Genomic DNA, 72,089 nt, shown 5'->3' on the forward strand with positions numbered 1-72,089 from the left:
TTAGATTCTACAATGATATACTACTGTTGCATAACTGATTACGGTAGCATTACTTATTCATATTGAATTGATTCATGTATGATTTACTTACCAATGTTATACAAGTGATTGTAATTATTGATTCTCCATATATGAAGTTACCAATATGTGATGATATGAATTGATGCAGTGTATGCTTAAGATGGTTTGGAAAGGAGAGGTGTCTGACACTCGCCTGGACTACTACGGGAATATTATGGGATGTTTCCGGAGATGCCCTCGGACACCTTCCCAAACTGTTGGATGACAATCTAGGATTGCAGTAGTGTTGGCTAGGATGTCTGTATGTCGGACCCTAACGGAGGGGTATGAGACCGAACGACCCGTGGAGCAATGGGGATTCATGGGCGCTCAAGACCGGAACCAACCCGTGAGAGGCCGGAATCACATTGTGGGGGCCATATTGGTAGGGTTGCATATGGTTAGACTTGGGCCACGGGCGCAAGACCGGTAACCAACCCGTGAGAGGACGGAGAGCTTCCCGTACCAATGTGGATGATCAATAGGGTTGATGAGTCCGTAGTCGGGGACATGAGGACTCAGTGTGAAGGATACCGGAAAGGATCGCGGGGACGAGGAATGGACGATCCGGATCGACTTGATGTAACTAAGTAGAAGACTTGCATTTGGCTAGGTACCCCGACATGCGCCGACTATACCAAATGGTTGTGAGAGAGTGTGTTGACCAACCCCCGCCAAGGTTTGTCCGAGGATGAAGGACCCATACCAATCGGTTGCTCAAGACCGGTGAAATGATCCGTGAGAGAATCCAAGATATCAAATGGTTGAGGATGTGAGTGGACTTCCTAAAGAAGTACGGTGCTATGACTTAAAGCATGTCCGCCAATAGAGACCAGCATACATAGAGTTAGATTCATTCATCATTGCTTGTCTCATATCATATTGCATTATGATTGCGGAATCCCGCCATTATGTATTATGGATTTTAACGCCCGAGTCTTGAAACTCACCTATGTACAATGTGTAGACTATCCGCAGCCGAGTACTATGACGATCCCATGAAGAAGCGCAAGGCGAAGAGGCAATCCCGGAAGGTGATTGCGGTTACCACAATACTCCGAAGATCCCGCAGTGGTTATGCTCCGACGATGCTAGTCCGACCATGAGTGGAAGCGCCGGCCATTTATGAGATTTACACTATAAGGATGTTGCATAAAGTGGAGAACAATTAGTTACCCAATGACGCCGGGATTAGATTTGTCTAGTTTATCAGAGCACCCGCGGTTAAAGTGGGATTTGCCTACACACCGTGACACCGATTATATCATACCGATCATTTATGATTCATCTTCTTATGGATCATGGTTTATCTCCGACTTATTATGATTGTCATGATTATGTTATTGTTTATGTGGGAGGTTGATCACTCGATACCCGATCTTGGGCTGTGGATCACACTCTCGGGTATGCCAGATAGGGTACCGGCTGGGAGGACGTGACATAGAAGGGGGGAGCGTAGTTGAAGTACGTAATGCACTTCCGATCTTGTTCCTAAGGTATTTATCTATTCTAGACTTGTTGATTGACTTGTAGGAGAAAACCCAACTCAACTTGGATCAGTCTGGCCTTCCATTTCCCTGACTGAAGTTGCTGTTAAGGCTTGGTTGACTGCTTGGTCGATTGGCCAGTCGACCAACAGATTAATAAATCCGAAAATCACAAAATTCTCTATTATTTTAACCCTACTTTATGGGAACTAGTGAATAGAAGCCTAACCTAATCATTGGCACCCCAGAGCTCGAGGAGTGAGCTTCCCAAAGCCCTCTCTTGAAGTTGGTAAGATTCTTGGTCTCAATCATTGCATTCCCTCTTCATTCACTTCCTCAAGATATGATTTCTCTCTCTCATCCTCTAATCTAGTCTTTCCTCCACTCTTTCTCACTATTGAGACTATGGCTGAAGTGCTGCAACCTTGCAAACACTTGGTCATGTGTTTCCCCTTTCATCTCCATTAATTTCTTTTCATTCTTTCTATGCTATGCATTCAATACAATCAACAGCATTGCATTTCTATGATTCTTGTCATTCCAACTTGTCTTATTGATCTAAAATGATGTGTAGATGCATGCTAGGTCGGATTTACTATTGGTTTATGATTCTAGTATAGTTCTTATCATTTCCTTAGCTGATTCCCCATCATTCCTTGCCATTGCAACAAATTCCATTTCAATTCTTGATGTTTGAAATATAGTGTCACATCCACCCAGCCGGTATCCTATCTGGCATACCCGGGAATGTGATCCACAGCCCAAGGATCAGGGATCGAGTGGCCATGCCTCCCACGTACACAATAGCATAATCATGAACAATATAATCAATGTTTTAAGCAAGTAATAATTAGATAAAAAAGGATAAGAAATAGATAATCAAATTAGAGTGTGGAAAATTATAAGGTATCAAGTACATATAAAGGTAATCTCAAAAGAGAGAGAGAGCGATCAGAAGTCACTCCCTCAGTAATAGTGGAAAGTGGTTAATTAAGTTAAATTACAGACCATAATCAAAGAGTAAATCCATATAAGTTACATAAAATCTCCAAGTTCCAGAATGACAAAAAGGGGCCTAAGCTAGGGTCTCCTCTGTCTTGTATAAGGTGTCCTCGTATGTGTACACAAAAGAAACCACGCACGGCCTCTCCCAAAACAAGGTCGGACTAATCCTAGTACGGAGGGTAATCACCCTCGACACCTTCACCATAATCTTCGTAATACCTTCACCGTAGTATGAGGGATCCTGCGCCGCCTCGTAGTAGGAGCCATCAATGTCTTCGGTACCTGCAGATAAGTCTAACAAAACAATTGCACAAAAGGAAATGAGTTCAAAGAACTCAGCAAGGCTAGTTGTTCCACCATACACAAATCATACGATACAAGTCACAATATAATGCAAGATGATATGAGACAATAATGCAATATGATTCTAACTTTGAGTATTCTAGTCTCTAAGGTAGACATGTTTTAAGCCATACCACCATACTTCTTTAGGTCGTCTATCACTCCCCCTCAACCCATTCCGTATCTTGGGTTTGGCGTGGTAGTTGGGTAAAGTCCTCTCAACCCATGGTAGGGGATTTGGTCACCACTCTCTCACATCACCATTTGGTATAAGTATTGGCGCATGTCAGGGTAAAGCCTAGCCCAATGCAAGTCATCTACTCAGTCGTATCAAGTAAGATCCGGATACTTCCCCTATGGCACCGACCAACTCGGTTCCGTATCCTTCACACTAGAGTCAGCGTAATCCCGGATTACGGACTCATCAACCCTATTGGTCATCCACAAATAGTAAGCAGGAAGCTCTCACGTCCTCTCACGGGTTGGTTACCGGTCTTGAGCACCCATGAGCCCAAATCTAGCTTGTGCAACCCTACCAATAAATGGCCCCTAACGGGTATCCCTAATATGATCTATGTCCTCTCACGGAGTGGTTACCGGTCTTGAGCGCCCATCAAATCACACTATTACCATGGGTTGTTTGGTCTCAATACCCTTCCGATTCGGGTCTGATACAACAAGGATAGCTTAGCCATACATCTAGACAATCCTATGTATGTCATCCAATAACCCGGGAAAGCGTCGGTGGACACCTTCGGAGAACATCCCATACTATTCCCTCCGATGTCCAAGGATAGAAGTGTCGGTAGGATACTTCCCAATCCCAATTCGTACTTAGTCATTCACAAGCTCAATCTCATCATATCATACATGATCAATAATTCACCATATAAACAACGACATAATATAACATGATCAATAAAAGGGCATACCCAGTGCCGAAGCTCCCACACTGTGAGGTCTGGGGAAGGGACTTTCTAGGCAGCCTTACCCCTACTTTTTTTTTGCAAAGAGGCTGATTTGAACCCGCGACCTCCAGCGCACAATGGAGAGACTCCACCATTGCGCCAGGCCCGCCCTTCAACATGATCAATCATATATGTAATCATAAAGAATAATTAAGCATGATATTCCGATTGACATGTAACATAATATTACTGATATAAAGTGCATACAACAGTCATACATGGCTAAGGAATGCATTAATGAAGTATATCTACTAAGTTTCTAAAGTAGAAGTAGATTTGCATAATCAGCGTACTTGGGGTAACAACCGTCCTTACCTTAATCGAGTCGGAAATAATACCAATAATCACCAAGAATAGCCCAAAAGTCAGTGTTTGTACCCTAGACAACATATAAGCAACATTAGAGAAGAAAAAAAATCGAATCGGAAGTCAAATGAAGCAAATTGGCCAAGGACAGAGTTGCTGTCATATCTTGGTCGACTGGCTTGTCGACTGTCAGTCGACCAGAGCAAACAGAACGGGCAGAATTGGAGATTTCGCCCAAAACTGATCTTCCGGTGCTCCGATCGATATGAAACTTAGAGGGGATGATCATGGCAACATGAGGACACTGGTCCAATTATGAATACCCAAATAGAAACCCTATGTTCTATATGATAGACATCAAGAATTGAATTGGAATTGATTGCAATAGAAAGAATTGATGTGGAATCAATTAAGGGGATGATAAGAACTAAATTAGAATCATGAATCAATAGTAATTCAAACCTAGTACACATCTACACATCAGCTTGAATTAAAGAATAGGTTGAAATGAAAGAAATCATGGGATTGCAATGTAAGTAATCATAATCATAGCAAGAATGAAGTGAGATTGATGGAAATGGAAGGGGAAGCTCATGGCCAAGTGTTTGCAAGGTTGCAGCACTTCAGCCATGGTCCAAGGAGTATAAATTAATAGGAGATTGAGTAGATTAGAAGAAGAAAAAGAGAATCCATACCTTGAAGTGATGATTGAGATGGAAAGCCAATGATTGGAGTCAATAATCTTCACAAACACCAAGAGATGGCCTAGGGAATGTCACTCCTCATTCTCTGGAGTGCCAATGATCAGGGTAGACCTTCATTCACGAGTTCCAAAAAGGTAGGGTCAAAATGGTAAATATTTTTGTGATTTTTTGAATTTCATAAGTGCTGATCAACTGGCTGGTCGATTGGTCAGTCGACCAAGGCTGACAGCAAACTTAGAGCGTGGATTTGGAAGGCCAGACTGATCCGAATTGAGTTGGGTTTTCTCCTACAAGCCAATCAACAAGTCTAGTTCCAAGAAATACTTTCGGATTGAGCACGGGAGTTCAATAGGTGCTTCAACTAATTCAATCTTCTTCGATGCTCAGATTTTCACTAAACACTAACAATGTGCTCAAGTAAGGGGCATCACTGTCAATGTCCATAGGCTCTAGATCAAACACCGAATCTTCAACTATGAGGGTCCACAAGTCTCTTCTACTTCCACTTCGGGTCTTCGCACCTACAACAGTACAAAATCCGAGCCGGGTCAGGAGTTAGGATAAGGCCGGGTTTTACATATAGAACATAGGGTTTCAATTTTGGTATTCCTAATTGGACCATTGGATCATGATAATTTTCATTGTATAGTGTCCTTATATTGCTATGATCATTCTCTCCAAGTTTCAGATCGATCCGAGACCCAAAAGATCGGTTTCGGGCCCAATTTTCCTATGCTGCCCGTTACTGATCCTCTTGGTCGATTGGTCAGTTGACCAGTCAGTTGACCAAAGGAAAATAGAAACTCAACATTTGCTCGTTTTGCTCCGTTTGATCTCCGATTTGATTGTTTCCTTCTCTAATGTTGCATATATGTTGTCTAGGGTTCAAGCACTAAGTTGGGGACTGTTCTAAGTGGTATTTGCTATTATTCCCGATTCAATTAAGGTAAGGACAGTTATACCCATATGACATGGACTAGGTGTTTATTCAATGATGATTGGCGACTTGATATGCTTTGCTTATCAATTCTATTTAGACATCATATGACTACTGTAGTTGTTATTTAATAGTAGTAACATGTTTAATTACTCTTGTATATCATGTCTATTAAATTATTGTTATTTACATTATAATTGAATTATGCGATGTTATGATATGACTTTCAATATGATGATGTATCATGTATGTGTGATATGATGAATTGAGAATGTGATTGGATAAGTATAATTTGGAATTGAGGAATGTCCTATTGACATTTTTGTCCTTGGACATCGGAGGGAATAGTATGGGATGTTCTCCGAAGGTGTCCATCGACGCTTTCTCGAATTATTGGATGACATATATAGGAGTTGTCTAGGTGTATAGATAGGATGTCCTTGTCATATCAGACCCGAATCGGAAGGGTATTGAGACCAAACGATGTAGTAGTATGGTTTGATGGGCGCTCAAGACCGGTAACCAACCCGTGAGAGGACATAGATCATATTACGGATACCCAAAAGGGGCCATTTTTGGTAGGGTTGCAAATAGTCAGACTTGGGCTCACGGGCGCTCGAAGATCGGTGAGTCATATCCGTGAGGGGACGTGAGAGCTTCCCGTCTACTATTTGTGGATAACCAATGGGGTTGATGAATCCGGTGAGTAATATCCGTGACTCTAACGTGAAGGATACTGGAAAGGATCGCCCGGGGCAAGGATGGACGTATCTGAATCTGACACGGTATGACTGAGTAGATGACTTGCATTGGGCTAGGCTTTACCGTGACATGTGCCAATACTTATACCAATGGTGATGTGAGAGAGTGGAGATCTAAACCCCAGCCATGGAATTGTCCGAGATGGATGCAGGACCCAATTCACACAGGAGAACCCAAGATACCTGATGGTTGAGGGAAGAGTGATTTGAGACCTACCCAAGGCAGTATGGTGCTATGACTTAAAGCATGTCTACCTTAGAGACTAGCATATGTAGAGTTAGAATCATATTTGCATCATCTGTCTCATATCATTTGCATCATGTTATGACTTGTATCATATGGTTTATGTACTATGGATTAACTGCCTTGCTGAGGAATTGAACTCATTCCTTTCTGTGCATTTGCTTTGTTAGACTATTCTACAGGTTTTGAAGAGTCCAATGGCACGTCCTTCGAAGCACCCTATGATGAGCCACACTACCCTCAGGGTAGTGGCTACTATGAAGATTATTGTGAGGGTACCGAAGAGGACTATGCTGCACACCAGGATTAGCTCGACACTAGTGTTGGAGCAGCTGTACTGGACTTCGGATATTTACACTGATGAGGATGTGTTTTATGTGACTGAAGAAACATTTATTTAATGTTATATTTGGGAATCCTTATGAAAACCGGATCTGTAACTTAATTTTCAGGATATACTCCTTAGATATTGGTTTTGTAAACTTAACTTGATTTAGCTACTTTCTGCTGCCGTGTGAGGAAGTGACTTTTGATCACTCTCTCTCTTTCCTTTTTGGATTACATATATCTTGGTATCACCCTTATTCCGCACTCTACTATCTGTTTTATCTTATTCATGATTCTTTATTACATGCTTAAACCGTGATTATTATCGTTTATAATTGTGTTATCGCGTATGTGGGAGGCATGGTTGCTCGATACTTGATCTTCAGGACTGTGGATCACATACCCGGGTATGCCCGATGGGGTACCGGCTGGGTGGATGTGACACTTAGAGTGAATCCCCATTCACTCTATGCTTTCCTTGAAGCCATATGGTGAGTTTTCTATATTTTGATCTAGCATGAGACCATGAGTTACTCTCTCTTTGTTTTCTATCTACCTTTGTGATTGTGATGAAGGTCTAAACGCCATTTTTATGACCTTTCCTTCTATCCCCATAATTTTAGGGTGAATCCCTTTTACCTCTATTACTTTGTGAATCTACTGTGGATTGATTTTGAGGGGCAATTCTTGGGTAACCTTCAAAAATGGGTATCCATTCGATGACTTTGATTTCTATTTCATGTTAGACCCTTCCCAATGCCAACTCTTAATTTTGAAATACTAGTCTTTCTTTCCTACAGTGAAACCCCTTTCTCTCTAGTCTTTCCGTGAGATACACGGACTAATTTCGGTAAAACTCTAGTTTATGATTTGATTGGATTTCTATTACTTTGACCATGTTTGATGCTTAGACCTTCATAGATAGTCTTATTATGGTTTTTGCAGAACTCTCCTTTGAATTTCGGAGTAATTGGACTTCAAACGAAGAAGTTATGACCAATTTAGTGTTTTATATTCGTACTTGGATTTGCTTGGTCGATCCTACCTGATCGATGAATCAACCAAAGGACCATCAACCAAGCATGCTGCTCACGGCAGTTTTCACTATTTTGTCTCCATTTCGACTTCGATCTTTTGGATTTGTTTCTTATGACCTATACATGTTTGTTTAAGCTTGTTTAGGTGATTTTGGTCTTGTTCTTTGATCTCTCACTTGAAGGTTATAGATTTAGAATTCAAGGTGTGTACATTCACTCACAATATGCATATTTACATGCTTGATGTGTTATGATTCAAATGCATGATTTAGCTACTGTTGTTTTATTTTCTATACATTATATTACTTCTGTAAATACATTAGCATATTTATATTATAATTACATATTGGAATGGATCATGAATGATGTGAATGTGAATTTGACTTGATTGTGTGATGAATGGAATCATGATATGATGTGAACACCTAGGTTGTAGTTGGGGAATGGGGAATGCCGTTTTGGCATTTTTGTCATTAGACACCAGTGGAGGTGGTATGGGACGCATCCCTATGGTGCCCCTTGGCGCTTTCCTTGACTATTGGTTGACATATCTAGAATTGGTCTAGAAATGTTTGGCTTGGGAAACCCCTGTCATATCTGACCCTATCAGAAGGGGAATTGAGATCAAGTGACCCATGGCAGCAATGGGGATTTGTGGGCACTCAAGACCGGTAACCAACCCATGAGAGGACATGATTCACATTGTGGGGGCCAATCATTGGTAGGGTTGCAGTAGTAGACTTGGGCTCATGGGTGCTCAAGACCGGTTACCAACCCGTGAGAGGACATGAGAGCTTCCGGTTTATTATTTGTGGATGACCAATAGGGTTAAGAGTCTACGTAGCCGGGAAGGAGATGGTGACTCTATGGGGAAGGATATCAGAAAGGATTGCAGGAAGCAATGAATGAAAGTATCTAGCCCGAAGTAGATATGACTCAATAGATGACTTGCATTGGGCTAAGATTAACCCTGAACATGCACCAATACTCAGACCAATGGTGATGTGAGAGAGTGGTGACGTAAACCCCAGCCATGGAATGTCCGGGAAGGATGCAGGACCCAATTACCAAACAGAGAACCCAAGATACCGGGAAGGTTGAGGGAGAGTGATTTGAGACATACACAGAGGAGTATGGTGCTATGACGTAAAGCGTGTCTGTCAATAGAGACTAGCATATATAGAGTTAGAAGCATATTTGCATTCATTGTCTCATATCATTGCATTTATGCATGCTTTTAATTGTGTGTAAATGGCTGTTGTGATTGAACTACTTGCTAAGTTCTTTTGAGCTTACCCTTCGGGGGACATGTTTTCTTTAGATTGTATTGCAGGTATCGATGACTGTGAGATCCTGAACTATAAAGCCCCAGCGGGTGACTCATATGGTTTCCAAGAATTTGGTGACTACGAGCAATACAGTGAAGCATACCTATGTGATGATGGAGCAGGCTAAGTCTAGCCGGACCTTGGAGCTTGAATGTTATGTACTGGAGTTGAAGTCATATGATTTTAGACCCCATTTGATGGACATAGATACTCCTTATGTTTAGTTTTTGAACGGTTCTTAGTTTCCATTTATTTCTTCCAGTTGTAATACCTTAGATTTGATCTACCTTCCGCTTTGGTCTGTGGAGTTATTTTCCACTATACTTACTTTAATACAATGATTTGTTCTTGCTTTCGATTATGTTGTTGTGCTATGTGGATATGATCGCCTTAAACTTGATCTTTGGGGCTGTGGATCACACACTCAAGTATTCCAGATAGGGTACCAGATGGGTGGATGTGACAAAAGGTGAGTAAAGAAAAATCCCAGCCAAGTAGGAATCCGATCAACGGAGGTTGACTGGACCATGCAAAACTAACTGAAGCAAATATTCCATTAAACGTCAAAAAGTCAGAAATCTTGATGAAGGTAAATGATCAAGGAATACTCAAATGGCCGAGCAAACTTTACTCCCAACCAGAAGATCATGGTGGAAACAAATATTGCGAATTTCACAAAGATCACGGACATTGGACAAATGATTGTCGACAGTTGAAGGGAGAAATTTAGAAGTTAATTTCTCAAGGACAACTGAAGAAATATGTTCGAACAAACCAAAGAAATCAATAGCAAACAGAAGGAAATAGAAAGTGACCAAGGTCTCTAAGCAAAGAGAGGTACCAAAATCCTAACAAGAGCTGACCAAAGGGTGGAGAGGGCGACCGGAAGCATTCGCCAATATATACAGTATTTGGTGGCCCAACAAGAGAATCTGCTAGGCAAGCCAAGATGAAAGCTCAATATATAGGGAATGCTGAATTGGAAAAAACCTGAGGTTAAAAACACAATAGAACCCTTTACTTTCTCTTCCAAAGACATGCATGGAGTAAAAAACCCTCATAACAATGCCTTAGTAATAAAGGTCATCTTGGTAGGAACAGAAGTCCACAGAGTGTTGGTAAATACGAGTTCTTCAGCAGATATTCTATCTTTGGAGGCTTTTAAAAAGATGAAATTAGATGAAAGCATGCTTGTCCCATGTGGAGCACACCTCTACGGATTTACTGGTTCTTCAACCCAAGCAGAGGGAACTATCAGATTAGATTTCCGCATTGGTGACTATCCTAGGGAAAAAATTGTCCAATCAAATTTTATGGTCATCCGTGATTTGTCAGCTTATAATGTAATCTTGGGATGACCTACTCTCTGTGCCTTAGAAGTGGTAGCATCATCCCTTCATATGAAAATGAAATTCCCAACCAAGAATGGGATTGGTGAGTGTAGTGCCAACCAGAAAGGAAGCTGACTGAGCTATGTCAACTACATGAGAAAAAGGCAAAAACCAATTCAACTATGACAGTTGAAATTAGAGATGATTGAGATGAGGAGGCTATGCAAAGAGTAGAGCCTGTGGAGAAACTAGAAAGAATCTACCTGAATCCCGAGCAGCCAAGTGAAGGAACAATGATAAGGGCAGAGCAAGAGGTTTAATTCAAAACTAGATTAACTCAATTTATGTAGGAGAATTTGGACGTCTTTGCTTGGTCGGCAGAAGATATGCCCAGTATCAACAGACGCGTAGCGGAGCACAAATTGAACATTGATCCTCAAGCTATTCCGGTTGTCCAAAAAAGAAGGAATTTTTCCCTTGAAAAACATGAGGCAATCCGAATAGAGGTACATAAGCTAAAATAGTCAGGGTTTATTAAATCCATTGATCATCCAACCTGGCTGGCTAATATGGTAATGGTAAAGAAGGCGAATGGAAAATGGAGGATGTGTACAGATTACACCGACCTCAATAAAGCATGTCCAAAAGATTGCTATCCATTACCAAGGATAGACCTCCTCATTGATGCAATTGTAGGGCATGAGATATTGAGTTTCATTTATGCCTACTCAGGGTATAACCAAATTCTAACGCATCTAGGTGACGAAAGACATACGGCATCCATGACTGATAGGGATAGCTATTACTATAAAGTAATTCTTTTCGGTCTAAAAAATGCAGGAGCAACTTATCAGAGAGTGATCAAGCAAATATTTTAACAACAGATTGGCAGGAATATGGAGGTTTATGTCGACGACATGCTTGGTCAAGAGCACAGCAGAACCAATCACCTTTAAGACCTAGCAGAAATTTTAAATGTACTCCGAACATACAAAATGAAGCTCAATCCTGAGAAATGTTCTTTCGGAGTATCATCGGGAAAATTCCTGGGCTTCATGGTATCCCAAAGTGGAATTGTAGCAAACCCTGAAAAAATTAAAGCAATTCAGGAGATGAAGCCACCAAAAAGCATCAAGGAGGTACAAAGTCTCACTGGTCGGGTAGCAGCGTTAAACAAGTTCATTGCTCGATCAGGTGAAAGATGTATGCCCTTCTTTAAGGCTTCGAAGAATATATCTAACCAGAAGGAGAAAATATGGAAATAAGAATGCCAACAAGTGTTCGATCAACTAAAAGAAAAGTTATCCAATCCACCTCTACTTGTTTGGCTGACCACCGGGAAAGAACTACTCTTATATTTAGCCACATTACTAGTTGCGTAAGCGCCAGTGCTCGTACAAGAAGAAGGCAAACCGAAAAATCATGTCTATTATATAAGCCATGTGTTAATTGATGCAGAAACAAGATATCCGGAGGTGGACAAACAAGCTCTAGCCCTAGTTGTTGCAGCACAAAAACTTAGACTGTATTTCCAATCGCATCCTATAGTAGTGCTAACAAACTTTCCTTTAAAGAAAATACTTCACCGACCAGACTTGGTCGGAAGACTTGTTGCCTAGGCAATTGAGTTAAGCGAGCACCAAATTGAGTTCCGACCACGTCCAACAATCAAGGCACAAGTCCTAGCTTATTTTATTCTTGAAACTCCAGATTCCGAGCAAGAAGAAAAGGACCTCCTAGAAGCTAATAAAAGATGGATTCTTTTGGTGGACAGATCCAACAATGCACAAGGAAGTGGAGCAGGTCTACTTTTACTAAGCCTAGGAAGTTTCCAAATAAGGTATGCACTTCGCTTCAAATCAAAGCATCCAATAATGAAATAGAGTATGAAGCACTACTAGCCAATCTACGCATAGCAAAAGCTCTTGGTATCCGAACTTAGAAGTCCAGGAGTGACTCACAACTAGTTGTGAATCAAGTAAATGGGATATATGAAGCAAAAGAAAAGAGAATGAGCAAATACCTTAATATGGTCGACCAATATAAACAACACTTTAAAGATTTATTGGTCAAACAAGTCCCTAGAACAAAGAATGATCAAGCAGACGCATTGTCACGGCTAGCTACAAAGAATGTGGAAGTCACAAAACCGATTATATATATGGAAGAACTTCACTTTCCAAGTATAAATATGGTCGACCAAATGCATGTACAGACCGGGCAAGCTGATGGCTCCTATCTTTCACTACTTGGAGAATGATCCGCTCCTAGAGAATTCAAAAAAAACCCAAGGTATCCAGCAGAAGGCTGCTCGGTATATAGTCAGAGATGGTAAACTCTACAGAAAATCTATGACACGACCACTGCTACGATGTGTGGAAGATACAGAAGCTACTAACATCTTAAAGGAAATTTATGAAGGAACTTGTGGAGCTCACACAGGAGCCCGAGCACTAGCGGATAAAGTGATAAGGCAAGGATATTACTGGCCTACAATACAAGAGGATGCAAAAAACTATGTTCGGAAATGTGATAAATGTCAATTACATGCCAACATATCTCATGCTCCAGCAATGCCTTTAACATCAAGTGTTTCTCCCATTCCATTTGCTAGATGGGGAATTGATTTGGTAGGAAAGCTGCCAAAGGCTTCGAGAAGCAAGGACTACATAGTGGTCGTGGTAGACTATTTTACGAAGTGGTTAGAAGCTGAAGCACTAGCGTCAATCAATACCAATCAAATGAAGAAATTCATCACACAATATTATGTATCAATATAGAGTCTCAAAAGTTATTTTTACTAACCATGGAAAACAATTCGAGAACTCCAAATTTAAAAAATACTATAAAGATCAAGGGATAAAACATAATTTATTGTCAGTAACATACCCCCAGAGTAATGGTCAAGTAGAAGTTACTAACAGATCCATCCTCGAAGGATTGAAGAAAAGATTGGAGCAGTCTAAAGGAAGATGGGTAGAAGAATTACCTAATGCATGTGGTCCTATCGAACAACATCTAGAACGACCGCTGGAGAAACACCATTCCGACTAGCTTATGGGGTAGAAGGTTGAGTACCCGTAGAGGTTAAGGTTGGATCAATCAGAGAAGAAGAATTTGATGAAGAAGCTAACATTGAAGGAATGAAGGTGAACGTGGATTTCCTTGATGAAGTCAGGGATAAAGCACAATATCGTCTAGAAGAATATCAAAGGCGTATTGCAACCTATTACAATGCAAAAGTTAAAATATGGCAGTACCTTCCTGGAGATCTAGTTCTTCGCAAAACATCTGCTTCGGATCCAACCAACCAAGGAAAGCTAGCTCCAAATTGGGAAGGACCATACATCATAGTACAACAAGTCGCTCCTGGAGCATATAAACTGCGAGATCCAAAAACCGAGCAGATGATTCCTCGGATGTGGAATTCAAATAACTTAAGGAAGTACTATCAGTAGAATAGTATCATCATTTATTCTTCATTACATAGCATGTTAGAACTAGTTAATTTTGAATTTTGAAGCTGAACTTATAAAATTTTCTGAACTTTTTGAATTACTAATACACCATCACAGCTCTGAAAACATTTCGACCAATGATGCTCAGGGGAGTAAAGAAGTGAATAAGACCTAATAAATTAGGCTTCATAAAGAAAGAGTAAGACCTAAAATACCTAAAATTTTGGCTTCTAAAAGAAAGAGATGAATAAGACCTAAGAAATTAGGCTTCATAAAGAAAGAGTAAGACCTAAAATTTTAGGCTTCTAAAAGAAAGAGATGAATAAGACCTATTTAAAATAGGCTTCAAAGAGTTGATAATATATTTACCGAACAGGATTCACTTGTGTGGTTAATCAAAAAGACCATAAGTGATAATATATTATCCGAACAAGATTACATAGAGAAAAGACCAAAAGTGGTCAAACTTACATATATTTAACAAAATTATATCCAACATTACATAGAATCAATTCAAGCCTACTCGCTTTGGGATTCACTTTCCGAACCATCATGATCGGATCTGTGATCTGAAGAATCACGAGCAGCTAGAGCACCTAGAGTTCTGACCTCAGGAATTGGATCCGAGTTGGAATCTAGATGATGCGTCCAAAATCTGCTCAGCCCTTAGATCTCCTTGGAATGACCTGCAAAATGAAAGCGTCAGATGTGGCCTCGACCGCTGGGGTCGGGAGTCCACCTCCGAAGGCTAAGTCAGTCGATGAACTTAATCACAAACGGCTCTGCTAAACACACAGAGCTAAGGAATGAATAACTGGAATATGATCTAGATTGTAAGCTAGAGTGTTTACGTCCACAAGTGTGTGTATGGATCTGGGTTCCTCCTTTACCTCCTAGGTAAGTAAGGTTTATATAGAGTGTACCTTCGAATCTTCTTCGTTGGATGCATTTGAGCCTTCATCGGATAGTCGTTGGATTCTAACAGTTAGATCCGTTGAGTAATAGACTTCTACTAGTTTGAACTAGTAGATGACTCCTGATATAACCTCACGGTTATCCAATGATTATCCCTTCAATAGTGATAAGTGACAGCCGCCAAGTTTAGTCTGCCATCATTAGGGTAATTAACCTAATCCATTAGTCAGATTAGGGCGTGCCTATGGCTGATTTAGTTTTCTTCCTCAGCAAGCTATCTCCTGGACCCGGCTCGCTCGGAAGCGAGTCGATTCCCTCCGTCCTGACAGGGGTCAAGGGTCAAACCAAGTATGAACCGGGTTCGATCACATTTCCTCCATATCACGAGCCCCCTAGATCAAGCGTTCAGTTGATCCCGAGAGCTTGGTTTTTAACTGGGTTCTTCGTCAGGCAATAGTCTCTGCGTATCCCACTAAATGTCGTATCACATTTAATGCGGTGGTCACTTTTCCTCATGCGTTGCGAGGGCAATGCCACGTGTCTTATTGCAGTCGAATGATCGTGGCTCACGTAACCCAAGCGACGGTTTCCAAACGTCTGTTTTGGATTCGTGAGTTCAAACTTTCAAATCGACTCTAAATCTCGATCGTTGATGCTGAATCATTCTCGATCGTTCACGTCCTTGAACACTCGTGCGGGTGCTTAAAAGCGGTTCGTTGTCTTCGTAGGTTTCATTCTTCTTGTCTGGAATTTTGAAACTTCGTCGTCTGCTTCACACCTTCTTGTTCTCAAGCTTCTGCCTCAATGAATCAGTAAGTTTACTGATCACTTTGCAAAGTTAAAACTCCCTATCTCCATTTTTTTTTGTACCTTACTGAAGCTAGTAATGGAGGATAATAGGGTTTCTTCTTCCCTGGTGCCCAGCGTCAGTAATAGTAGTGGTAACGAGGCCCTTCCGAGCAATCGGATAGTGATAATAAAACCCCAACTGCTCTCTGGCGTGAATTCGTAGAAGTTATCCATAAAAGATTAGAAAGAAAGGTTGAAACTTCTTCTGCCTTTCCTGAGTCTGGATCTTCCAAGACTCCTAGGGTGACCGCCGACGAGTCTTCTGGACAGCAAAACAAACCTCCAGGTCTAAAGGTGGACTTGGTTCTGTTCCCTCCTCTTACAAGGAGAAAACCCTTCTTTCGGCCATCCAGGGTTTTGATTTTCCTCCTTCTTATCATCTTAGGGTTCCCAACCCTGATGAGAGGGTTGATTCGATCCTTCCAGGCGAATTTTCCCTATACCTAGATGCACTGGAAAGCGGAGTTCGCTTTCCCTTTTTCAATCCTTTGTTTGCAGCCATCCTGAATCAGTGGGACATTTGCCCTGGAATGCTCCTTCCCAATAGCTGGCGTCTCATCGTCGGCTTCTTGGGTTTATGCTTTGAACTTGGCCTTATGCCTTCTCTTGCTCTTTTTGTGCAATTTCATCTTCTTTCTATTTCCCATCCTCCTGGCTGGGTTGTGCTCTCCAAGCGTAATAAGGCTGAGCTTGACTAGAGGGGCAGCATTCTCGCCAAAGGAACATGCCCTTCCAATCACAAAGGATGGCGCGAACGATACTTTTTCTGTCGAGCGCCTCAGTCAAATCTCAACTTCCCAACCGTTTGGAAACAGTATACTTCATACTCTAAAAGTAACCGGGTCCTTCCTTTATCCAAAGAAGACGAGATGGCCGTCAAGAAGATCAAATCAATTCCATGGTATCAGGAGATACATGGACTTGAGGTGGAGTACAACTCCATCCTTCAATATTGGGGATTGGCTCATTGTGAGCTTCTTAACCATCATCCTTCAAATTTATAAGAGTGATATGTCTTTTTGCAATTCTGATTCTTGTTCTTCTTTGCAATGCCACCAAGAATGAACCTTGAGCATCTTTGGGCAAAGGCTGCCAGGGCCGTTGTGATAGCTGAGCAACGGTCGCCCCGAGCCTTAACTGCCGAACAAGATTTTGTTCCCTCTCCCGACCCTTCTTACAAGGGTATCAGGAACTTAAAGCCCGTGGTTGACTCTTCGGGAAAAGGGAAAAAGCCAATGGTGGAGAGGCTAAATATCTCCTCCGCCGCTCGAACCAAAAGGAAGCACGATACAGTTGATGCTTCCTCCCATAAAAAATCCAAAAATACTGAAGATGGTGAGGAGGTCTTCATGTTTGAGTGGACACTGAAGTAGATTGATAGGGTGACACAAGACCCTGAGAAAGCCGCAGAATGGAGTTCCCTCATTCTTTTGCCTGCTGACCGTCAAGACTTTGAGGCCCTGAACAATGATACTCTTGTTAGCCAGTCCACCAGGTACCGGCCTTCCTGATCTTTCTCTAATTGTTTTTCATAATCTCTTATGATTTTTTCTGATAATCTTCTTGTCCCCAGGAATGCTGTGTTGAGCTTTTATCAGCACATGGAAGCATTGAGCCGGGTTGGTCGTAACGACTCCTTGCTGTAGACCTGTGAAGAGAATTTGGCTAAGGCCAATTTTGAAATAGACGGCTGACAGTAGCTGCAAGGAGCTGCAGATGAAGCATGATGAGGAGATGAGCTCCTTGAAAAAGGCCATCGACTCTTCAAAGGCCTGCGCTGTTGCTGCCGAGCGTGAGGCTAAGAAGCAGAAAGCGGTTGCCACGTTGTTCGGTGATAGACTTGAGCTTAAGTCCATAGAGAACGAAAATATACTGAAGACAGTAGTCCCTAGCAAACCCGAGCATATCAAGCTGGAGCTTCGAAAGGATTGTGTTCGAAAGTACCTGAATAGCGTACCTTTCTTTAACTTGCTAGGTGCCTTCAACATCCAAGCTTACCGCTTGGGGCAGAATGACGTTTGGGAAAAGATCCCCGAATCTATCCCTTCCTTCGATACAACTCCCTTTCATGAGGTGTGTCACAGAGAGGTCTTCGGGAAGCTTAAGTTGGACTTCCCTAACTGGGCTTTGGAAGAGGATGATCCTTTACCAGCTGACCCAAAATATGAGGATATCTTGCTGATGAACCACCCCTCAAAGAAGAAAGTCACAGGCTGCCATTGAAAAGGACCCTGATAATGACAATCCTGAGTAAGGCTCTTCAAAGGACCCTGAGAATGATGATCCTGAGAAAGGCTCTCCTGTGCAGGACTCTTTGGGCAATAATGAGGAAGAAGCGTAGGGAGTTACTCTCTCTTTTTTTTGTAAAGATTGATCATCCTCATTAATGAATAGAGACTTTTTCCATGTTTGCCTTAATATTTCCTCATCTCCTACCCGAAAGCTTGTCTTGAAAATCAAATATAAATAATAAAACTTATCACTTAACTTTGTATACGTTGATGGGGGATAATCTTTGTAAAGATATCATGAAGAGACGTTCGGGAAAGATGCTTTAGCCTCTATTACCCATTACTCCTTCATTTATTCCACACGTTTCCCTTCATTTGTTGCGAAGTCCAAACGTTTCCTTGCCTTTGTATACCATTCACTATTTTCAATAAATTGGTAATGCTACCATTATTTAAATGGTGGTGCGACGGTTGGAGGTATTCTCGTATCAGGTGCCTATTTCCATGTGGCTTCCTTTTGACCGTTGATCTTGCTTGTTGAGGAATTCGAAGCATTTCTTTGATCTGGGCCTTTGGTTGCCTTTGGCTCTCAACCGTCGTCTTACTACCTGAGGCTATTTAAGTCCTTCGAGGGTACTCTCCATCTATCCTGCTATCTGTCACATCCTCCCAGCCGGTACCCTAACTAGCATACCCGAGAGTGTGATCCACAGCCCCGAAGATCAAGTATCGAGTAATCAACCTCCCACATAAACAATAACATAATCATGAATAATAATAATCGATGTGCAACAGATAAACCAAAGATCCAAATAAAGAAAGAGTAAATCGTATATATAATCAAAGTACGAATTATAATCAAAGTGTCTAAATCAATAAAGTAAAGTGAGGCGAAATCCCACTCCACAACCAGCGGAAATGTAGTTCTAAAAGAGAGAAAAAAACAGAAATGTAGTTCTAAAAGAGAAAAAAAAAAACAGAATGAAATCTAGTCCCAATAGCAGGTACAATAGGTAACTAAATTGTTCTCAATCTTATAGACAACATCTCTATAAGTATAAATCTCATAAATGGCACAAGGGCGCTTCCACTCTATGGTCGGACTAAGCATCGTACGGAGCATAACCACCCACGGAATCTTCAATGTAATTGTCGTAACCACAATCACTTTCCTGGAGATATGCCTCTTCTCCTTGCACTTCTTCATACGAGCAGTCATGATACTCAGAACCTGTAGAGTAATCTAACAAAAAATTGTACAAAAGGAATGAGTTTCAAAGAAACTCAGTAAGGCAATTAAACCATGACAACAGATATAACAGAATTTCAAACAGAGTAAATGCTATATGGTATGAAGCACATGATGCAATATGATTCTAACTCTATGTATGCTGGTCTCTATTGGCAGACATGCATTAAGCCATAGCATCGTGCTTCTTTAGGAAGGTCTCATCACACAACGCATTTTGGTAGTGGGTCCGACATCCCTCGGGACATTCCATGGCTGGGGGTATAGATCACCACTCTCTCACATCACCATTGGTCTAAGTACTGGCGCATGTTAGGGTCAAAGCCTAACCAAATGCAAGTCTCCTACTCAGTTACATCATGTCAGATCCAGATATGTCCATTCCTCGCCCCTGGCGATCCTTTCTGGTACCCTTCACACTAGAGTCCTCATAGTCCCTGACTACGGACTCATCAACCCTATAGGTCATCCACATATGGTAAACGGGAAGCTCTCACGTCCTCTCACGGGTTGGTTACCGGTCTTAAGCGCCCGTGAGCCCAAGTCTATCCATATGCAACCCTACCTATAAATGGCCTCTTTCGAGTATCCACAATGTGATCTATGTCCTCTCATGGATTGGTTACCGATCTTGAGCGCCCATAAATCCCCATTGCTACCACGGGTCGTTCGGTCTCAATACCCCTCCGATTAGGGTATGACATAACGGGACATCCTAGCCAAACACTACTAGATAGTCCTAATATGTCATCCAACATTTTAGGAAGGTGTCCAAAGGGCATCTCTGGAAACATCCCATAATATTCCCGTAGTAGTCCTAGGACAGAAGTGTCAAAAGGACACCTCTCCTTCCCAAACCATACTTAAGCATACACAAGCATCAATCCATAACATCACATATATGGTAACTTCATATATGGAAAGAAATCAATAATAACATTCAACTTGTATATCACTGGTAAGTAAATCATACATGAGTCAATTTAATATAAACAAGTAATGCTACTAATATCAAGAGAGTACAACAGTAGTATAACATTGTAAGAATCTAATTAAAGAAATAAACTAACAAGATTCAAATATAGAAAATATACAATTTATGTTGTTAAGGGAGTAACCATCATTACCTTTTATAACTTGCAAAGGAATCTTAAGAATTCAAGTAAGATCTTGACAAACTTGAGAAGAAGGTCCTAAACAAGTGTATACAACATATTAGGAAAGATCCCTAAAAGAAAAGATATCAAAACATCCAAAACAGACCAAATCTGGAGTTGCTGTACTCATTGGTCGATTGGATTGATCTACTGTCTCAGTCGACCAACAGAGACAGTGGCCTACAAAATCAGAGTTTTAAGAATAAAGAACCGAATTTGGTGGTTCAAAAGGGTACTAAACAAGGGGTAAACTACAACAGTAGTATCCTAACATAAAGAGGACTTCAAAACACTAATCGAATCAAGTTTTCGAGTTACAAATTAGGAAATAAAAGTTACCATAATTAGATTAATCATGGTTCTTGAAGAATTCAAAATACAAATCATGGACAAGAACAATAGGAGAATGAATCATTGATTTTGATAAAGATATCATGGAAGGCATACATAGATCTTCAAGAAAATAGATCTAAGAACATGAATCTAAATAAGGAAACAAAACTTACCATAGATGTATCAATCATGATTCTTGAAGAAAGCATGGTATGATAGAGGAGAAACAACTAGAGATTGATAGATCATGGATCATGTAAGGAAAACACAACGATTGACTACTAATATGATCAGTAAAATAGATCTAAGAAGATCAGAATTTAAATCAAAGACGAACGAAGACAAGATCATGATTCCTTCAAAAGCTTGCAATGATCATGATTACGGACATTGATTTAGCCATTAATCCTTAGGAAGATCATGAGAGATAAGTTCAGAGATGTTTGCAACAGAGAATGCAGCATCTCCTCTACTGTCTCAACTCAAAAAGGAAAGAAAACAAGGATGATGAAGAAGAAGAGAGTGTAAACATACCTTTTTGTGTAAGAACACGAGTTTCGACGAAGATCCGTCAAGATAAACACCAAGAACTCAAGGGAGATGACTTGCAGAGGTCTTTGGTTCGTTCCAAAGAGTTTGGATGCAGAAAATACGAAGTAGACTCGAGATTGGACTTAAATAGAGCAAGCAAAACCTAATTAGCAAATACAGAACCCATTGGTCAATTGATTGGTCGATTGGTCCAGTCAACCAATGAGTCGATCAATCAGTTCAGCAAGTTCAAAACAGGGAATTGAAGGCTCAGATCAAATCCAAACATAAAGGGGTTTTGCACACACACCAAGTGACTTATCTAATAGGTAGAAATGCCTTCAAACCATGATAGAGAACACTCCAAGTCCATCAACTAATCCGATCTTCATCAAGATTCAGTTTCCATAAATAGAACATTGTCATCAACACTCATGGATTCAAAGCCAGACACCAAGTCTTCCACTGGGATGGCCCAAAGCTGACTTCTTGCTTTACTTCGAGTTGTCGGACCTACAAACAATAGGGTTTTCCGGGTCAAGGTTAGGGCTGGGTTTCACACTATCTGCAAGTTAGATTTGCCAAAACGACATTCCGTCTTCCGCTCTGCATCCGTATTCCTCGTACTCCAACAATATTTTCTGAACAAGTGAGCTTTTTTGCCCTCTCCTTCCCCCTGAGTAAACTCCACAATAGTAATACTTGGGGTTTACTTAATGGGTATTTTGAGTAGTTCATATCTGACAGAGAACTAGGGTTTTCCCTTTTTCCTTATGTTTTTGGATTTACGTACTAATACGACTTTTTCTGTGCTTGCAGTGCCTCCCAAAATCGATCCAAACTTTATTAAAATGAAGTCTTGCAAGAAAATTGTTCCAGCATCGACGGGGTTTTGGCCAATAAGGTGATTTCATTTGGTGAATCCTCTAAGCGTAAGGAGACTGTTGTTGGTGAATCTTCAGGTCAGATTCCCACAGTTTCTATTGTGCCTCTCCTATGCTCCCTCCGCCTGAAGAGATCGCTCGGTCTTCCCAGGAAGATCTTGATCACTCCGTCGCTGATGGTGCTGCTGATGCCCCTGCCGGAGATACCAGTCGGGCTTCTCCGAAGGAGACTCTTCGGACATCAGAGGCAACTATGTTGGCATCTGATGAAGGCGCGGCCCCAACAGGTGCTGCTTCTATTTCCAACTCTAGAGCTTTTTTGGCATCCTCTTCCTCTCCTTCTTTGGAGCCGGAGGATTTTGCCACTAGGAAGCATCGTCGGTTGGTGGAGGATGCAACTCACCCTTCTCTTGATGTAGCTCATCCTTCTCCTTCGAGGAGGTCTGAATTAGTGTCAAACGAGTTTGACAAAGTGTTGGAGTGGTGCACTGCTGCTCAAATGTCTAGCCAAAGCAGAGTTCTTTCCAAACTTCCAGACGATGACTTTATGAAGTCACTGGTGATGTAAGTTTCTCTTCAGTTTCTTTTTGATGCGGAAGATTATTCTTTTGCTCCTAACTAACTCGGACGTTGTTTGCAGGAGTCTTACTGGGAACTTCCACAACCAAGTGGAAGCAGCCTCTAGACTCAGTAAACTGAGTAATGAAGTTTCCAGGCTTCGGAAGACTCCGAAGTCAAAGACGCTGAGATTGCTCGCCTTAGGAAATTAGCTTGGGAGGTTGCAGGAGAAAAGAACTTGGTGATCGAGCATCTCCCTTCAGACTTGGATGATGCCAGGGAGAAGATCCGGCGATTGGAGCGAGAAGTGGGAAAGTCAAGGGCCCAGGGTTCTGAAGCGTTACCTTAAAGGCAAGCTGTCATTCCTTTGCCCAAATCCCTTCCAACTGATGTTCGCAGAGCCTGCATCTTCAAGTATTTACACAGTAAGCCCTTTGTTGACATGCTGAATGCTTATAACTTGCAAGCGTACCGGGATGGTGAGAACGAAGTATGGGAATCAATACTAAGGAAAGATCCTCATTTTGATACGACTCCCTACAGCGTTGTTTGTCATCCTGAAGTGTTTGCCAATCTGGGTCTTCCTTTTCCTAACTAGACCAAAGATAAGATCGACCCTCCGCCTTCTGATCCGGATATTATGCATTATCTCGAGGATTCTCCTGTTTATTCTCCCCTGGAAGGATTAAGTTATGAAGAGCTCGGCCTGAATGCAAGTTTGATCGAGGACCATACTTCTTCTGGTCAAGCTGGACAAAGAGTATGAAATTGTGGAGGATTTTGTTCATACTGTAATGCTTTTGTAATCCTCGTTCCTCCTCTTCCTCTTCTTGAATCCGTGTTGCTGCTTGACTCTTGTGTTTGTTCTGGCAAAGCTGTTTTGATCTTGTTTGATTTCTTAATGATCACTGATGATGACTTTCTTTTTTGACTAAAGATTGCATCCCAACACTTGTAATCTCGTGTGTATGTTTGATGTAAAGGTTGGCCCCTTCCGGTCTTTTGAAGAAATAAGAAATTAACTTCATCTTGAACTTTGCCAGTCACTTGAGTCGTTGTTGTACTAGGTCTTAGTTGTTCAAAACAATGCCTTTACTTAAAGATTTTCGGAGAAATACAATAAGTCTGAGAAGGAACTCACTCGGGTTTTAAACCGATGCCTTGTAAAAGGAACTCACTCGGGTTTTAAACCGATACCTTTACTTAAGGATTTCCGGAGAAATACAATAAGTCTGAGAAGGAACCCACTCGGGTTTTAAACCGATGCCTTGTAAAAGGAACTCACTTGGGTTTTAAACCGATGCCTTTACTTAAGGATTTCCGGAGAAATACAATAAGTCTGAGAAGGAACTCACTCGGGTTTTAAACCGATGCCTTGTAGAAGGAACTCACTCGGGTTTTAAACCGATGCCTTGTGGAAGGAACTCACTCGGAATTTCATCCGATGCCTTGACTTAAGAAATTTCGAAAAAATTTAATAAATGTGTTGAAGGACCCACACGGATTTTCATCCGATGCCTTGTAGTTGGATCTGTTCTTGAATGTGGTGTATGATGCCCCCCAATCAAAATATAATTGTTGAAAACCAATAATTGCATTGATTGAGTTGAAATTGGTTACATCACGAACAAAATTGAAATCATCAAGGATAAAATTTCTTGAGATGCCTGGCATTCCATGAACGATCCAACTCTTTCTGGGTGGTGATGTTCTTCAGCTTGTACGCTCCTGAACCGACTGGTTTTACAACCTTATAAGGTCCTTCCCAGGAAGGATCCAATTTTCTTTGATGGTGTGGATCTGAAGCTAAGGTATTTCTCAACACCAAATCTCCTGCTAAGTACCGACGATTCTTTACTCGGGTATTGTAGTGTGACGCTATCCTTCTTTGATAATGTTGAGTTCATGCTATTGCCTTTGCCCGAACCTCGTCCAACAAATCAAGGTTATCAAGCAGTCCTTGCTCATTCGCTTTTTCTTCGAACTCTCTGTCCCGCAATGTTCCCGCCATTATCTTCATAGGTGCCAATGCTTCGGATCCATAGGCTAACCTAAATGGAGTTTCTCCTGTGGGTGTTCGAACCGTAGTTCGGTAGGCCCACAGTACATTATGCAGCTCTTCGACCCATAAGGCTTTATTAGCCTCAAGTCTTCTCTTTATCCCCTCAAGCAACGTTCGGTTAGTAACTTCTACTTGTCCATTGCTCTGGGGGTATGCCACTGAGGACATACGATGCTCAGTCATGTAAGTTCCACAAAATTGCTCAAATTGTGGGCAATCAAATTGAGTGCCGTGATCAGTGATGATTATCTTGGAATCCCAAAGCGATATATGATTGATTCAAGCACAAATTTCTCCACTTTTTTCTCAATGATTCTTGCCAGGGCATTGGCCTCAACCCATTTTGTGAAGTAGTCAATTGCTACTATTAGATATTCCGTCCGCCTAACGCCTTAGTGAATTTGCCCATGATATCAATTCCCCACATCGCAAAAGGGATGGGATCTAGAATTGAAGTCATGGCTTCCGCTGGGCGTTTTGATACTGTAGCATGGATCTGAGAATTACTACACCGACGAACATACTCCATAGCAGCCTATTGGATCTTAGGCCAATATAACCCAAGTCTTAGAATCTTGTGTGCTAGGGCTCGTCCGCCCATGTGAGCCCCACAAATTCCTTCATGTACTTCGGCTAGAGCCGACTCCGCTCCTTCGGGACCCAAATACCTCAGAAGGGGTCCAGAATAAGATCTTCTGTACAACCTTCCATTTTGCATAATGAATCTCGATGATTGTATTTTGACCAATCTGGCCTCTTTCGGATCTTCTGGTAGTTTATCATCTCTCAGATATTCAACTATTGGATCCATCCAGCAACGCTCTGCTTCAATATAAGAAACTTCTTTCTCATGATAACTGGGAAATGTTATCTCTTCAATGTAGACCGATGGGTTTAAATTTTTTCTTTGGCATTAGCTAATCGAGATAGCTCATCTGCCACTGTGTTTTCTATCCTTGGAATCTGACATACCTTCAAATTCCTGAATTCTTTTTGAAATGCCTGCACAATCTCTTGGTACTTCTGTAAGCAAGGTTCTTTTATACCATACTCCCCCTGAACTTGGTTGACAATAAGTTGAGAGTCACTATAAATAGTTACATCTGCAATTGCCAATGCTTTTGACAACCTAAGTCCAGCTATCAGGGCTTCATATTTTGCCTCATTATTGCTTGCTTCGAATGCAAATCTCAATGCATATCAAATGACAAATCCCGCTGGACTTTTCAAAAGAATTCCAGCTCCTGCTCCGTCCTTATTGCTCGAACCGTCCACATATACTTCCCAAATGGTTGGTATAATGGGATCTTCAACAATGTTCTCCACTGGTGCAGTAGTCTCTACTACAAAATCAGCTAACGCCTGAGCTTTGATTGTTGTTATGGGCTTAAAGCTTACTTGGAACTCATTGAGTTCAACCTACCAGGCCACCATTCTTCCAGATAAATCAGGTTTATGAAGAACTTTACTAAGAGGGAAAGTTGTAAATACCTCTATTGAATGAGCCTGAAAGTATGGACGTAGCTTCCTGGCTGCTGTCATGAGAGCTAAAGCCTGCTTCTCAATCTGCGAATATCGTGTCTCTGCATCAAGTAACACGTGGCTAACATAATAAATCAGCCACTGTTTCTTATCCTTCTCCCGAACAAGTACTGCACTGACCGCTGAAAGGGATGCTGCTAAATATAGCTGTAAGATTTCCCCCTTCTTTGGTCGGGACAAAATTGGTGGCTGTCCCAGTGTTTCCTTCAATTCCTCGAAAGCCTTATGGCACTCTTCAGTCCAATTTGCTTCCTTCTTGCCCCTCAGATCTTTGAGTGCTTTGAAAAATGGTAGACACTTTTCTCCAGATTTTGAGATGAAAAGATTCAGAGCGGCAATTCTCCTCGTTAAGCACTATACATCCCGAATAGTTTTTGGAGCTTCCATGTTAATTAGAGCCTGTATTTTGGCTGGATTAGCCTCAATACCCCTCTGTGATACCATGAAGCCTAAAAATTTGCCTAAAGACACTCCAAAGGCGCACTACTTTTCTGGATTCAGCTTCATTTGATACTTTCGCAGTACTGAGAATACTTCTATTAAATCTGCTATATGATTTGCCCTTGTAATGCTCTTTACCATAATGTTGTCAACATAAGCCTCAACATTCTTTCCGATTAGGTCTTTGAATATCTTGTTGACGGCCCTCTGATATGTAGCTCCTGCATTTTTCAGGCCAAATGGCATTACTTTATAATAGAAGCTTTCACGATCAATCATGAAAGCTGTAAACTTCTCATCCTCCTTATTCATGAGGATCTGATTATACCCTGAGTAGGCATCCATGAAACTCAAAGTTTCATATCCTGCAGTCGCATCTATCAAGAGGTCAATCCGTGGCAACGGATAGCAATCTTTAGGGCAAGCCTTGTTGAGGTCTGTGTAGTCTGTACACATCCTCCACTTCCCATTCGACTTTTTGACCATCACTACGTTGGCCAACCAGATTGGGCATTCAATTGGTTCTATGAAACCAGAACTCTTCAGTTTTTCGACTTCGCCCCGAACGGCTTCGTACTTTTCAATGGAGAAATTTCTCCTTTTCTGGATAACTGGTTTCACCTTTGGATCTATCCAGAGTTTATGCTCTGCAACAATCCGATCGATTCCTGACATGTCTTTGGCAGACCATGCGAATACATCACTATTTTGTTGAAGAAAAAACTTCAACTCTTCTTTGAACTCCTCCAGCTGTTCAGATCCGATATAGGTAATCCTTTCTATATTATCTGTGAACAACTGAATTTGCTCCAGCTTTTCTACCGGTTCGGGCCTTTACATTTTTTCTTCTTCCTGATCATCTCGAACTTCTATTGGTAGGGCAGTCACTTTCTTCGGGCCCTCCTTGTCCTTCAAATAGGCAACATAACATTGCCAAGAGATCCTCTGGTCAGAGGAAACTTGACCAATTCCCATGTTAGTCGGGAATTTTATCTTCAGGTGTTTCGTTGAAACAATAGCACCTAACTTGGACAAAGATGGCCGTCCGAGGATAACATTGTAAGCTGGAAGTTCCCGAACCACCAAAAAATTGATTCGGATGGTAGTCTCCTTGGGAAACTCCCAATAGATAAATCCAACTGGACAGATCCTTCTTCTATTGCAGACGATCCTGCAAAGCCATATAAATGTGTGGATGATGGCTCCATCAAGTCTTCATCCACCTTTAGCTTTTGATACACTTCATAAGATATTAGGTCAGCTGCAGACCCTGTATCAACTAAAACTCTATGTACCTCCCGGCGCGCGATCTCTACCTTGATGACTATGGCATCATCATGAGGTAGACAAACGCCTCTTTCATCCTCCTCGTCAAAGGTGATGGAATCTTCACCATTTGGCCTCTTACGCTTCTGCGTCTCTCCGGTCCCAACAAATTTAGATTTTGTCTTTAACCTCCGGAGTGATTCGGGTTCTGGGCCTCCGAAAATTGTAAGGATCGGTGACCGAGTAGCATCAATCACCTCCTTACCTTTTTTAGACTTCGGAGCCTCCCTCGGTTGTTCTGAACTAACTGAACGATCCCTTTTGGGGCCAACTTCACGTGGCTCCTCTCTTCTCTTATTAACAAAATTGGACAAATGTCCCTGAGATATCAATCTCTCAATATCTGCCTTTAAATGACGACAGTCATTAGTATAATGACCGTAATTCTTGTGGAAACAACAATATTTTTCTCGATCCTGCTGCTCTCTAGGCTTTAAAGGAATTTTTGGTGGCCACTTCAAAATATTTCGCTTCTTAATGATATTCAAAATATCAGCCCGAGGAGTATTTAATGGAGTATACTCACTTTTACCGGGAGATCTCTGCCATCATGCCTGAGGCTTTCCAACTCGATCTCGAACATTCTGGTTTTGCATCTGCTTTGGCTCAGGAGCCTTTTGTTCTTTGGTGGAGGCTTTATTGTCTCCTTGGAGCGCATCTAAGATCTCCATGACTTCAGCCTGCTTTTGGCATCTCTGTACCAACTCAGCATAAGTTGTAGGCATATCCTGTAGTAATAACTCCAGGAGTCTTTGGTTAGTGAGTCCAGTGAATAGAGTTGTTTTAGCTACTTGCTCATCCAGATCTTCTATCTCCATTGTAACTCTATTGAAATCTCTTTAGATATTCTCTGATCGATTCGCTCTTTCCTTGTCTAATGGTAAACAAGGTTTCCTCTGTCTTCTTGACTTGGGTTCCACTCTGGAATCGCCCTATGAATTTGTGCGCCAACTCATCAAAATTTACGATCCTTCCGGATGGGATGTTCAAAAACCACTTTTGTGCTACTCCGGTTAAAGATGAACCAAAAATCCTGCAGAGAATTTCGTCAGAATTACCTGCAACTGCCATAGTCTGCTGATAATAGCCAATGTGAGCCGTAGGATCTCCGGAGCCATCGAATATAGAAAAAGTTGGCAAGCGGAAATTGTGAGGAAACTGATATCCCGCAATTGGCTCGGCAAAAGGGGTCTTTCAAATAACCGAATAAATATCATCAGTTATCCTTCCTCTAGCTAATTGTCCAAGTTTCTGACTGATATTGGCCAGTTCCTGACCAATATGAGTCGAATGATCTTCTACAACACGATCACGACCTCGAACAACACGATCGTCACGAGCTATTCGATCATCACGAACGGCCCGCTCGTCATGAACATTCCGCTCATCGTGAACTGCTTGATCATCATGAACGGTTCATCTATCAGTTGGTGAGTGAGTCTTCACTCCCGTATCCAACCTTGTATTTGAATCGGTTGTACTTTCCTATGGTCTGTCAAACCGATCGTCCCGCCTAGGTAGATCGTCGACTCTCCTAGGCCCTCCGTCACCTTCGCGAAAGTTTTGACCGATATTCCGATCTTCAGTCAATCTTTGATCCTGTGGTAATACACGCCTCCCTGAATCACGATGATCAGGTTCTTGTGGTAATACCACCTGTCTGGTTAGCACGCTGAGTGCTTGACTTACCTCCAAAAGTTGAATCTTTACTTGATTCAATTGATCTTGGAATGTCTCTAGAGGATCGTGCCCTCCTTGACCACCATCTACTTCAAGAGGTGGTAAACTTCCCTGGGGAATATCTGGATTATTTTCTTTAGGAATTTGAACACCAGTATCACGTTGTGCAGCGGCTGCTGCCGATCTAGTCACCATAGCTTTCTAAATCTTTCCCACAGACGGCGCCAAATGATGCGTCCAAAATCTGCTCAGCCCTTAGATCTCCTTGGAATGACCTGCAAAACGAAAGCGTCAGATGTGGCCCGACCGTTGGGGTCGGGAGTACACCTCCGAAGGCTAAGTCAGTCGATGAACTTAATCACAAACGGCTCTGCTAGACACACAGAGCTAAGGAATGAATAATTGGAATATGATCTAGATCGTAAGCATATGAGTGTTTACGTCCACAAGTGTGTATGGATCTGGGTTCCTCCTTTACCTCGTAGGTAAGTAAGGTTTATATAGAGTGTACCTTCGAATCTTCTTCGTTGGATGCATTTGAGCCTTCTTCGGATAGTCGTTGGATTCTAACAGTTAGATCCGTTGAGCGATAGACTTCTACTAGTTTGAACTAGTAGAGGACTCCTGAGATAACCTCACGGTTATCCGATGATTATCCCTTCAATAGCGATAAGTGACACCCGCCAAGTTGAGTCTGCCATCATTAGGGTAATTAACCTAATCCATTAGTCAGATTAGGGCGTGCCTGTGGCTGATTTTGTTTTCTTCCTCAGCAACCTATCTCCTGGACCCGGCTCGCTCGGAAGCGAATCGATTCCCTCTGTCTCGACCGAGGTCGAGGGTCAAACCATGTATGAACCGGGTTCGATCACATTTCCTCCATATCACTAGAAAACCTGTTAACTCAACGCCTTGAGGTTTGAGAAACCTTGGGTGATCAACACACCATGAAGGACGAGGAATCTTAAGGTCATCATAAATCCCCGGATCGATTTGGCTCTTGAATCTCTCCAAATTCAGGTCCTTGAATGCTCCAATAATACTTTGAAATGATTGACGCCGAGCATACAGGTACCCGGGAGTGGCGACCTTGGTCATAAATGCCCTACATTTAGCCACCTTGATCTATCTCTTTATAACTACATGATGGAGCTCGTTAGGGATATCCTCAAAAACACTTGGAGACTTTTCCTCCACCAATCTTGTTAGCCGAGCAACCTCATGGTCGAAACTAATAAGCTTGGATTGAAGATCTACAATCTCACCATCCTTGTCAGAAATAATTTTCTCCTTATTGACCAAGGAGCCTTCAATCTCTTCCAAACGAATCCGAAGGGAAGAACGCTTGAGCACCAACGCCTCGTTATTTCCTTTCAAGGCGGCCATCTCACTTACAAGCTCGGCTTCCTTAGCTATCCAAAAATCCTTGCTTGCTTTCAAGGAAGACAGCTCATCCTCCAGCTCTTTAACACGTTGCTCGGACTTATGCAAGGAAAAATGATCTTCCCGAGCAGCACTAATACTTTGTCCAAGTGATTGGAATAAAGCACAAGCCATCCTACAATAATCAATTAAGGGGGTGATCACAACCAAAAATAAAGAAAAGACAGATCATTTAACGAGTAAGAATTACTTACCTAACAATAATGTTATGGGCCTGGAGACGACCAAATTCTTTTAGATAATGATGGTCGGGCAGGAGTAGAACACTTGCCAACCAATCGGTATCAACACTGGAGGCGGAAGAACCAATGAATATAGAGGAATCACTATTCAACGACCAATCTGGTCGGAGAATAGCTGACGATTCCGTTGTAGCTGTCTTCGTCACAGGATCTCCCTCAGTTGGAAGATTTTGCTCCGAAGAAGCATGAAAATCAAGAAAAGGATGATCCTCAGAGACTTTAGTCGGACCAGAAACCCTCTTAGATGGTTGAGGAGGCAGATTGAAAGTCCTTTCTTTCCTAACTTTAGGAAAATTTTTCCCTTTGGAAGTCAAGGTTCTACCGGACTGATCTTTCTCCACCTTGGTTGGGTGTTTTGCCTCCACTTCCTTGAAGTCCTCTGAAATTGTGGTAGCATCAAAATCTTCTTCTCCTGAGCAACACTGCATTTTTCGAGCAAAATTACTTAGAGAAAAGTAATCAAATGAGAAATAGAAACAAGAATGGAAATATACTCAAGCTCACTAGTTAAGAATCCCCAATAATGCAAAACAAGTTCACAGTGGGCATCACACTCACTTCTCTCTATTTACAAAAACCCCAGAAACAAATAATGTTGCGCCAATTGTTGGGCGCCAACATCCTCGAGCACATTCCAAAATGATTAAGAATATCAACAAAAACTGGGTGTACGGGAAACCTAAAACCACTGATAAAGGCATCCTTGTACATTGCAAATTCACCTGAAGGAGGTCGATGAGCTCGTTCATGGATAGTAGGTACTCGGATTGCATATTCGTCTAGAATAGCATACCGAGCACGAATAAGTTCCAAATCGTCGTCGGTCAACTAGAAGTCTATATGGTGCAGGGCCTGCACCGTTCTATACGTAGTTCGGACGGAGAGAGGCTATCTATCCATCTTTTCGTATTCACCCTAAAACTTGCTTGAATGTTTAAAGACTTAACCTCTTCATCACTAAGCATGTTGGGTCGGGTTCAAGGAGCCAGTTTGAGATCAACAAGGGTGTTACTCTCAGAATCACTACCAGTAGAGGAGGAAGCCTCACTACCCCAAACATCCTCACTCTCATCACTAACCCTATCACTATCAAAAAGGGGTTGAATAAGATGGGAAGACCTATGAGGTCTAGAAGCAACAACTTTCACACCCATGACAAATGAATATGCAAAGCAAGCTACAAAGACAAAGAACAAAGAGAAGAAAAAAAAATGGAAAAAGAAAGAAATGAAAATAATTTCAAAACATTGCATAAATACATGGATAGAAGCCATAAAAGACATCGAAAGAGAGAAAGGAGACTTACTTGTTGAGGCGAAGCACTGGGAGGAGCAACAGGAAGGTTGAGGCAAAAGGAAAATTTTTCTCTTTGCAAGCAAACAGTTCTTCACAAAACCAGAAAACATGAAGCAAGAAGAAATGAAGAGGTTGGAACTTTTATACCTTTTTGAAAATCCAGATCTAACAATCCAAAAAGAAGGACTGCAAGGCTTCCTAAAAATCTAGATCCAACGACTATAAGAGTACCCTCATCCAACGGATCTGTTGTCTCGATGATTTAATATCATTAGAGATTCTAATCCAATAGGTTAAAATTGAAGGTATTTGAATGGCTAGGATTAAAAGGCTTTTGAAATTCGAAAATTATGATGGCATGTTATAAAGACATGGCCACATGTCAAAAAAAGCAAAAGGTTGGAAAACGTGCGCAGACTTTGCAGCCCCCATTTTTGCGTAACGTCTTTCTAGATGACGTCAGCAAAAAAGTGATAAGTATCACTCCAATCTCCCAGCTCGGTAAGTCTACAAGACCGAATATAATGGAGTTCGGACTTAAAGACTGGGGGGCTTATGATAAGGAAATTATAAGTTGGAGCGGATTAGGATGGTCGTACCAAATCGTCAACCATACTATGGCTAGTCTACAAACAAGATTGGAGACCTCTTTGTGATGTTTATCCCATAAGTTAGATTCCCGATCACGAAAGAGTTTGTCTTGATTTTCCCCAGTTTGAGAAAAACTCAACTAACATAGTCCAAAGTGGAATCTAAGTAAGGTTTGACTTCTAGATAAACTCGAAGACTAAGAGATCTAAAAGGATATATAAAAGGACGAACAGAGGAAGGAGGAGGTAGGTTCAAGAGAGTAATCACTCAACTGTTTATTGTTTGTTGATTCTTGCATGTCCTCTCCTCATCGAAATGAATTTGTCTAACTTAATCATCGGAGGTGTAACTCGACCACCCTGGTCGAGTTCATTCTTGCAAGTACACTCAAGTGATTGGACGAGCAGGATTGTGCAGCAGCAATACTTTTGCCAAACAGCCCCAAACACGTAAATGTTTTATACTTGGTTTTCTACCAAACTATTTTTCAAATGGAACCATACAGGTCTTGTTATGTGGGATTCTATTTGATAGATAACAGGATGTTAGCATGGCTTCCCCCCACATATCACATATCAAGTGGTACATTGGAACTCAACAACATAGAGTTCATCATCTCTTTAAGAGATCTATTTTTCCTTTCCGCTACCCCATTTGATTCCAATTGGTACGGAGCGATCGTTTCATGTATAATTCCATTTTCCTCACAAAACTTATCAAGATTAAAATACTCAGTCCCTCTATTGGTTCTAAGTCTTGTAATCTTATTGCAAGTTGATTTTCAACTTCCGTTTTGTAAGGTATAAATGTCTTTCGGCCTCATCCTTTGATTTGAGCAAATATATCATGGTATATCTAGAATGATCATCTATGAAGGTGATAACATAATTGTTTCCTCCCCTAACTCATATGACTTATAGTCACTTAAGTCACTATGGATCAATTCCAAGAGATCACTCTTTCTATCCATAATCTTGTAAGGCATTTTGGTTAACTTAGCCTCTACACAAGTTTTACTCTTGTCCTTGGGAGATTCCACCTTATCGGTGATCATCCCTAACTTGGATAGTTTGGTGATATATTTCACACTACAATGGCTTAACCCACTATGCCACAAGTTAAAAGAATTGAACGAAACAACAAAGTAAGCAAAACAAGTGCTATCCTTTTCAATTACAACATTGGAAACACTAAGAACAAACAAACCGTCACTAAGATATCCCTTTCCCACAAATACATTGTTTTAAGTGATAATTGCCTTATTACTTTCAGAAGCCAACTTCATTCCTACTTTATTAAGCAAAGGAATTGAAACTAGATTTCGCCTAATGTTCGGCACATGGAGGACATTGATGAGAACAACAGTCTTCCCCGAAGTGAGTTTCAAAGTCACCTTACCTTTTCCCATAACAGGGGCACTTTGGAAATTTTCCATAAATACCTTTTCATTATTTAAGCCCATGGAATAGAAGGAAAACATCTTGAGATCACCACAGATGTGTCTTGTAGCACTGCTATCCAACACCCAATCCTTTAATGTTTCAACCAAATTGGCTTCTATGATAATAGCTACAAATACATCATCTTCAACTAGGTTTACCTTTTCAGTTTTTTTCTTCTTGAACCTACAATCTTTCTTGAAATTGTCAACCTTTCCACAAACAAAACAAGCCAATTTATTTTGCTTAGAAGACTCATCATCAGGGGCAGACCCAGGATTCAATATTGGGGGGGGGGCGAAGAATGGAAGTCTAGATTGGGGACGCACAAATGTTTTTTCACCACACATATTATATGGCCCTTAAGACCCATTGGGGGTCCCACCTATGAATTATTTTATTATATTAAGGAATATGCTCACATATATTTTATGGGGCCCACACATATTTGACATAAATAGGTAAATTATTGATAATGATATTTTTTTTCAACAAGATAATAGGTAAATTAAAGCATCAATACAAAAAAAAAAATACACATGATTTCCAACCCTAAAAATCATATGCAAACCAAAAAATTTTTAGGTAAGATGCAAATCAATGGTAGTTAATTACCTTACTAACTATAGACATTTTATTTTCAATATAAAATCAAATAACAAAAATTGCAAAAGAAATAATGAAACAAAAAATATAAAATCAAATAAAGAATAACAAAAAAAAATGAAAAAAAATATAAACAATAAATAAATTGAGAAAGAGAAAGAGTACCTAATTACGGAGAAGATGTTTTTCCCAAATTTTCCTTAACCCACGCTTGTAGAATGTTGAAGAAGAATAAATAGGAAAAAAGAAATGGAAGAGAACAAATAAGAAGAAAAGAGGAGATATGAGAGATATGAGAGAATAAATAGGGATTGAGGAGTTAGTTTCTAATTAGGAATGACATTTTGAATTTCAAATAAGATTTTTTTTTCAAAAATTTTCTTTAACCCACGTTAATAGAAAGAGAAGACAATAAATAGGAAGAAAAGATGTGAGAGAGAAGAGAGGGGAGAATAAATAGGGATTGAGGAGTTAGTTTTAACTAGGGATGACAGTTATACCCATTATTTTACCTTTAAAATTTGTTCTCAATATTGTGGGGGGGCCAAATAGTGACATTTCACATGTGAGAAGAGAAAAAAACTGAAAAAATGACGAAAATTAATATAAAAAGCAAGAAACTAAGAGAATTATTAAAAAAATTTAAAAATCCGGGGGGCCAGCCCCCTCCGGCCCCTTAGTGGGTCCGCCCCTGCTCATCATAGTCTTGATGACTTTTCTTCTTCTTGTTTTGCTTGTTGGTTTCCACCAAGTTTGCTTTTAGGCGACTTTCTCCAAGGTCTTTTTCACCCTTGTCTTTAAACTGGTTCCTTTCTTCAATCTTGATCCTTACAATCAATTGGTCTAAGGTCAATCCTGTCTTCTTATGTTTCATAGATATATTGAGAGCATTCTATGAAAGTGGAAGTTTCTCAATCAAGGCCGGTTAAAAATTCTTTAGGTAGGACCATTTTTTTCTTTTGCTAGCTTCCCGACCACAATTTGAAATAAATCAATTTGGACTGATATGGTGTCACTATCTTTCATAGAAAAATTTAGAAAGCTAGCCACCAAGTATTTCTTTGAACCAGCATCTTCAAGAGAATACTTCTTAACCAAAGCATCCTAAATCGAATAAGCATATTTTAATGAACTATATACATAGTATAAGTCATTAGATAATGTATTCAAAATTCGATTCTTGCATTGGTAGTCCGCTTGAATCCCAGCCACCCTTTTTCCCTCCTCCATAAGATCATTACTTTTTTCTGGCATGGGTTTAGTCAAGGCAAATGCCACCCCAACTTGGGTTAAGGTAAACAATAACATTTACCTCCACTGTTTGAAGTTTTGACTTCCAAACTATTCGATTTTGTCGAACTCAATGACAATCCTCAACTTAAACATTGACTACAAATATGGGTTCAAGATCATTTACCTTTGAGATCTTAAATGCAATGGATCTAGAGATAGGAAGTGCCTTTTTGTGTTCTCATTCTTTTATATTTCCGCTTGGTTGATCTGCTTTCTCGTAGGTTATTTCCATACTTTCAAATCGGCGAACCATAATGATGGAGGTTTAGGATTAACTTCTTTCTAGAAAAAGTCACAAAGAGAAGAAGAGAGAGTATTTGAATTTTTTAGTTAGTCTGTTTTGTATTCCATCTCACTATTTATAATATTCTTTCCCTTAACCCTAATTCCTTAATTAGAATTTTATTTATACTCAACTAAGTGAGGGAAAGTAAAATTAGAATCTTGCTCACACTCGACCAAATAGCGGTGTAGTTATCTAGGAATAAGTTACCGCTTTGCCGCCACCTTCGGTGCAAAGTGTTGGTAATACATCAAAAGTAATTCAATTCAATTAATTTATGGGGAAAAGATTCCTTACTTGGATTCGCTTTCCCTTACTTGAAGTATTCGCAGCGGAAATCTAGATCACGTTCTCGTTCCACCACCAAAGATTTACCGGCGAGATTCCACAATCACTTGGAAAGGGGATAATATCCACAACCCAAATGCCGTGGATTAATGGAATGAAGATAAAAAACTAGGAAAGAAAATTTTCTAAACCTGCGATTCTAAGAGAGAGGGAGAGAGAGATGGAGCCGCCGTTTCTCAGAGATTAGCTCGTTCGAATGAATCACTCAGTTACCTACTCACTAATGCGGTGGTTACCAAAATATATAACCCTATTTTGTAACCGCCCTAATAGTGAGTTTCCAATATTGCCCTTGGGCATTTAATTTATTAATCAAATCAATAAATTCCAACAGCTCCCACTTGCACAAGGGCAAGTGTTAATCTTTCAATGTGTCCCAGACACACTTGTATATCCTAGATATACACATTCCATCTCTCTGCTATGTATCCCAGATACATAGACATCTTGTGTCCCAGACACACATGCATATCCCAGATATACATATTCAATCTCTCTGCTATGTATCCCAGATACATAGACCTCTTGTGTCCCAGACACACATGCATATCCCAGATATACATATATATTGATATCTTCATTATGTATCCCAGATACATAGACCACCCGTGTCCCGGACACTAATATCCACAAGTCATATCGGCAAAATGGGTTGTGCGACCGGTGATATACACACACGCGTGAGCCCCAAACTAGAAACCTTCCCAGAAGGCCAGAATGGCACATCACTCATAAAAACAAATCAAATAAGCATTAGTATAACACAGTGTCCTAGGTTTATTCAAACTCACCAGACTAAAGGTATCTCGATCCCTCTGAGAGATCACCTTCTTGTCCTTAAAATGTTCACTACTGTAACACATACGGTTGGCGCCAAACAAACACTTTTAGGGTGCAGTTGAATCAAACCTTTCCTTTCGCCCCAGACCATCACTACACTTAGGATTGACTCCTTTCCCGGTAGTGCCCCTTTAGGTCGAATCAATCATGACCATAGGTAACACCCCAAAGTAGCCACATCAACCCTTCGTTTCATGATGTCGTCAAAAGTCACTAAGAACACTAATGGACCATAAGGTCCAGGACTCACACAATGAGAGGAGCAGGGATCCATCCTCTTATTTCCAATGATCACTAAGCACACATAGTATGATATATGTGCTATGGTGGAGCACTCTATATACAATAGAACGTATGTCCATCTCAACACCATACAGGTCTTAGTCTAGTCGCAACCTCTTGCGCCTAACCCGAGTTTCTTTATTGTCGCCATCCTAGCGCCACATAAAGTACTCGCACCTTGCTCCTATAGGCAACATGAATAGTGGGAACATTCATGTCGATTCTCACAATAGAGAAACTCATCTTGATTCCAAATCAAGGCGACATCATGATTATGAATTGACCTACACAAAGTCATTCACAATCCGTCTCATCTCTGCTCGCCTCCAAGGCGCCAGAGGCGAATGCTCGTGTGAGTGAGCCATTCTCTTGCCTATTGACATATCTTGTTTTATGCTAGCAAAACACAATCACACAGAAAGTGAATAAAAAAAATGCTGGAATGAACTCATATTATTCATTAATAAGAAAGTCTCAGTACAAAAATAAGTCACAATCTACGCAAGCCCAAGGATTTTACATGAGAAATAAAAACATCCTTGGCTATAGGTTTGGTAAGAGGGTCAGCTACCATCTGAATAGTAGATATGTGCTTAAGTACAACTTTCTTCCTTGATGTAATGTCTCTAACAAAGTGATATCTCAACTGTATATGTTTGGTCTTCCCATGATACTTGGGGTCCTTGACATAGCTAAGAGCTGCCGTACTATCACAGTAGACAAGGGCAGCCTCTTTGGATGTCATCACAATCCCAGTATGTCAAAGGAATCTCCTCAACCAAACAGCCTCTTGAACCGCAGCTGAGCATGCCACATACTCTGCTTCCATGGTCGAGAGGGATATACAAGCTCGCTTCTTGCTACACCACGAAATGGCCCCGCCATTCAGCAAGAAAGCATATCCAGAGGTTGATTTGCGCTCATCGATGTCTCCAGCCCGTCGGCATCACTATAGCCAACTAACCGCAAATCCGATCCTTGGTAACACAACATGTAGTTACTCGTTCCTCCGAGATATCTCAATATCCTCTTGATCGCTTTCAGTGCTCTATGCCCGGGTTTGATTGGTACCGACTAACCAAACCCATCGCATAACAAATATCCGGCCTAGTACACATCATAGCGTACATAAGGCTACCCACTGCACTGGAATATGGAACTCTTTCCATCTTGGTTTTCTCCTCTAGAGTCTTAGGACCCATATCAAGGCTCAAATGCAAACCCTTCTCCACTGGAGTATCAATTGGTTTGCAATTGTGCATCTGGTATCTCGTCAAGACATTGTCAATATAGGTCTCTTGAGATAAACCCAAGTAATCTCTTTTGCCTATTTTCGACAATCTTGACACCAAGCACATAGCTTGCTTCACCCATGTCCTTCATATCAAATACGGAGGACAACCATTTCTTAATGGTTTCCAATAGCTCCTTGCTATTGCTAGCCATAAGTATGTTATCTACATACAGTGTCGGAATGACATAATTATTATCGGATCTTCTTGGTGTAAACACAGGTGGTCTTCCTCAAGTATGGAAAAACCATTTTCCATCATAGCTTGGTGGAAGCGCACATTCCACTGTCTAGATGCTTGCTTTAAGCCATATATGGACTTCTTAAGCTTGCACACTTTGCGCTCAAGTCCATGTGCTTCAAAGCCTTGAGGTTGATCCATATAGATCTCTTCCTCAAGTTCTCCATTGAGAAAAGCAGTTTTTACATCCATCTGATAAAGCTCTAAGTCCAACTGAGCAACAATGGCTAGTATGAGGCGAATTGAGGCAAACCTAACCACAGGGGAAAAAGTTTCCTCATAATCAACGCCCTCTCATTGGGTGTAGCCCTTAGCCACTAAACGAGCCTTGAATCTCTCAATAGATTCATCCGCCTTTCTTTTGATCTTGAGAACCCACTTGTTCCCAATCGCCTTTCGGCCTCGGCGGCAAGTCAACCAAGTCCCAAACATGATTAACTTTCATCGACTCCAACTCTTCCTTTATTGCTTTTAACCATTCCTTTGAGCTTGACCCCACAAGAGCTTCCTGCACGCTCTTTGGTTCATGCTCATCGACTGAAATCATCTCACAGTCGATCTCTTCAGGAGTTACCATGTAGGCTTCATCCTCTATGTCGAAACGTCGACGAGGAACTAGCCCGCGCCCACTACGGCGCAAGTGCATGTCAGATTGCTCACCGTCTAAGGTAGCTATCACATCTGCACTCCCACTCCCACTAGGATCTTCTGGATGAACCCCAGGTTCATTATCTAGAATCTGAATCCCTGGAGTGACAAGACCACTATCTTGTATCTCAAAGAATTTCGATGATTCTTTGTTAACTCCTGAAAGAGATGGAAAATCATTCTCCAAGAATGTTGCATCCCTAGACTCAAGTTCCGTTCTCCTCTCACTCTCATCTAGTCCAATGAAGACATGGCCCTTTGAGGGTTCAGGATATCTCACAAAGATACACTTTCTTCCTCTGGGTCCAAGCTTTCCATATTGGTGAGAAGTAGAGTGAACATATGCTGCACATCCCCATGCGCGCAAGTAACTCAAATCTGGCTTCCTTCCGGTCCACAACTCATATGGTGTGGAAGGAACCGATTTGGTTGGAACTCTGTTGAGGATATAGGCCGCAGTCAGCAAAGCATCTCCCCAATAAGAGATGGGTAGATTTGCCTGCGCCATCATGGATCTCACCATGTCTAGCAAGGTTCTATTCCTCCTCTCAGCAACCCCATTTTGCTGTGGAGTCCCTGGAATAGTAAGTTGTCTAGATATCCCCTTTTCATCACATAACCCTTTGAACATATCGGAGAGATACTCTCTACCTCTATCCGTTCTAAGAGTTTTAATCCTTTTATCTAACTGATTCTCAACCAAGCTCATGAATTTCTTAAAACATTCCAGAGCTTCTGACTTATGAGAAATTAGATAAATGTGACCATACCTTGTATAGTCATCTATGAATGTGATGAAATAAGACTGTCCTTTTCTAGTATGCACATTCATGGGTCGACACACATCTGAATGGATAAGTTCTAAAGGAAGAGAGGCTCTCAAAGCCTTTTTAAATGGTTTTCTAGTTGCTTTTCCTGCTAGACATGACTCACAGGTTGGCAAATCAGATAGTGAACCTTGGCCTAAGAGACCTCTTGCCAACCTGTTCATCCTATCTAAGCCAATATGTCCTAGTCTAGCATGCCACAAATTAGAATCAATACACACAGTATTTTGGCAAACAAAAGCACTACTAGAATTAAATGAATAATCAATTGTATCCAATACAATGAAACCATTCAGAAGAAAACCATAACCATAAACTGTATCACTCAGATACAAAACCAAAGAATTGTTTTCAAATACAACTCTAAAACCATGTTTCATAAACCACTCTTGTTTCTGTTCCCACCTCTGTTACTTTGCCTAGACCACTGAGGTTGAGCTCTCTCCTTCTTGCGCTTGAAGCTTGCACCCTTACTAGTGCTTGCTTCAGCAGCAACTACTTCAGTGTGAGGGACATCGGCCAACATCCGATCCTCCTCTAGCTCAAGGTGCTTGGCAGCTTGATCAAATGTCTTGACCTCATCAACATGAGTCAAGAAGATCTTCATATGCTCCCAAGTCTTTGGCAATGACCTGATGACTGCGGAGACTTGCTCCTCATCAGTCTTCTGGCGCCCACATGCGCTCAACTCACTAATCATGTTAGACATGATGGTTATATGCTGCCTCATGGTGTGACCTTGGCGCATCTTATAACTGTCAAAGGTGAGTCTGAGCTGGCGGCCTCTTGTGGTGGAAGTCCCTCCGTATTGGAACTTCATAGCCTCCCACAAAGACTTTGCAGTCCTATGCTTCTCATAGCGAAGCATCAGGTCATCCCTCATGGAGCTTAGGATTGTAATCCTGGCTACCCGGTCATTCCTCTTCCAGGCATTGTAAAGCTCAAGGTTCCTGCTATACTGTGCAGTGGTACCTTCCTCAGGTGGGGACATGGTCTAGTTTATGGTTTCCAGCATGTTCTATTCTTCTAGGAGATACTGCACCTTTCGGTGCCAAAGGTCATAATACCTCTCATTCGGTTTATCTCCTTTCGCGAAGTTAGCAACAATGCTCTTGCTAGCAGCCATTTATTCTAGAGACATTACATACTAGGATGAGTTAAACTATTCTAGCATAAAACACAACTCAAGCAACAGAAAATCACACTAGCATAGTCAACCTATGGGATAAGCACTTAAACCAAAAGAGATGCTAAAAAAACATTCAATCAAATTCTCATGCAAACCCACATAGACTTATACACTAGCTTCATTCTGTGCAAGAAACATGATTGATAGACCCATAAATAAAAAATAGTTTTATTAAAATAAAACATGCAATCATGTTCAAGCTATGAGGTGGTTCACATAGAACACTTCTACCTCATTAGCTCCCACTAGGCCCCATTAGGCTCTCAATGCCCAAACACCACACAGATTGTCGGGCCATTGGTGTCCAGTAAGTTAGAAACACATTCTGAACTGGACAGACAAATATCCAAAAAAATCCATCTCCCAGACGGACTGCCGTCTGCCTTTTATGCCCAGACGGATGACCGTCTGCCCAGACGGACGACCGTCTGGTTCAGACGGTAGACCGTCTGGCCCAGACGGATGACCGTCTCCCAGATGGAAATTCCGTCTGGGTCACTGTGACTAGTCTGATAATAGACGGACGACCGTCTAGTCAGACGATCGTCCGTCTGGTCCACAGTGACCAAAAAACGGCGATTTTTCAATTTTTCTTGATGAAATTTTTTTCAAAAAAACGGAAAAAACACGTTTTTTCACCCAAAAAATCATCCAAAAAAAAATATACATGAAAAAATCCAGCATTAATTATTAAACAAAAATAATTATCATCATGGATTATCAATTCATGCAAATTTTCATTAGGGAAATTCACAAGGATCCTCCCACTCGGATCCGAACCCAAAACATAAAGGTTTCCAAAAACCCTATCAATTCTCCCATGGGTTTCGTATTAAACCCTTGATCCTCCCATTGGATCCATACAATAAAATTAAACAATGGGGAGGAACAAAAAAACGTGGGAACCAATGGCTCTGATGCCAATGTTGGTAATACATCAAAAGTAATTCAATTCAATTAATTGATGGGGAAAAGATTCCTTACTTGGATTCGCTTTCCCTTACTTGAAGTATTCGCAGCGGAAATCTAGATCCACGTTCTCGTTCCACCACCAAAGATTTACCGGCGAGATTCCACAATCACTGGGAAAGGAAATAATATCTACAACCCAAATGCCATGGATTAATGGAATGAAGATAAAAAACTAGGAAAGAAAAATTTCTAAACCTGCGATTCTAAGAGAGAGGGAGAGAGAGATGGAGCCGCCGTTTCTCAGAGATTCGCTCGTTCGAATGAATCACTCAGTTACCTACTCACTAATGCGGTGGTTACTAAAATATATAACCCTATTTTGTAACCGCCCTAATAGTGAGTTTCCAATATTGCCCTTGGGCATTTAATTTATTAATCAAATCAATAAATTCCAACACAAAGTGTAGTGGGTCCCACCCACAACGATTAACACTCTTCATCTTCCTCCTTGTCTCCTGTTTGATCTTCGAAGTAGGCCTTTAAATCTCTCTTTGTCGGCTTTTCTTCTTCTCGTTTATTGCTCCATATTGCTTGCACCATTTAATGCTCTTCTAAGCATGCTATGGTCATTAATCATGTTTTTGTCAATGTTAATGCTGGATTTAATGTGGTTTTTAATGCTATGGATTGTTTGTATTGGCCATCTCTTTGATGGATCTTCTTGTAATGTGCAACAACGTCTGTTTTTTGTGGCGCTCTAAACGCTGCAAATGAAGAATGATTTTTCACCTGGCTACAGCCTCATGTAGATCATTTCTAGCATATTATCATTTTGCTGGACTCATATTTCTTCCTATTGAACCTGTCCCTGAGAGGCTTTCAACTGAGTTTGTTGCTAGGATTGATCTTCTTGATAGACCTATTGAAACCGTATCCATCCCTTCCAACAGACTTGAGGAAATCAAGAAGGACCATCAATTCTCTATTGTGGCCAGGATGGGTCCCTGACAGTATTCATATTAAACTTTCGGAGTTGTAGAAACTTGTGCATGGTGGACGGTAATCGAAGTCCATAAAAGTCGAAGGATACCATCTTGTTGAAGGAGCTGCTGACAGGTTCATTATCAAATTTTCTAGAGCTACACATATGAATTTAGTTTTTTGGCTCTTAACCATGGTCCTACGAAAATTATATTGTCTTCTTGCAGCCTTGGAACCTTACTATCCCACCCAATGTCACTCCTTTCATTGTGGGAATTATGGGGGTCCAGATCACAAATTTGCATTGGTGTTTCTTAAAAAAATATTTCCTCGTATCTCTCTGTTTTCTAAAGTTACATGTATTGAACTAGAAAATCCTGAAGGTCCCTTAGCCTCCAATAACACCCTTTCTGCTAGAATTGCCATTCCTTTAACCCATCATCTTGTTACTTCAGTCCTTTTCAAAATTGCTCTAAACAAGCATCAAATTGTCTACTTCTCTTATGAGAGCTTGCCTCATATTATTGCAGCAATTATATTAGAATTTGGCATAAAGGTGGAGATTGCATTCTAAGAATCAACCAAATCGATGCTGTTGTTGTAATAGAAATGACAATCTGAAAATTCTCCTTCCCAAATCTATCATTCCCGTAGAAGACAAGGTGTCATGGTTAATGCTCACAAAATCTATAATGACCTTTTCCTTTTTAATGGTAACTTTGATCCATTAGATCTTATCAATGTTCCTAATCCTCCCAATGATGCTCCTTACACCATAGAGAGAGAGAGTTTTTCAAGGGTTTCCTTTGGCTGGCTCATGCCTTCAATGTTGAAATTCCTGGGGAGAATTTGACCCTTAATTTCCCATGCAACCTTATCAGATCTATACCTATTCACAACAAAATTAAGGGTCAAATTCTTCCCAGGTTTGATCAATTGGAGTGTATTATCAGTCATACCAAGAACCCAAATCCTTTAACTAATCTCACGTTTAGTCCTAATGAACCCATTTCTCTGCAGCAAAGGATTGGAAGTTCTTTGGTGTGTGTTATCAATTTTCTTAAACCATGTCCTCCATCCTTCACTCCTCTGAGCCAACTTCCAGATTGGTTTCTAAAACAACTTTATGCTGATACCAATGTTCAAGATAGAAACTTGAAAATTGGAGATCATGTGGGAGATGGAATTACCAATTTTAAGGGAAAAGAACCTATGTTCACTTCTGAAAATCTACCACCCATGCTTGCTTACAAAAGAAAGTGCTTGATAACAGAAGCTACTGGTGAATCTGAAGATGTTGAAGTTGACTAAAAAAATGAAAATGAGTCAAGACTTTGCTGAGGTTGAGATAGCTGACCGGAAACAGCCATCAGGTGAAGAATGATTGGCTACTGCTTAAATTGTCGAGGGGTTGGTCACCCCTTGACACAGAAAGAGATTAAGGCAAATATCAAAAGATTCAAACCTTCTTTTGTTTTTCTTTCTGAAGTAAAAGCTCTTTGTTATGTCAATGAACTATCCGCAAACAACTTGGTTTTGATTATTTTTTCATTTTGTTCCTCTGGTCATGGTAGCAGTGGTCTTTTGTTGTGTTGGGCTGCCTCCATTTCTATTGACATCCTTGGGGTCTCTTCCTAGTGTAGTCATGTCCTCATTTGCAGCAACTCTTTGAAAATGGAATATGACCTTTGTTTATATGAGTGCCTTTCTAACATTAGAAAATCACAAGGGCACACTCTGCACAATCTTACTTATTTCATTCAAGATGCTTGGGTTATAGGAGGAGAGTGGAACACTTACTTTCAAAAAATGACAAAGTAGGAGGGCTTTCTCTTAAAAATTTCAGAACTTTTGACTTTCAGAATTTCACTGACTCTTCCAAACTCATTCCTCTGCTCATGGATCAAAAACAACATGGTGCAATAAACAGAAAGGAAATAGGAGACTTGAAGACCTACTTGATAGATTCCTTGCCAATACTGATTGGTTCAACCTGTTTCCTGAAGCTTATATTCAGCACCTTGTCTTCTCTAAATCTGTGCTTCATTTGACCCTCCAACTTTAAAATTCAAAAACCTTTTAGGTTTGAGAACTTTTGGCTTCTTGAATCAACTTTTCTTGACATTGTTAAACAATCTTGGAACATTCAGTATACCGGATCACCATCTTTTATTCTTTCGCCTAAACTGATGAAGCTGAAAAAGAATTTATCTTACTGGAACAAGTCCTTAGTTGGGGACTTACCTTAAAGAGAAACTCATCAGAAAGGACATTGATCTTCATATGAAATGCCCAAGTAAATTGAGAGATACAAATTGGGAAATCAAAGAGAATTTCCTTTTTGCTACTTTGAGGACAACTCTCAACCAAATTGATCTCAAATGGCAACAAAAATCTAGAATTCAATGGAACCTTTTTGGTGATCAAAATACATATTTCTTCCATATGTCCACTATGAAAAGAAGAGCCAGAAACAGAATCAAATGTATAAATTTTGGATCCTCTCTATCTGAACACAAGGACACTGAAGATGCTTTGATACCCCAATTCAAATCTATTTATTCCACCACAAACTCTCCTTTGGATGAAGAATATTTGAACCTATAAGAGGCAGGGTCACAAATGAACATCTTCAAATTCTGGCTAAGCCTTTCTTTGACAATGAGATCCATGCTACTCTAATAATGAGTATTGCTAGTCTCAAATCTCCTTGTCACACCCCACCCAGCTGATTTCGGACACACCCAAATACCCGTGGGGGTGATACTCACTATAGGATCTAGGTTCATGGCCAATCCATAACCATAGTACAATAGAGCATAATCCAAAAAGCAAGGAAATAAAAAGGTATCAATTATTGAAGTTATTACACTCATCGGAACTAATAAACAAAGATATAACCAGAATTAAGAAACAAATGAATGTCAAATAGAAAAAGTCTCAAAATTAACAAGAAAGGTTTAAGAGAATATAGTTTAATCCTTTGATTTCCCAAAAGAGAGAGAACACAAAATCAATTAAACTCTACCACGTCTCTAAAATAAACAAACAACAATCAAAATGTTTAATCACCGTATGAGCAATTCAAACATGGACACGTGCCTCCATGGGTCTCCACATCTCCACTCGCTAGGAAGTCATACTGTGAAACCCGGCCCTAACCTTAACCCGGAAACTCTGTTGTTTGTAGGTCCAAAGACCCAAAGTAGAAGTGGAAGTCAACTATGGGCCATATCAGTGGAAGACATGGTGTTTGACCCAGAACCGATGGAGATTGATGATGGTGTCCCATACTTGGAGACTTTGATGGAATTGGAAAAGAGACTAAACCTTAATGAAGAGAAGCATGGTTGATGAGCTTAAAGCTTGGTTAGACATGGTTTGAAGGCATTCCTCTACGCTAGGTGAGTTATAGGTTGAGTTGTGAGAAGCCCATTTGAATTTGATGAGAGTTGGACCTTCATTTCCCTGACTTAGGCTTGCCTAGGTCAACTACTTGGGTCGACTGGGCCAATCGACCCACAGTGACTGAATCTATCTAAGATCCTCTGTTTAGGTTTTTGATGCTATATATAATCGAACTTTGTGTTTCTTAGCCTCCTTTGTTTCTAAAACCCCTAGAGAATGTGGAGAACTCCTCTCAAAGCCTCTCTTTGGTGTTGGTGAAGAACTCTTGCAAATTCTCAAGTTCCTCATCTCTTGTTCACTAACAAATGTTAGTAATCTCTCTTACTTGATATTGATTTACTCTTACTATGATCTATTCTCTGTACTGAGATTATGAAGAAGATACTGCATCCTTGCAACTATCTTTTCTATAATCTCCATTCATTCTTATGGTGCTGTGATCTTTATACTTGATCTTAGCCATGATTCTCATTATTTCTTCATGAAGCTATGATCACACTTTTGATTTGATTTCTCTAGCATGATAGATACATCTTCATGATTATTCTTATCCTTGACCTACTGTTTTTAATCTACTAGAATGAGATCTTATCATCTCTAGTTCTTCTCTTGAGTTTATAGCTTGTTTTCATTGAAAACTATGATTTTTACCAAATTAGAAAGTCATGTTTCCAAATTAGTAAGTATTGGTTTTGATCATTGTTTGGTGTCTAAGCTATGCTAGTTAGTCTTAGATTAGTGTTTTAGAGATTCCCTCCAAGTTTCGTAGTGTTTCGAATCTTGTAGAATGAGTTTTAAATCAAAAATCAGATTTCTATCACTGCGTACTGTTCATTGGGTCGACTGGACCTATCGACCCAGCCGGGCTTCCCAGGATGACAACAATGGATTTCTTCATCCGTCTTGATCCGTTTGACGTCTATTCTTTTAGGGTTGTTTCCTAATGATTGTGTAATGCTTGTTTAGGGTTTGTGTGCTAACTTTGGATCCATTCTCTTGTTCACCCGGATTATCTTTGAAGCTAATTAAGGTAAGGACAATTGTTTCCATATTAACTTAGATTGTGTGAATCTTAGTTTCTAAATTGGGAAACTCATAGATTTGCTACTATTATCATAGTTTCTAATTATGATATGATTGATGTAAGTATATTAGGACCTTTTCTTAAATTTCTTTTATTTACTTGATCATGTATGGATACTTACTCATTTATGATACTTATTCAATTGATCATGTCTTTATGTATTATTCTATAGGATGAGATATCAGATGTGTATGGCGCTCAAGACTAGTAACCAACCCGTGAGAGGACATAAATCACATTGTGGGGACCATTCATTGGGCTCATGGGCGTTCAAGACCAGTAACCAACCTATGAGAGGACATGAGAGCTTCCCATTTACTATTTGTGGATGACCAAAAGGGTTAATGAGTCCATAGTCCAAGTTGGTTGTAGCCATAGGATACGGTGACTCTAGTGAGAAGGATATTGGAAAGGATCGCCCGGGGCGAGGAATGGACGTATCTGGATCTAAGTTGATATAACTAAGTAGAAGACTTGCATTGGGCTAGGTTTGACCTAGACATGCGCAAGTACTCATACCAAATAGTGGCATGAGAGAGTGGTGACCTAAACCCCAGCCATGGAATGTCCCGAGGGATGCAGGACCCATTACCAACTGAAAGAGAGTGATTTGGACCAAACCCAGAGGAGTATGGTGTTGTGACTTAAAGCATGTCTGCCTTTAGAGGCCAGCATACATAGAGCTAGATTCATACATGCATTGTCTAGTTTCATATCATATTGCATCTGTTATGTTGTGATTATCATGCTTTACTAAGTTGCTATAGAATAACTTGCCTTGCTTAGTTCTTTTGAACTCACTCCTTTTTGCAAATATCTTTGTTAGATTATTCTACAAGTATTGATGACATTGACGGCCAGTATAATGAAGCACAAACTAATGAAACACACTTCACTCAAGGTGCTAGCAGTTACGAAGATTACGGTGAAGATCCTTTGTGTGATCATGCTGCGTACCAAGATTAGCTCTGTCTTGGAGTGGAAGCGACCGTACTTAGTTTCTAAAGTTTATGTTTATGAAGACATTCTTTATAAAGTAGATGAAACCCTAGTCTAGTTAGATTACTTCTTTTCTTTCTTTTGGAACCGGTTGTAACCTTCCTTTTGACATTTGATCTACATTTCCGTTGCATCCGTGGAGTGATATTCCGCCTCACTCTACAATTTGATTTATTATATTGGTATCATTTCTGCACTCTGATGTTATTTTGTTATATTGTTCTGATCTCTAAATTAATATTGTTACCTTGATTTACCTTGATTTAGTCTTGCTCTTGATTATATTATTGTGAATGTGGGAGATTGATTTCCTCGATACTGATCTTTGGGGCTGTGGATCACACACTCGGGTATGCCAAATAAGGTACCGGCTGGGTGGATGCAACACATACGGCTCGGTCGGCGGTGCATACTCTAGAATGACAGTGTCCTCATAACCTATATATACATCTTAGAGGAATGAGTTCCATAGAACTTAGGGAAGTCAACAAAATCATGTATCATGCATCCAATAGTTATACCAAGTAAGAAATATGAATGTAAATGAAATGGTGTAATGTATTTATGAAAATATGACCCTATATTCTAACAAGTGTTAGTCTCTATAGCGGACATGCATTAAGTCATAACACCAGCCTCCTCTGGGAAGTCTCTTCACTCTGATCCCTCACTGACTGGCTACCTCTGTTAGAATCCCATAGTATAGGGGTACGATCACATCACACCATGGTTGGGGATTTAGGTCACCACTCTCTCCCCACACCATTGGTATGAGTATTGGTGTGTGTCAAGGATAAGTATAGCCCAATGCAAAGTCAACTACATTTTATACATGTGGTCTAAATATTTTTCCTCATGCCTAGTGCCTTGTTGGTTCGTGTATCCTTCTCCACTTAGGAATGTTACTCCTCACGGACTGGCTAACTCTGTTGAATTAACATTTTGTAACCCTATAGTTGTACACATATGCTTTGGCGAATGCTCTCTTGTCCCTCATAGAGTAGCTACCTCTGTTGGATGACCACAGGCCCAAACCCTCCACATATGACAACATACAATTGCATGATAACAACAGGCCCGTGTCTCCTCACGGATTGGATACATTTGCTAGACGCCCACAACCACTATTATGATAGGTCACTCAGCTTCAATAACCATGTCGAATAGGTAGTAGCATGGCAAAAATGAACTCTAGCCATGCTTCTAGACTCCTACATACAATGCACATAAATGACTAAATAAATGTAAAGGTGTCAGGGTAAATGGGTGAACTCATAACCTGCATTGATATACATGCAATTAATATTATTGCCCAATTCCCAACACATCACATTCACAATTATAATTTGAGTAAAATGAATAGTAATACAAGCATGAACATCCAATTACCTTTTATTCATGAAAAGTCCCATGCAATTTCATAAGAAGATACTCAACATTTATAATAACAAGCAATTGAATCAAATTAATTACACGATATATGAAAATGCCTCCCTCACCTATTAACAACAAATTAAAGTCCAAATATCCTAAAATTCCACAATAAAAGAGTGCAACAAGCCATAAGAAACCAATAAAACATAAGGGTTAAATTAGGTTTTAAGTTGGGGATAAGACTAAGCATCAAATATCACACCCACCCTATTAGATCCAATCATACTTGAATACATTTGGGGGTGATACACTACAGGACCAAGGTTCACAACTAAATCCATACCACCATACAACATAACATAATCAAAGAACAATAATAAATTAAAGTATCAAGATTCAAAGTTAATCAAACCTAATAATCAAGTTATCAAATATGATTATAGTCACCCATGAATTTAAAGTTGAATCATTATCCAAAGTTAATCAAATCTATTCATTAGAGTTTAAAGAAAGGAATAGTCAATAGCGGAAGTCCACTTTCTCGAGAGGTTTCAAAAATTAAGTAGTGCCCTCATATATCGATTGGGTGAGAAAGATAAAGTACTAAGATACAAAGACAATTACTAAGTCATAAGATATTTCCAATGTCTCAGAACTGTTGGACTCTGTAGGCATAGTCTGAACAGGCACACGACTCGCCATGTAGCTCCGTGTCCTCTTCCATGGGTCCCTCGTAGGACTCAAATGGTGGCAAATGCTCCAAGTGAACAAGGTCCCCATAGCCTACAATGAAGTCTAAAAAGAACAGACACATAAAAGGAATGAGTTCAATAGAACTCAGTGAGGTCAACTTAACTGCATATTAAGCATCCATTCACAATTCTCCATATATATATATATATATATGCAATCATGCTTCTAACTCTAATCATGAAGTCTCTATGGTAGACACACATTAATCTATGCACCAGCCTCCTCTAGGTGGTTTCAATCACTCTTCCTTAACAAGAGACATCTATTGGGTTCTCCACGATTGTTGGGTTAAATCACATCAATTACTGGTTGGGATATAGGCCACCACTCTCTCACATCACCATTTGGCTTGAGAACTAGCATGCGTCAAGGATAACTCTAGGCCTAATGTATGGTCAAATGGTCTCGCACTACACATGGTCCAGATATCATTCCTTAACGGGAGGCATCTGTAGATCCGATATCATTATCCACCTAGAAATGGGATCCTCAATGGGAGGCATTTGTTAGATTACATTTCTCAACCCTATGGTCATCCACATATGTATAGGCGGCCGCACTCGTGGCTTCCCAGCGGAAATCGCACATCACGTTGAAAGTGACACAAGCCTAAACTCTATACATATGCAACCCTACCATCTCATGATGACAGTGGATCTGCTTGATGCTCACAAGACCCAGCCACTGATATCACAAGTTAACTGGCTTCAACACCCCTACCGGAAGGGTAGTAGCACTCATGGGGTTACCTAACCAACACACTAGAAGCCTCGAATCCACGTACTTAAGTCTAAGTGCATATATACATAGAGTCACTAAGGTAATGGGCAAACCCACAACCCTAGTTGACATAAACATGCAAGAGGGAAAAGTCCCACAATCAAATCCACTCATTCACATCATTCTCATATATAAATTCATGAAATTTGAAATTAGAAACAAACACAGAATGATTTTACCTTCTATTTGCACAAATTCACACACAATTTATAATAGAGTACAAGATATCAATAACAATTGAAGATTCAAGTAACACCAACATTTACACAAGATATGGTTAAGTGTTTCCTCACCTTTCAAAACAATATCAATCTCCAAGGTTCAAAGAATTCCACAAAAGAGAATGCAAGTGACCCAAAATAACCCTAGAAACATGAGAGATCAAATGATCAACAACCGGGGATCGAACGGGGTCAAAAGGGGGTAAAACGCGCAATCAGACTGGAGGCGGTTGATTAAGCCTCACAGGGCCAGTCAACTGCCCCCGGTCAATGGGTGGTCGACCCAATCTAGAGCTCTGACCAATTTGGTCGATTTTGGCCCAAATTTGAAATCAACTTGAAATGGGACTTTAGGGTCTTCAATTTGATAGAATTAGGGTCCCCAAAATACCTTTCAAACATCCCAAATGAAAACCACCAATTTGGGTTCTCTGTGCCTGCCTTCGAGCGTCTCAGATAAGTTCGTTTCAAATGCAAAGGATTCCACAAACCAACTCTCACAAAGGTTGGGAAACATTAATGAGGCATCAATGTTACCCAACAACAATAACACCCACAACATTGCAGAAACACCATCATAAATGCTTCAAAAAATAGGTTACAAAGAGGGCTTTAGAGTTTCCTTACCTTATCGCGCAATTTCCTCTGTATCTCGCACTTTGGCACCACCAAAGGAGTGAAGAAGCTTAGAATCCCAAGTTCTTCCTCTCTCTCCCACATTCGTAGTCTCCCTCTAGCATAAACAATGTGTTTATGATGTTAAAGGAACATAAAATAGGGTTTTTAATCCGAAATTCTGAATTTGCCTCGAAACCGGGAATGGGGTGGTCGACCTAGCTGGTCCACTGCCTCTAACCAACAGACCCTATATCTCCTTCATGTGAATTTCAATGGGCTTCAAAGGGTAGAAAGGTCTTTTCAAAGCCTGATCATTTCGTATAGTTTACCTCGAATTTCAGGTCATCTAGCATTGGTTTTTGGGCATGCCAAACCCTCTTCTTTATGCCTTCTAGACTGACTTTCTCTCTTCTCTTGAACTCCAATAGAGTGATCAGGTCTTCATCGTGGTCATCCACCTTCATAGGTTCGATTTTCAAACACCTAGGCTCAACTCGTATGGTCCAGAGTTGTTGCTTACTTACACTCCGAGTTCGCCGTCCTAAAACCAATGGGTTAAAGTTAGAAATTTGAGGGATTTCACATCAAAGGATTTAAATTCACTTCACCCGAACAAGAGCCGGTTGGTCACGGACAGCCTGCCTCAATCGATCGCCCATGGCTTCAAACCAAAAATGCTTGATTTCGAGCTCATTTTAAATAGTATCAAATGAGGGGTTTTGGGAGCATCGAAAGGGAGTAGGAATATGCATTCCATTCCAAAAAAAAACCCAACAATCTCATCCATAAAGCCAATAATCCATCAAAGTATCAAGAAAGAAAGCTTGAAAGAGGAGTTTTTAAAGCATACTTACCTCAACACAAAATCACCCTTTCGATTCGCATTTCGACGCCTTCAATCAAGCAAGAATGACATCAAACTCCTTCTCTTTCTCCTCTCCCATGAACTTAGCCTCCAAACAACTCAAACCATCGTTTATGGGGTTAGAGAGCAAAGATATAGGGCTTTAAAGAGTGAAAACCCGAATTTGCCCTTTTTCTAGGCGCGAGACAAAGGGTCAAACCCGACACCCGGCCCAGTCAACCAACCATGTAACTTCTTCATACGAAGGCCGATTTCAACGGGCTTCGAAGGATAGTAACCTTAAAACATTTCCTAATCAATGGTATACATTACCTTGGAAATGAAGTCCTCTAGCATAGGTTTCTGTGCATGCCAAAACCTCCCTTTTACACCCTCCAAACTGACTTTCTCTCTCCTTTTGAAATTAAATAGGATGGCCAGGTCTTCTTCTAGATCATCCAAGTCCATAGGTTCAATTTTTGAACTTTCAGGCTCAACTTGGATAGTCCAAAGTTGCCTTCTACCAGTACTCCGGGTTCGTGAGGCCTGAGAGGAGAATTTATTGATTTAGGATTTTTATAGATATCACACTCTTGGCCCTAATGGCTTCTCCAATGGTTTCTATCAATCTACTTGGGATATATGACAAAAAGAAGTGACTGCTTACGTTAGACACTTCTCTAATTCTGCCACCCACTCCACTCATATTAATCAAACCTTCATTATCTTATTCCAAAAGTCAACATTCCAACCTCAATCAATGAATTCAGGCCTATAAGTCTTTGTGTGAAACCCAACCCATTCTAACCCTGACCCTGACCCTGACCCGGAACCCTTATTGTTTGAAGGTTCGAAGACCCGTAGTGGAAGAAGGAGAGACTTGTGGGCCCTCTCAGTTGAAGATTTGGTGCTAGATTCTGAGCCCATGGACATTGATAATGATGCCCCTTACTTGGATACATTGTCAGTGTTCAATGGGAAACTGCACTTAGAAGAAGGGAAGCTTAGTTGAAGTACTTGATGCGCCTCCGGTCTTGTTTCAAAGGTATTCTCTAATCTAGACTTGTTAATTGACTTGTAGGAGAAAACCCAACTCAATTTGGACCATTCTAGCCCTTCATTTCCCTGGATCAAGCATGTTGTCCATGCTTGGTTGACTGAATTGGTCAACTGGGCCAGTCGACCAAAGGATGCCCAAATCCAAGTAAAAGATGCTTTTTGGATATTCTCTTCTCTACTTAAGGGAACCTCGTGTCTTGAACCCTATTTTACATTTTAAGCTTGCTGAGAACGAGGGGAGATTCCCAAAGCACTTCCTTGGTAGTGGTGAAGATTATTCCATTCAAATCATTGCAAATCATTGTCTCTTGTCTCCATTAGCACCTACAAGGTATGATTCCTCTCTCTTGCTCTCTATCCTACTCTTTTCTCTTCTTCTTCTTGTTGTTGTAACCTTGGAGTTGGTGCTGCAACCTTGCAACCACCACTCCAAGTGTTCATTCCTTACAAATGCATGATCTCTTTCCATTCTTGCCTATGCTATGCTCTCATTTTGATTCTTGCATATGCATTTGATTGATTCTCTTCTTAGCATCTTGCATTCTTGTCCTAAACTAAGGTATAAAGTATGCTAAGTTTAATTTATATGCTATCATATGATCCTAATCCATTGTATATCAATTCCCCTATCTAATTCCCTAATTTCCCTTGCAATTTCATTTGATTTCAATTGATGCTATGATTCTTGTATTTAGAACATAGGGTTTCAATTTGGGGATTCTTAATTAGACCATTAGATTATGTTAATTACTTGCTAGATAGTGTTCTTACTGTTAAAATCAATCCCTCCAAGTTTCAGATCGATCTGAGCCCCGGAAGCTACATTTCAAATCAAATTTCACTATTCAGTCCCGCACTGTTCACTTGGTTGCTGAATTGTGTGCTTCACCGATTTGACCTGTTCGACCTCCGATTTTCTCGATTTATTTTCTAATCTTTCATTTATGTTTGTATAGTCTTAATACCATCTTTAGATCATTCTTTTGAGATTATTGGATTATCATCATCGCGACTCAAGGTAAAGACGGTTATCACCATATTGCATAGACTATGTGATTATTACATTGATGTTGACAACTTAGTAGGCTTAGCTTATTGGTTGTATTTGGACATCATATGACTACTGTAAGTACTTTATAACAGTAGTACCATGTTTATATACTCTTGCTTATCATGATTATCAATTCTTGTCAATTTCATATATGATTGATCATGTGATGTTGTGACTTATCTTTCAATATGATGAAGTATCATGTATGTATGATATGATGAAACTGAGAATGTGATTGGATAAGTATGATTTGGGATTAGGGAATGTCCTTTTGACATTTCTGTCCTTGGACATTGAAGGGAATAGTATGGGATGTTCTCTGAAGATGCCCATCGACGATTTCCCGGATTATTGGATGACATACATAGGACTTGTCTAGATGTGTTGGTTAGGATGTCCTTGTTGTATTAGACTTGATCTGAAGGGCATTGAGACCGAACGACCCGTGGTAGTAGTGTGATTTGATGGGCGCTCAAGACCGGCGAGTTATATCCGTGAGAGGACATAAATCACATTGCAGATGTTGAAACTTTGGTTTAATCAGGAGCACGAGATAATAGTATGACAGCTGATTATGTCGTTGTCCTTAAGACGTAATTCACCCCTCACAGAAGGTGCTATGAGGTACCAGTGAACCGTCTCCCAGGATACAAAGAAGCCCAAACTCAAGGTTGTTTTCCCGAGTTTGCAAAGCACTGACAAAACTCAAGGACAGATAAAACTTCAGATTTTCTACTTCCTTGCTGTTGAGAAACTAGATGGCATTTATAAGCATTGAGGTGCCTCTACTGAATAGTTCATGACTCTGTTCGTATGAGTGCACCCTCTCTGTAGGGATACAAATGCCAACGTTCAGATCTGAGCCGTTGGATCGTTCGGCCGCACGATCTAACGGTCCAGATTGAACCATCAAAAAGACATTTATGGATCTACTTCCATTGCCCTAGATCTACCGTTGATCAAAATACACGGTTCAAATCTGATCTCGCTTGAAGCGATGCAAGCATGCTAAGTGCGTGCGCCAAAAGCGCCTAAACAGCCCACGCCGCGCGTGCGGGCTCGGACGGTACACCGTCCTCGCTCTTACACTGCACACGCAGGCGTGTCTTATGATAATAAATCAAAGTTAATAGGCAGTACCTATTAATTAACTTGGATTCCGACATCTCGGTTTCCAATGTGGGACTATATAACAAACACTTTCCTAAAATAAACAAAAGAAAGTTTCTGCACTTATAAATCCAATTTAATGAAACGTTTTTTATTTTATTACATTCAAAATAATACAACATTCCCCCCACTATTTTCAATATAATGAAAGTAAATACACAACAGCAACTGGGAACCAAATGCTTAAATGGTAGGTGTACTTAGACTTGGACCTCCACTTAGTGAAATCCATCAAGGCTAATCAGAAGTATATAGTAGACAAGTCTTTGAACGGATAATTCTATGATGACAAGCTGGACGTATCTCACACACTTGATTTCTTCTCCGAATATTCTCCAATAAGTGGACACTAATAAGGCCATGTGTCTCTATCCTGGTATCATGAGTGCCTTAGAGTCTAAGCCCAAACTCAAAGAAGCGGCCTCACTTCATGCACTCACTTAGGTAGATCTATCAAAGGTGTCCTGTAATAAACACCTCAACAAGAACTGTTATAGATCTATTAAGAGCATACAGCTCATCCTCCATTACATTACAGATACCAAGCACTCCTCTATGGGATGGTTGATAATTAGTGCTTGCAGATCACTCCATACAAAGTACTTTACTCATTGAACTCAAATTTGATATCTCAAGTATTGACACGAGTTTCCTTTGGTGGTGACCTTAGGAAATGAGCTTAAGACCCATCCCTTTTGCAGTATTTTTGACCAAGTCCCTTGTAAGACATTTTGTCAATGGATCTGCCAAATTTTGACTTGATCTTACAAAATCGATGGTAATTACTCCATCAACTATCAATTGCCTCACAAAACTGTGTCTAAGTCCAATATGTCTTGACTTTCCATTGTAAATCTGGCTATATGCTCTAGCCAAGGTTGCTTCACTATCACAATGAAGCGAAATTGGTGGCATGGGTTTTGGCCATATTGGAATTTCTATCAACAAATTCCTAAGCCATTCTGCTTCTTTACTAATAGAAGCTAATGCGACGAACTCTGCTGCCATAGTAGAATCAGCAATACAGGTTTGTTTCTTTGAACCCCAAGATATTGCACCCCCACCAAGAGTGAATATCCAACCACTTGTGGATGAGTGGTCTTCATTGTCTGTTATCCAACTAGCATCTGTGAACCCTTCAAGAACAATAAGATACCCACTGTATCTTAAACCATAGCTAGTTGTTCCTTTTAGGTATTTAAAAATCCTAAAGATAGCTTTCCAATGTAAGTTACTAGGGTTACTAGTGTACCTACTAAGTTTTCCTACAACATATGTTATGTCTGGTCTAGTACTATTCGTTGCATACATTAGACAACCAATAACATTAGCATAATCAGTTTGTGACACAGTTCTTCCATCATTTGGTACTATTTAACATTGGGGTCAAAAGGTGTAATAACAGGTGAACTATCTAAATGGTTGAATTTCTTCAACACTTTCTCAATGTAATGAGATTGTGTCAACATTAATCCATCACCATGTTTGATTATTCTAATGCCCAAAATGACATCAGCTTCACCCATATCTTTCATATCGAAACTAGCAGACAAATACTTATTAGTAATTTCTACTTGTTCTAAATCAGTACTGAATATAAGCATGTCATCAACATATAAATAGATTATCACTCCTTTTCCTCCAGAAAACTTGCTATACACACATTTGTCGGACTCATGTATTTTAAACCCATTTGACAAAATTACTTTGTCAAACTTTTCATGCCACTGTTTTGGTGCTTGTTTGAGTCCGTATAGTGACTTTACTAACTTACAGACCTTGCACTCCTGTCCCTTCACAACAAATCCTTTAGGTTGTTGCATATAAATTTCTTCATCTAATTCATCATTTAGAAATGTTGTCTTGACATCTATTTGGTGAATGACAAATTTATATATAGTTGCAAATGCAACTAAAACTCAGACAATAGCAATCCTAGCCACTGGAGCATAAGTATCAAAATAATATATTCCCTCTTTTTGAGTGAAACCTTTCGCTACTAACCTTGCCTTAAATTTATCAGTGGTTCCATCAAGTTTTAATTTTCTTTTCAAAATCCACTTACACCCTATTGTTTTAGAGCCAGGGGGTAAATTAACTAATTTCCAAGTATTATTTCCCATGATGGAGTCCATTTCATCATTTATGGCTTCTTTCCAAAAAGCAACATCCTCAGACTTCATAGCTTCCTCATAAGTTTTAGGATCTGTCTCTACATTTAAAGCTACTAAGGTTTGATTACTTTGAATTTCTCTAGTACCTTCAACTAGATACATAAAGGAATCTGGGCCAAAAGACTTTTAAGTCCTTTTCCTTTTGCTCCTCCTTAGTTCAACACTAGGTGTTTGAGACTCTTCATTCATTTCTCTTATGGTTAAGAACTTGTAGTCCTAGGAATGGAAGAGAATCTGGTTTCATCAAAAATAGCATCTCTTGACTCTATAATTGTGTTCAACTCTATTGAGTCATTAGGTTCAGTAACCATGAACCTATATGCTTTGCTATGCAGAGCATAACCTAAGAAAATGCACTCAACACCTCTTTCACCTAGTTTCTTCCTTTTTGGTTCTAGAAATTTCACAATAGCTCTACAGCCCCAAATCCTAAGGTATGACAAATTTGTTTTTCGTTTCTTCCAAAGTTCATATGGGGTCTTTGGGCTTTTCTTGAAAGGAACTCTATTCAGTATATGACAGGCTGTTAATAATGCTTCCCCCCAGAAACCTCTACTTAAACCAGAATATGACATCATAGCATTCATCATTTCCATTAAAGTCCTATTTTTTCTTTTTGCCACGCCATTCTGCTGAGGAGAATAAGGTGTTGTAACCTCATGTACTATGCCCATAGTTTCAAAATATTCGGGATCATAGTATTCCCCACCCCTATCACTCCTAAGACATTTGATGGTTGTCTTACAAAAATTCTCAGACTCACTTTTAAAAATTTTAAAATATTTCAAAACTTCATCTTTGGCATTCAAGAGATATACATAACAGAATCTGGAATAATCATCAATAAATGTTACAAAGTACTTCTTTCCTCCTCGAGTAGGGGTACTATGGAGGTCACACACATCACTATGTATCAAATCCAAAATATCAAAATCTCTATTCACATTAGGAAAAGGCTTCCTAGTTATCTTAGTCAGAATGCATGTTTTGCAATTATCTACATCATGGTTAACTTTAGGAATTAAGTCTAGTTTAACCATATCATTCATTTTTCAAAAATTCATATGTCCTAACCGACCATGCCATAAAGAAGACGAATCAAGCATATAAGTAAAATTATTCACTTTATTCATTGAAACAGGAACAATATTTAACTTAAACATACCCTCATACATGTATCCTTTCCCCACAAAGAAACCTCCCTTGGTCAGAATAAATTTATCTGACTCAAATACAAGTTTGAAACCAAATTTACTTAACAGACTCGCAGAAACAAGGTTCTTCCTAACTTCTGGAACATGGTAAACATCTGTCAAAGTAAGGATTTTTTCAGAAGTGAACTCAAGTTGCACTTTCCCTTTTCCTTTCACTATAGCAGTGGAGGCATTTCCCATATAGAGAATACTCCCATCTTCTTTTGACTTATACTCAAAAAAGAAACTTCTCTCATTACAGGCATGTCTGGTTGCACCAGAGTCAACCCACCAGGAAGTGTCAACACCAAGAACATTAGCTTCAGAAATCATAGCCACTAGGTTCTCCTTAGGGTTGTTCTTTTCATCTGATTTATCTGATTTCTTTTTCAGAAGCCGACACTCCTTCTTGATATGACCCATCTTGCCACAGTGATAACATGGTTTATCTATTTCTTGTTGGGATTAGAACTCGAGCTCCCCTTCCTCTTCATTTCACCTTTGTCAGAAACTTTCTTCTCTTTAGGCTTTACCTTCCTCCACTACAAGAACTTTAGAGGTATCATTACCATCACAGGTCCTGTCCTCTTCTTCAATTTGCATATCACTCTCTAGTTCTGCAAGAGTGACATCTTCCTTCTTGTGTTTCAGACTTTTCCTATAGTCTTTCCAGGAGGGAGGCAGCTTATCTAAAATGGCTGAGACAACAATGCTTTCATCCATTTTCATACCATGTTGGGAGAATTGGTTGAGGATTTGTTTGATTTCAAAAAATTGCTCCATCACTTTTCTACTATCTACCACAGTGTATCGAAAAAACTTACTTGCAAGGAACTTCTTGCTTGTCGCATCTTTCACTAGATAAGTGTTCTGCAGAGCATTCCATATCTCCTTTACAGATTCCTTTTCATGGTGCATGTTGAACAGAGTGTCTGATAAAGAATTGCAAATATGTCCTTTGCAGCAATAGTCATCAATCTCCCACTTTTGCCTATTTCGTGTTTCTGCGACTGTTTCGTTCTCCATCTCTTCTGGCTTTGGTGTCGTCAGTACATACACCACGCTTAATTGACTTAACAGGAAATGCATCTTCTTCTGCCAGCGCTTGAAGTTTGTTCCATCAAAACGATCCAATTTGATGATGTCCATCGCAAGTTGCTTCAGTGACTGTGCCATCTCGTAATTACGTCTTAAGAATGTTGAAACTTTGGTTTAATCAGGAGCACGAGATAACAGTATGACAGCTGAAGCTTCTAGGCATGTTACTATGTCGTTGTCCTTAAGACATAATTCGCCCCTCACAGAAGGTGCTATGAGGTACCAGCGAACCGTCTCCCAGGATACAAAGAAGCCCAAACTCAAGGTTGTTTTCCCGAGTTTTGCAAAGCACTGACAAAACTCAAGAACAGATAAAACTTTGGATTTTCTACTTCCTTGCTGTTGAGAAACTAGAGGGTATTTATAAGCATTGAGGTGCCTCTACTGAACAGTTCATGACTCTGTTCGTATGGGTGCACCTCTCTGTAGGGATACAAATGCCAACGTTCAGATCTGAGCCGTTGGATCGTTCGTTCGCACGATCTAACGGTCCAGATTGAATCATCAAAAAAGACATTTATGGATCTACTTCCATCACCCTAGATCTGCCGTTGATCAAAATACACAGTTCAGATTTGATCTTGCTCGAAGCGATGCAAGCGTGCTAAGTGCGTGCGCCAAAAGCGCCTAAATAGCCCACTGCCCATGCCGCGCGTGCGCACTCGGACGGTACACCATCTTCTCTCGTACACTGCACACGCAAGCGTGTCTTATGATAATAAATCAAAGTTAATAGGCAGTCCCTATTAATTAACTTGGATTCCGACATCTCGATTTCCAATGTGGGACTATATAACAAACACTTCCTAAAATAAACAAAGGAAACTTTCCGCACTTATAAATCCAATTTAAATGAAACGTTTATTATTTTATTATATTCAAAATAATAGAACATGCGGATACCTCAAAAGGGGCCATTTATTGTAAGGTTGCAAATAGCTAGACTTGGGCTCACGGGCGCCGAGACTTGGTGAGTCATATCCGTGAGAGGATGTGCGAGCTTCCTGTTTACTATTTGTGGATGACCAATAGGGTTGATGAGTACGTATTTGAGAGAGTCGGATACGCTGACTCTAGTGTGAAGGATACTCGAAAGGATCCTGGGATGGGAGGAATGGACGTATCCAAATCTGACATGATACGACTGAGTAGATGACTTGCATTGGGCTAGGCTTTACCGTGACATGCGCCAATACTTATACCAATGGTGATGTGAGAGAGTGGTGACCGAAACCCCAGCTATGGATTGTCCGAGATGGATGTAGTACCCATTACCAACCAGTGCCGAGTGATTGAGACCTACCCAAAGAAGTATGGTGCTATGACTTAAAGCACGTCTACCATAGAGATTAGCATATATAGAGTTAGAATCATATTGCATCATCTGTTTCATATCATTTTTCACCATGTTATGTTTTGTATCATATGACTTATGTATTATGGAATAACTACCTTGCTGAGTTCTCTCAAACTTATTCCTTTATGTGCAATTGTTTTGTTAGATAACTCTGCAGGTATTGAAGAACCTTATGGCTCCTTCCTCGAGACGAACCCGGATGCCACATACTACTCTGAAGGTCTTGGCTACTATGAAGGTCACGGTGAAGATCCCGAGGTTGGTTACCCTCCGTACTAAGATTAGCTCAACCTTAGTGTTGGAAAGGCCGTGTTTGGTCTCCTATGTTTATACCTATGAGGAGATCTTGTATAAGACCAAGGAGACCTTAGTTTAGACTTTTATGTTGTTTTGTCTCTTTTGAAGACTTGGATATGTAATCTTAACTTTGATTTGACCATACTTTCCGCTGTTACAGAGGGAGTAATTTCCGCTCACTCTCTCTTTTTGATTATATATATACCTTGGTATCGTTTAATTCCACACTCTGATTATCTTGTTCTTATCTTATTCATGATTTCATTTTATTATATGCTTTAACCTTGATTATTATTGTTCATGATTGTGTTATCGTGAATGTGGGAGGCATGGTTGCTCGATACTTGATTCTTGAGACTGTGGATCACATACCTGGGTATGCCAAGTAGGGTACCGGCTGGGTGGCTGTGACACTTTGTAACATCACCTACAAAATCATCATGAAGCTTATGGTCAATAGAATCAAATAGATCTTGCCGGATCTTATATCCTTCAATCAAAATGGCTTCATCAAAGGAAGACACATGGAAGATAACATTTTGATTGGGCATGAAGTTGTGCACAAAATAAATCAAAGAAGAAGGGTGAGACATGGATAATGCCTATCAAGATTTAGATAAGCAAAGCTTATGTTAAATTGGTATGTGTTTTTATTGAAAAAACTCTCATGGCCTATAGATTCTGTAGGATTTGGATTGATTGGACTATGTTTTGCATTACGTCTCCCCAATTTGATATGTTCATCTATGGCAAACCATCAAGCTTCTTTAAACCTTCTAGGGGTTTAAGGCAAGGAGATCATTTACCTTCCTCTTTGTTTGTCCTTTGTGCTGAAATTCTCTTTAGTCAAATGAAAAAGGCTAGAATCAATAAGAAAATCAAGGGTGTTAAGCTCTATAAAGGAGGGGAAAGTATCTCTCATCTTGCTTTTTCAGATGACCTCATTCTCTTTGATCAAGCCTTGGTCCATGAAACTGATATCGTCTAGAAAATTATTCAGAATTGCTATAAATTTTCTGGTCAAATGTTGAATTCCCAAAAATCAAGAGCCCACTATAGTAAGACTACTCCAAATCAAACTCAGAAGCTTCTTCAAGAAAAGTTTAACATTCTTCCCACTTCTGATTTGGATATTTAGTTGGGCATCCCCCTATTTAGTGGCAACATGAGACAAAGCCACTGTCAAGGTCTAATTCAAAGAGTTAATCTCAAACTACAAGGCTGGAAAACCAAACTATTAAGCTCAGGTAGAAAAACAGTGCTCATTCGGTCTATTACTCAAATTATGCCATCCCATTTTATGTCATGTTTTCTTCTTCCTAAGAAAACCATAGCTGAAATTGATGTTGAAAATAGTTTTTTTTTTTTTTTTTTTTTTTTTTTTTTTTAAATTGATAAATCTCATATTCATTTTGTAAATTGGAGTACTATTTGAATGACTAAAAGGCTTGGTGGTTTGAACATCAAGAACTTGGAAGCCTACAATATGGCCCTTCTTGCTAAAAGAGCTTGGGAACTTATCATTGAGAAAAACTATATTTGGTTTAGACTGATGAAAGGGAAATACTTCAAGAACTGCAACTTTCTTGAAGCTAAATTAAGTCCTAATGCCTCCTAGGGATGAAAATTTGTCATTAAAGCCAAAGATATGATGGTGAATAGCTTATTCTATCAAGTTGGGAATGGGGACAAGATTAGCCCTTGGATGAACAAATGGATTCTAGGATACTCAGCTTTTCGAGCACCTCTGCCTCTTTCTATTGGAACCCTTGCGAGGGTTTCTGACTTTATTGATCATAACACTAAGTCATGAAATGAAAGCAAAATTAAATTTTGGTGGTCAGATGATCTATCGGAAAGAAATCTCAGCATTTACTCTTCCATTAGTCGGTACTTGAGACAAGATTATTTTTGGGATCAAAGTTCCACAGGTATTCTTGCTTTGGCTTTAGCCTATAGAATGTTCACGAAACATGAGCAACATTCTAATATTCCTTGGTTATAGCTTTGGCATCTGCCAATACCCCCAAAAATTTTACACTTCATCAAGAAGATTCTGCATAATAAGGTTGTAATTCCTGTGCTCTTATTTGAAAGGTGTATCTCAAAAATGACACCTGCCCTCTATGTGGAAATGAGAAGCTTCTGTCAATCATATTTTCCTTCATTACACCTTTGCAAAACAAGTTTGGGTTTTTTTAATACCTGCCGGTGGAGTCACTCTTACAATCTATCTAATCAAATTGCATCTTGGATCAAGCATACAGGTAAAAGAAAAGGAGAAATCAAGTATCCAATCATTAATTTGTTATCTTTATGGCAAATCTGGTTAGTTCACAACAATGCTAGCCATCAAAGATCTTTCAAAAAACCATTTCAGATTTGGAAACAACCGGGTTCAGGGGTCAAGGTCAGGGTTAGGTTAGGGCTGGGTTTCCAAAGAAGGAGCGCAGAGAAGGAGAATCGCTCATGAATCTCTGAATCCGCCCAAATTAGTTCTATCGATGCAACTCCTCCAAGAGTGATCACGCCAAAGCCCTAGGGCTCCCCCTCAGGTAAAGAGCGAGCAAAAAGAAATTAGGAGAAAAAGGAAACGAAAGACTAAATATGAGTGGTTTAGAATCGAGTAAAATCAGGGGTTTTATTTTGTGAATTTATAAAATATTAAGGACTTTAATGTAAAAATAGAAATTTATATTTACATATGTATCCTTGTCAATTTATTCAGCACCGTTGGATCAATTTCTATACAAGTGGCATAATCGTCACCGTTAGCTGCAAGGAGTAGGGTTACTGCAAATAAAAATCCTTTAATGCGCAACACTGAGCTGCGTATGGTCATGATCGAATGAGGGGTCAAGAGGTCGAAATCTCGACCAGTCATTTTGCATTTTTTTTGAGTTACAGGTAGGTAGGTTGAAAAAGTAAAAAAATAAATAAAAAAATACGAAACAAGTGGTCAAGATTTTGACCTCAACCATTCGTTCCATCCTCATCGTACACAGCTCAGTGCTACGCATTAATTGTGCAATACTAAAGCTCTATCGAATTAGAGCCACAAATATCCCAGAGTCAGGATCACCTCCCAGCCCAAGAGAGCACATACTACTCTCCCCTAATTTTTTTCATCGTAAATTTGGTGTGGAACCCACATCTGGATAGTAATAAAAGATTTCCTAATGGGATTCTATGAATCCAGTCCTAACCCTAACCTGGAACCCTATTGATTGTAGGTTCGAAGACCCGAAGTGAAGGAAGAAGGCAACTATGGGCCATCTCAATGGAAGACATGGTGCTTGACCCCGAACCCATGGAAGTTGATGATAGTGTTCCAAAAACCTTGTCTGAGTTGGAGAAGAAGCTGCACATTGATGAAGGAGAGCCTAGTTGTTGGACCTAAAGCCTATTTGGACATGGTTTGAAGGCATCTCTCCATGCTTGGTAAGTTGATTGATGAGTTGTGTGAAGCCCATCCAAAGATATTGAGGATAGGAACTTGAATTCCCTAAATTGGAGTTGCTTTTAGCGTTGGTCGACTGGCCAGTCGACCAACCAATCGACCAACAGTGACACTAAGGTCAAATTGGTAAATCTTTGATATTTTTAAGGGTTTTTGTTCTATTTAAAGGGGAACTCCGTGTTTTTCACTCACAATCAGTTCTAAACCTATGGAGAACGTGGGAAGAACCCTAGAACCTCTTCTCCAAAGCCAAGGAAGATCCTCAAGCATCCGTTCGAGTTGCTTCATCGATTCTTCTTCTACAAAGGTTAGTATTCTTAATGTTTCTTCTTTGATCTATTCTCTCTTCTATTCTTCTGATTACTTGATCGTGAGAAAGGTATCACATTATTGTAATGGCCTCTTCTTTGATTCTCTTAGCCTTAGAGTGAATCCCCCATTCACTCTATGTTCTTAAAACCATATGGTGATGTTTCTTGTTTCTTGATATTACCTGAGATCTTGATTACTATCTCATTATTATTCCTACCTATTTTGGTGATTGTGGGAAAGGTCACACACCAGTGTTACAACCTTTCCTTGGATTCCCATGATTGGTTGGGTGAATCCCTTTCCCTTCCTACCTTGGGAATCCGTTAAGTGGTTAATTTTGGGAGGAAATTTTTGGGTAACCCTCATGAGAGGGTATCCAAATTGGAAACCTTAATTTTCTTTTATCTATTGGATTCTCCCTAACACCTTTCTTGTTTATAAATTTTTATTTTTTTCTTGACCTAGGGTGAATCTTCATTCTCCTTGATCTTTCCATGAGATCCATGGGCAATATGCATTGAAACCCTAATTTTATGGTTCAATCAAGATTCTATCTTTTGACTATGTTTGATGCCTAGACCTTCTTAAGTAGTCTTAGTATGTATCTAGGGAACTCCCCTTCAAATTTTGGACCAATCGGACTTCAAACGAAGAAGTTATGAACAATTTAGGGTTTTCAGCCCCGTACTGTTCCATTGGTCGACTGGGCCAGAGCTGCCAACCAATCGACCAATAGAGTTAGTAACCTCAACTTCTACTCTATTTGATCCGTTTGACTTCTAATCTTCTGGGGCTTATTCCTAATTATTGTTATATGCTTGTTTAGGGTTTGTTTGCTAGTCTTGGACCTTTTCCTCTTTATTCTCCGGAATTCTTTGAAGTTTACTTAAGGTAAGGACGGTTGATCCCTAATAACCTAATAGACGTGTTTACTTGTAATTGAATTAAATACATGATCATTATTACTGTCATATCAGTTTTCTTATAGTTATATTATTGTTGTAGTTTCTCAAGTATAGTGGCAATTGTTCTTGTATTTCAATTATTATTTCAGTTGTGAATGGTTACTTACTTATGTTGTATTATCGGTTGTGCTTGTGAATGACTGATGTGGGAATGTGATTGCCTAGGTTTTGATTGGGGAATGGGGAATACCCTTTTGGCGTTTCTGTCATTGGACACTAGTAGAGGTGGTATGGGATGCATTCCTATGGTGCCCCTTGGCGCTTTCCCTAATTACTAGTTAACATACCTAGGGCATGTCTAGAAGTGTTTGGCTAGGATATCCCTGTTATATCAGACCCGATCAAAAGGGAATTGAGATTGAGCAACCCGTGGTAGCAATGGGGATTTGTGGGCGCTCAAGACCGGTGAGTCATATTTGTGACAGGAAATGGATCACATTGTGGGGGCCATTCATCGGTACGGTTGCAGTAGTGGGACATGGGCCCTTGGAGCTCAAGACCAATGAAATGACCCGTGAGAGGATATGGGAACTTCCTGTTAACTAAATGTAGCTGACCAATAGGGTTGAAGAGTCCGTAGTCCGAGTTGGTTGTAGCCATAGGATACGCTGACTCTAGGGAGAAGGATATCGGAAAGGATCCCGAGAGGGGAGGAATGGAAGTATCTGGATCTAAGTTGATATAACTAAGTAAAAAACTTGCATTTGGCTAGGTTTAACCCTAACATGCGCCAGTACTCAAACCAAACGGAGGCGTGAGAGAGTGTTGACCTAAACCCTTGCCAAGGTTGTCCGAGAAGTTTTCAGGACCCATTGCCAACCGGAGAACCCAAGATACCGAGATGGTTGAGGGAGAGTGATTTTGGACCCTAACCAGAGGAGTATGGTGCTATGAATTAAAGCATGTCTGCCAATAGAGACTAGCATATATAGAGTTAGAAGCATATCTGCATTGTCTGTTTCATATCATTTTGCATTCTGTATGATTTGCTATCATGTGTTATTATGTTATTATGGATTGAATTGTCTTGCTGAGTTCTTTTGAACTCACTCCTTTTTGCAACATCTTTTGTTAGACTTACCTGCAGGTACTGTTGATTATGATGGTCAATACTATGAAGACCAAGTTGATAACTCATACGGTACTCAAGGTACTGGCTATGGTGACTACGACAGTGAAGATTACGAGTACGAGCTGGAACTTATCAGGATTAGTCCGACCCTTGCACTTGAGAGCCAGAGATGGGACATCGTCTCTTTTACATTTGGTTACATTGTTTATAGATTCGAAGAGACATTAGTTTAGATTTAGTTTGCTTCTGTTCTTTTCCTTTTCATTTTGGCAACCGGTTGTAATCTTTCTTTTACTTTTGATCTACTTTTCAGCTGCTACTGTGGAGTGATTTTCCGCCTCACTCTACATTTTGATATATTCTATTGGTATCATTTTTCTGCACTCTGATTATATTGCATTGTTCTCTTGAACCTTATCTTGATCTCTTGATTAATATAGTTTAACATTGATTTAATCTTGTTCTTGATTATATTATTGTAAATGTGGGAGATTGATTTCCTCGATACTGATCTTCGGGACTGTGGATCACACACTTGGGTATTCTAGATAGGGTACCGGCTGTATAAAATCCAGCCCTATCCTAACCCTGACCCTGACCCGGACCCACTGTTGTTTATAGGTCCAAAGACCCAAGGTGGTGGTAGAAGAGATTTGTGGACCCTTTTGATTGATAATTATGAATTGGAGTCCGAGCCCATGGACATTGACGATGATACCCCTTACTTGAGTACATTGTCAGTGTTTAGTGAGAATTTGCGCATCGAAGAAGAGTGAATTAGTTGAAGTACCTAATGGACTCCCATGCACAATCCGAAGGTATTTCCCAAAACTAGACTTCTTTATTGAATTGTAGAAGAAAACCCCAATCAATTTGACCTTGCATAGCCCTCCAAATCCCTTCCCGAAGTTGCTAAACTAAATCTGATATTCTGTTGAATTCTGTTTTGGTCGATGCCATCGACCAAAGTTTCCCAAACTCGAAGTTAATGATTCTTTGGAATATTCCCTAATCTATTTATACTAGCCTCGTGTTTTGAGCCCTATTCCAATCATTATCACTTCTGAGAACGTGGGGAGAGCTTCCCAAAGCACCTCCTAGGCATTTGTGAAGAAGATTCCACCCAAATCATTGCCAATCATTGTTCCTTGTCTCCATCAACAACTACAAGGTATGATTCATAACTCCCACTCTCTATTCTATTCTTCTCTACTCTTTTCTACTCCTTCTATTGTTGTTGAGACCTTGGAGATGGTGCTGCAACCTTGCAACCATCACTCCAAGTGTCCACTCTTGCTCAACCTATCATTCTCTCCCTTGTCCATTGATGCTATGCTCTCATTTCAAGCCTTGCATAAACATTCTTTGATTTTCTTCTTAACTTCATGCTTTCTTGCCTAAAACTGAGATACATAGTGTGCTATGTATATGTTTATCACTAGCATATGATCCTAATCAAATTCCTATAAGTTCCCTTAGCTAATGCATGCCTTTCCAATGCAAATGCAATTGATTCCAATCCATGCTATGATGCTTGTCTATTGAACTTAATAACTCAATTTGGGGCTTTCTATTTAGACCATTAGATTATGTTAATTCCTTGATTTGTAGTGTCCTCATATTGTTCTTAAGCATCCCTCCAAGTTCCGGATCGATCCGAACCCCGGAAGACCAATTTCGGACCAAAATCCCCAAAACCCATTATGCAACCCGAAGACAATTTTGGTTGATCATCTTTGGTCGATGCCATCGACCAAGACCATCGACCAACCTTGTTGCTGACAGCAACCTCAACCAGTTTTGACCCGTTCGACATCCGATCTTCCCGATTTCTTCTCTAATCTCTTATTTATGTTTGTTTAGGGTCTTAACACTACTTTTGGATCATTCCTTGGTAACTCTTGATTCGTCATCAACTCAACCTAAGGTAAGGATGGTTATATCCATAAACCACATAGGCTATGAACTTATGTTTTGGTGCTTATACTTAGTGAA

The sequence above is a fragment of the Hakea prostrata genome, chromosome 6 (genome assembly GCF_041222555.1).
Source record: "Hakea prostrata isolate BN-2017 chromosome 6, UWA_Hpros_2, whole genome shotgun sequence".
NCBI classification, from domain to species: domain Eukaryota; kingdom Viridiplantae; phylum Streptophyta; class Magnoliopsida; order Proteales; family Proteaceae; genus Hakea; species Hakea prostrata.